This window comes from Oncorhynchus kisutch, linkage group LG7, assembly GCF_002021735.2.
Source record: "Oncorhynchus kisutch isolate 150728-3 linkage group LG7, Okis_V2, whole genome shotgun sequence".
In the NCBI taxonomy this organism is placed as follows: domain Eukaryota; kingdom Metazoa; phylum Chordata; class Actinopteri; order Salmoniformes; family Salmonidae; genus Oncorhynchus; species Oncorhynchus kisutch.
Window position 1 is genome coordinate 16555786 of NC_034180.2, and position 64459 is coordinate 16620244.

General features: G+C 43.8%; 1 protein-coding gene across 3 annotated transcripts; it reads right to left on the bottom strand.

Annotated features, from left to right (window-relative positions):
• Positions 1–10579: 10579 nt before the first annotated feature.
• ston2 (stonin 2) lies at positions 10580–60713 on the bottom strand. 3 transcript variants are annotated; one of them, XM_020487537.2, is made up of 9 exons: positions 60600–60713; positions 53553–53796; positions 45588–45737; positions 42339–42548; positions 19686–21127; positions 17511–17843; positions 17190–17412; positions 15121–15323; positions 10580–13916 (listed from the first exon to the last, which is right to left on the bottom strand). In XM_020487537.2, the coding sequence occupies exons 2-9, from the start codon at positions 53641–53643 to the stop codon at positions 13827–13829; spliced, it is 2742 nt and encodes a 913-aa protein (XP_020343126.1). In that variant the 5' UTR covers positions 53644–53796; positions 60600–60713; the 3' UTR covers positions 10580–13826. The 3 variants fall into 3 exon arrangements, with proteins under 3 accessions (XP_020343126.1, XP_031684405.1, XP_031684407.1); XM_031828545.1 differs by lacking the exon at positions 60600–60713 and having other exon boundaries at positions 45595–45737; positions 53553–53666; XM_031828547.1 differs by lacking the exons at positions 42339–42548; positions 45588–45737; positions 53553–53796; positions 60600–60713 and adding an exon at positions 32729–32941.
• Positions 60714–64459: the final 3746 nt, after the last annotated feature.

The window sequence follows — 64459 nt, forward strand, 5'->3', positions numbered from 1 at the left end:
GCAGCCATTGTAGCTCATTATTTAGTAATCTTGGATAGACAGTGCACGGTAAGATAGCTCCAGCGAACCTGTAAACTAGGACCACCCCCGTTTTGAAAAGCCTGCCTTCGAGGGTGTGAACAAGGAAGTAGGGCTCCCATCAGGCTGTAGTCTTTATAAAGCCAGAGGAAATGAGTCAACCTAGAAATCCTGCAATGTCCTGGCAGATAGGAACATCGTTGAGACAAGGCCAATGGTTCTATTGAACAAGGACAACCATATCTACTGGCTGCTTGCGTGATCGTACAACCGGCAAAACAAAAAGGCCACTATAATTCCTACAAAACATGACTCCATTCATTTTTTTTGATCAGACAGCAGGCTCAATCAACCAATGACATCATTGATAGTCAACTACTATGATTTCCTACTTTAGCAAATTCAATTGCAGTAATTGCGTTAGACTTTTTGGTAATTCTGTTACTGATTTGGTAACAGAATTATGTGTTTTAATCACTTAATTCATAAACAAACTTGATATCAGTAAAAAGACAACTAATTGGTAGGTTTACCTTTACTTGTGAGCTGTCGTTATCCTTCCTCCTTATGAGGGAGAGAAATGAGAAAATATCTTAAAGATACGTGGGTTTTTGGTAACGGAATTACAAGGCAGAAGGCAATGTTTCTTAAACTTACAGAAGGCAAATAATTTCACCAAAACGAAAAATGTGTTGATTTTAATTGGCAGGGGTCTTTATGTCAACATTATTGTGTTTTGATGTATTTCTAATACCTTTTAAGACTGGGTAATATGTTTGACCAGAAATCAAATCCTTTGCCTATTCCTAATTTTTAGGATGTTAATGTTTTAAAATGTATATATGCCTTAGTTAGGTGCTCATGGGTCATTTTAGATGGAAATGCCCCCCCACCCGGCACACACTGGTTAAATCAACCCTAGTGGTGGTCTGTGTTAGTGTAGATAACTCTTCTCATAGGAACAACACTGAGTCATATGATTGGAGGGAGGATGATGAAGTTGCCTTCAGACATTAATGCTGATCTAAGATCAGTTTGTGTTTCTCCAGCTCAACCCAATTGTTATGATGACAAAAGCGGAGAGTAAATCCTACTTAGAACCCATTGGAATGGGGAGAGCTACAATATATTATCATTACTACCAGTGGCAAACCGTTATTCAAGGCAGGTGAGGCTTTCCTGTTTTGCATGTTATTTTGGCATTATTACGTGTCACCATATATATGTATAATTGGATTAATAAAGCCGCATACAAACATGGCCTCTTTTTTGTTTTATTGAGTAAGGCAGCTCCAAAATGCAGGTGTTTCAGCCTAGCTCAGTGCTTTCTGTGGTGGTGGGGCAAGCCAACAGAAAATATGGAGTGTTGCTCAGTGTTCTGTCACTCATGGGGACACTATGTCACAGGCCAATTCTAAGGCTACTAAAGCTACAAAATCAAGCCCCTTGGGTTCTGCCATATACTTACATTTCAACTGCCCATCCAAGAAGGCTCAAGGTCATTGGCCACAGATCAAAATAGGTCAAATCACATATCTACAGTAGCTTTGATTGGACTGATCATGTCAACATCAAACTTTCAAAATCTTATCTAGCAGTCATCATCATGAATCAAGTCTACAATCTACTGACAAATCCTTTTTAATCCTTGTCATATGAAGAGAAATAATGAAGAGAAATTACAGATAAAACGTATCAGTGCTCATCGGTCATCGGTCATCGGTCATCGGCCATAAACATTACACAAACAGTTGGAAATCGCAAATTCAACAATGAGTGGTTTGGAAGGAATCAGTGGCTAACTGCAAGCATTGCAAAACAATAATTAGCCTACTATTCAGTGGAGTGGCTGTGTGGTCCCAAGTCGAAGATTAAGGGTCTCTTTTCCAAGTTTAAAATGATAAACATTCAACATTGGCCATGCTGTCAATTAGAGCAGATGGTATTAAACTATATAGCCTTTCTGTATTCTGTTTTAATTCAAGCATGCTTTGTTCGGTTTTGGCTGCATGAAAAAAAGGTGAGTGTTCAGATAACCACCCTAAAATCTCATAAGAAATGAGGGGGTGTTTTTGGTCAACAGCATATTTGGTTCACCATTGTGAGGTGGCTTAGTGACACTACACCCCTGCGCACACTGCACGGAACAAAAGCGCACCAAGTTGACTATAGCATGCCTCGTGCAAAATTCGAAGATGCAGAAACGTGAGACCACGTGGCTGTTTTATGAAAATATGGCCAAGGAAACATTTCTGGTTGGTCTTTTTTTTTCTTTACAGAGAATGTTAAACAGTTAGGAAGGAAGAAACACGGGATTGGGTGAAGCAGCAGCAAATATGTTGAATGAGCAACTATTGAGCATGGAGAGCCTCACAAGTTTGACAAAATGACCTTGTATCTTGGTCAAGTACAGCTATTTACTTTTGTAGCTCTTTGACAGGAGCACATTTTTGTAAGTAGTTATAATTATAAACTGGGTGGAACGAGCCCTGAATGCTGATTGGCTGACAGGCATTGTACAGTATATCAGACTGTATACCACAGGTATGACAAAGCATTTATTTTTACTGCTCTAATTACGTTGGTAACCAGTTTATAATAGCAATAAGGCACCTCGGGGGTTGGTGGTCCATGGCCAATATACCACGGCTAAGGGCTGTATCCAGGCACTCTGCGTTGCATCGTGCTTATGAACAGGCCGAAAGGATTTTGAGAAATGTCATTGGTTGACAATAGGGCCTCTGACATTGGCCTATGTCTTGTCTTGCGCTGAGCAAATGTCAGCTCTCAACAACGATTGGAGAAGTGTTTAAAATCACCAGTACCACATCTTTATGATTTATATAGAGTTGAAGTCGGAAGTTTACATACACCTTAGCCAAATACATTTAAACTCAGTTTTTCACAATTCCTGATATTCAATCCTAGTCAAAATTCTTTGTCTTAGGTCAGTTAGGATCACCACTTTATTTTAAGAACATGAAATGTCAGAATAATAGTAGAGAGAGTGATTTATTTCAGCTTTTATTTATTTCATCACATTCACAGTGGGTCAGAAGTTTACATACACTGAATTAGTATTTGGTAGTATTGCCTATAAATAGTTTAACTTGGGTCAAATGTTTCAGGTAGCCTTCCACAAGCTTCCCACAGTAAGTTGGATGAATTTTGGCCCATTCCTCCTGACAGCTGGTGTACCTGAGTCAGGTTTGTCGGCCTCCTTGCTCGCACACGCTTTTTCAGTTCTGCCCACATATTTTCTATAGGATTGAGGTCAATCAATCAATCAAATGTATTTAGAAAGCCCTTCTTACATCAGCTGATGTCACAAAGTGCTGTACAGAAACCCAGCCAAAACCCCATACAGCAAGCAATGCAGGTATAGAAGCAGGTCAGGGCTTTGTGATGGCTACTCCAATACCTTGACTTTGTTGTCCATAAGCCGTTTTGCCACAACTTTGGAAGTATGCTTGGGGTCATTGTTCAATTAGAAGACCCATTTGCGACCAAGCTTTAACTTCCTGACTGATGTCTTGAGATGTTGCTTCGATATATCCACATAATTTTCCTTCCTGATGTAGCCATCTATTTTGTGAATTGCCCCAGCCCCTCCTGCAGCAAAGCACCCCCACAACATGATGCTGCCACCACCATGCTTCACAATTGGGAAGGTGAGCTTTGGCTTGCAAGCCTCCCATTTTTCCTTCAAACAAAACGATGGTGATTATGGTCAAACAGTCCTATTTTTGTTTCATCAGACCAGAGGAGATTTCTCAAAAAAGTATGATCGTTGTCCCCATGTGCAGTTGCACACTGTAGTCTGTCTTTTTTTATGGCGGTTTTGGAGCAGTGGCTTTTCCCTTGCTGAGCAGCCTTTCAGGTTATGTCGATATAGGGCTCGTTTTACTGTGGATATAGATACTTTTGTACCTGTTTCCTCCAGCATCTTCACAATGTCCTTTGCTGTTGTTCTGGGATTGATTTGCACTTTTCACACCAAAGTATGTTCATCTCTAGTAGACAGAACGCGTCTCCTTCCTGAACGTTATGAGGGCTGCATAGTACCATGGTGTTTATACTTGCGTAGTACGTGGTAAATTCAGGCTCTTGAGAATTGCTCCCAAGGATGAACCAGATTTGTGAAGGTCGATTTCTTTAGATTTTCCCATGATGTCAAGCAAAGAGGTACTGAGTTTGAAGGTAGACCTTGAAATACATCCACAGGTACACCTCCAAGGTACACCTCCAATTAGCCTATCAGAAGCTTCTAAAGCCATGACATAATTTTCTGGAATTTTCCAAGCTGTTTAAAGGCACAGTCAATTTAGTGTATGTAAAAACTTCTGACCCACTGGAATTGTGATACATTATAAGTGAAATAATCTGTCTGTAAACAACTGTTGGAAAAATGACTTGTGTCATGCACAAAGTAGATGTCCTAACAGACTTGCCAAAACTATAGTTTGTTAACAAGAAATGTGTGGAGTGGTTGAAAAACGAGTTTTAATGACTCCAACCTAAGTGTATGTAAACTTCTGACTTCAACTAAATGTGAGAATGCTGTTCATTGACATTCAACACCATATCGTACCCACAAAGCTCATCACTAAGCTAAGGACCCTGGGACTAAACACCTCCCTCTGCAACTGGATCCTGGACTTCCTGATGAGCCACCCCATAACAACACGTCTGCAACACTGATCCTCAACACTGGGGCCCCTCAGGGGTGTGTGCTTAGTCCCCTCCTGTACTCCCTGTTCACCCATGACTGCGTCGCCAAACATGACTCCAACACTATCATTAAGTTTGCTGATGACACAACAGTGGTAGGCCTGATCACCGACAATGATGAGACAGCCTATAGGGAGGAGGTCAGAGAACTGCCCGTGTGGTGCTAGGACAACAACCTCTCCCTCAATGTGAGCAAGACAAAGGAGCTGATCGTGGACTACAGGAAAAGGGGTGCCGAACAGGCCCCCATTAACATCGACGGGGCTGTAGTGGAGCAGGTCGAGAGTTTCAAGTTCCTTGGTGTCCACATCACCAACAAACTATCATGGTCCAAACACACTAAGACATTCGTGAAGAGGGCACGACAACACCAACCGTTAGGTGCAACAAAGGGTAGCGCATACGGCCCAGTACATCGCTGGGGCCAAGCTTCCTGTCATCGAGGATCTATAGACTAGGCGGCTTCAGATGAAAGCCCAAAAAATTGTCCGAGACTACAGTCACCCAAGTCATAGACTGTTTTCTCTGCTACCGCACGGCAAGCGGTACCGGAGCACCAAGTCTAGGACCAAAAGGATTCTTAACAGCTTCTACCCCCAAGCCATAAGACTGCTGAACAATTAACTAAATGGCCCCCGGATTATTCAAATTGACACCCCCTCATTTGTTTTTTACACTGCTGCTACTCACCGTTTGTTATCTATGCATAGTCACTTCACCCCTAACTACATGTACAAATTACCTCGACTAACCTGTACCGCCGCACATTGACCGGTACCGGTACCCCCTGTATTTAGCCTCGCTATTGTTATTTTATGTTACTTTTTATAATTTTTTACTTTATCTGGTAAATATTTTGTGGAACTGCACTGTTGGTTAAGAGCTTGTAAGTAAGCATTTCACTGTAAGGTCTACACATGTATTCGGCGCATGTGACAAATAAAAGTTAGACTTCGTTCCATTCATCCCATTCCAATGACCCGTCCTCCTATAGCTCCTCCCACTAGCCTCCTTTGGTAAAATAACAATCTAGGTGTTGAAAGATCTGGGGTGTAATCATTATGGAAACCGTTTACAGTTTAACAACCAAACGGAAGCAAACCGAGCCAAACAATAGTTTCTATTGGACAAATTCAGGTAGGTCCCTCTTCGTTTCATTCCATTTGCTTCCGTTTAAGAAACGTTTTGCAACAGAATTGGCGTAATGAATACAACCCAGGCATGTGTCAGCAACGCCTGGGCAGCACCCCATAAAATACAAGAAGATTGGGCTTGATGAGTTCCTCACAGGACTGACCGTTTGCTTGCTGGTAGTTCCCTCTAGTGGCCAGGCCCTGCCATGACTGGGGAAACTGCCAGACTAAATATACAGTATATTGTTGATCTCGCACTGTTGCCTGTAGGTTAAATTCAAGTTACCTATTTATTCATGTTCAGATGAGAGCTCACATTTGTACGTATTAGCGATAGTGGTTCTTTGCACTCATGGTTAGACCATGTCAATAAGTTACTTATTTTGCCTAAAACACACTGTGTAGTAACATCTATCCATGGCAGCTTGACAGTCCCCACATAAAAGGAAACGAGCAGCATGGAGGCCTCACAGAGCAAACACAGCAGGGTTGTTTAAAACATATTTTAAAGGTGTGATGGCTCTATAACATAGTACGTCTGGGGAGTGCACCAAATCAGAGTTGGATGTATTCACCCTTCCATTTACACAAACATTACTGAGAAAAATACATACATTCAAATACAGCCTCTCAGCAATCTCGGATAAAGCACATTTGGAGTTCTTCATAGCTGGCAATGGTGAAGATGATGTCGATCTGAATAATACCTTGCTATACCTAAGTGAAAACAATCACTAAACCTAATGGAACAAATATTGACACCGGAACACCTGTAGGTCTTATCAATTATCCAATGGTAAACATGTTTTCACACAGGTGGATGTTTCCTTGGGTAATCGTTTAATCAGTCAGAGTAGTAGTAACGTTACATAACCATATCAAGCATATTATAGAAAGCATTTTGAATTATAGTGCTGACACTCTGGGGACGCAATTTTCAGCGGGTTTGTTTTCCAAGGACACAGCGAGGGGCAAATTAACGTGACCGACCCTGCAAGGGCTAACAGCGGACTGACTAAAGGGGCTGCAAATTCACCGGATATTGCAATATTTGGAATCATTGGACTTAAATACAGTGACATTTTATTTTAAGAGAAACTCATGTTGAATGGTTGGGACATTAAGATTCGCCTGGTGCGTTGTAAAAAGATGAGTTTTGTCTGATGGGTGTTTCGGGGGATGTACGTTACCGTATTCACATAGTATCGGCGTCACTTTTTGTCAAGAAAGTAACTATCTCCAGTCGTGAAACTTGGACATCCCCAAGCTGCAAAGTAACCAATCGAAAGGGTGTATGAAGACAATTAGTTTAGCTTCAGGTAACCGCGTGTGTAATCAAGATAATTGGTTTCTTGGACCACTATCAAAATGCATAGTTACTGGTCTGGTGGACAATGATAGTTTTACAGGATCATATAATAAGAATCCTTTGAACTTCAAACATTATCATTTGGAATGCATGGCTATGTATGGAGACGGACAACAGTTTTGAAGCAAACCATTCCAGCCAGATTATGGTTCAGGATAGGTCAGACTTCTTGCATGGTTATGCTTTGAATGCTTTACACCAGACGAGGAGTGTGGACAACAACTCTCCTTGATCAAGTCAGGAAATGTTCGAGTTGAGGTTGAGGTTTAGACAACCCGTTCCACATACACAATATATACAAAAGTATGAAGACACCCCTTCAAATGAGTGGATTTGGCTATTTCAGCGACACCTGTTGCTGACAGGTATATAAAATCGAGCACACAGCCATGCAATCTCCATAGACAAACATCGGCAGTAGAATGGCCTTACTGAAGAGCTCAGTGACTTTCAACGTGGCACCGTCAAATTTCTGCCCTGGCCATCTGTAAGTGCTGTTATTGTGAGCTGGAAATGTCTAGGAGCAACAACGGCTCAGCCGCGAAGTGGTAGGCCACACAATCTCACAGAACGGGATTGCTGAGTGCTAAAGCGCGTAGAGTGTAAAAATTGTCAGTCCTCAGTTCCAACACCCACTATCATGTTCCAAACTGACTTTGGAAGCAATGTCAGAACTGTTCATTGGGAGCTTCATGAAATGGGTTTCTATGGCCAAGCAGCCGCACACATGCCTAAGATCACCATGCGCAAATGCCAAGCGTCGGCTGGAGTGGTGTAAAGCTCAGCGCCATTGGATTCTAGAGCAGTGGCAACAGGTTCTCTGAAGTGATTAATTACACCTTCTGGCAGTCCAACGGCCGAATCTGGGTGTGGCGAATGCCTGGAGAACGCTACCCTCCCCAATGCATAGTGCCAACGGTAACGTTTGATGGAGGAGGAGGAATTATGGTCTGGTGCTTCATTTTGGAATGAGATGTTCAACAAGCAGGTGTTCACATACTTTTTGTCATGTAGTGTATTTCCTGAGCTTTCCAATATCTCCTAGACATAAGACAGACACTTCTTATGATACATTTTTTTTGCCATTTATGAATGTGTCATTCATTGTGTTTCAATATCCCCTCCCCCAACCTCCTAGACTCACAGGGGTTAAGAGATGTGCAAAGATTGGTAGAATCTTATTTGAAAAAATATTCACAGCTGTAATGGTCGCCAAAGGTGTTCCACCAAATATTAACTCTGGGTGTGAAGACATACGCAATCAATAAGTATTCATGTTTTATTTTTTATTAATTAGGACATTTCTATAGATCAGTAGGAAAAATGTAATTCCTTTTTAGATACAATTTTAAGGCAAAACGTGAAGATTGTGCAAGGGGTTTGTAGACTTTCACTAGCGACTGTATTTAACCTATTCGTGTATTTGTATGGGACCATGCTCATGTGGATCTTTAATATTCTAGACGTGGAGTCTATAATTTGCAACCTAACCAGCTCTGCCAAACCTCAGCGATCCAAGGAGGTCCTTTGGGACACCTTCAACCCCTGTGAGGTCGTGATGAGCCTGGGGTTCATGCAGGTGTCGGTGGTCAGCCTGCTAGCCGTCCTTGCTAACCTCCTGGTCCTGTTCATCCTGCTGACCAGCCATGACAAACTGACAATCATCCACTTCCCACCTATGCAACCTTGCCTTGGCAGACCTCCATATGGGCGTATACCTCCTGCTCACATCATCTGTGGACCTCTACATGCGCTCCCAGTACCACCACTACGCCATTGACTGACGCCGGCTGCCAATTGGCCGGGGCGCTCACAGTGTTTGCCAGCAAGCTGTCAGTCTACACGCTGACCGCCATGTAGCGGTGCTAATGCTAGCTGGCTGCTGTGCCTGGTGTTAGCTACAAGAGAGTTATCGGTCTGCTCATGGACACAGACTCGACCGCCCGCCATGGTCTACGTGGTAGCCCTGCTTGCGCAGAACGTGTTGGCATTTGTGGTGTGCGGGTGTTCTACGTTCACATTGTTCACAAACATATGGCCGTGCACATCTTCAACTTGTGTCTGGCGCCCATCTCCTTCTATGGACTCTCTAAAAGTTCAGAAAGAGCAGTCTCTATTGATGGTACTTGTTCATTGAGGTTAGATCCAACAAGCTCTTCTCAAGTGGTTCCCTCATGCATCTCTCTAATGGTTTTTGGTCTCCCCCGGGGATGTCCTGATGCTGCTGAGCCGTGTGGGTATGTGTCAACACCAGGCCCAGCTCTAACGAGGAGCACAGTGCGTCATGGGCAACTCCGCTGGGGGCAAGAGGAGCAAAGGGGTCCCCCGTCCTGGAACCCAAATCCTGGCGCTCCTCAGAAGCAGAGAACGTAGACACACCAAGGAGCAGGTCATCAAACTGGAGAAATCCAAGATGTTGCCACGCACCAGGGAGAATGAGAACCACAGGCTGGATTCTATTGGTTCTCCAGTTGATTGGGGGTGGTGGTTCCCGAACCTCGTACTATGGATGACCCGGTAAAACAACATATTTCACTGCATCTAGCCGGTATGACAATAAAACATGTATTTTTTATTTTTATGATGACCAACCAGTTTATAAATGTTGAATTGAGGAATCAGACTTGACAATAGAAATAATTGATATCTTGTGTAATTTGTTTTATTCATGTTGCATATAGAACTTCTGAGTTGACTGGAACTGGACTAGAATGGAACTGAACCAGGTAGCCAAGTGGGGCGACAGGTAGCCTAGTGGGGCGGCAGGTAGCCTAGTGGGGCGACAGGTAGCCTAGTGGGGCGGCAGGTGGCCTAGTGGGGCGGCAGGTGGCCTAGTGGGGCGGCAGGTGGCCTAGTGGGGCGGCAGGTAGCCTAGTGGGGCGGCAGGTAGCCTAGTGGGGCGGCAGGTGGCCTAGTGGGGCGGCAGGTAGCCTAGTGGGGCGGCAGGTAGCCTAGTGGGGCAGCAGGTAGCCTAGTGGGGCGACAGGTAGCCTAGTGGGGCGACAGGTAGCCTAGTGGGGCGGTGGGCCAGTAACCGAAACGCTGCTTGATCAAATCCCCCAGCTGACAAGGTAAAAATCTGTCTCTGAACAAGGCAGTTAACCCACTGTTCCCCGGTAGGCCATCATTGTAAATAAGAAGAAAATGTCGCTACTCACAGATTGTGTGAGGAACAATGCAACAGAGAACAAAGCAACAGCAGAGAAAGGAATTCACAAGAATAGCTAGTGTGTATTCTAGGATTGTCGAAACTGTCTGTTGTGTGTTAGTGATATTTTGTTTTGCAGGACCTCCTGGAGTTAGTAAAAAAAATAAAAAAAAGCAACACTCAAAAGAGAAAAATATATTTAATTCCTTTTTCCAGTTTAAAGTATCATTTTCAGCAAATATACCTCTAGCATTCTTGAGTACTCCAATTGGATCTGTCAAAGGTACAGATCTTATCCGTCTAGTGTTGCAGAATGGATTATTTACAGGTTGCAGCTAATGATATAAACAGTTGCCATGTACGGAACACAAAACCATGTTACCAAAATAGACTAATAGACTAATCCTTTTTAGGTACACAGAAGCAGAGCACAGTCATATGGTGTTTTGTCATAAATTTTCATAAATAAAAATAACAATGTTGTTGTTGTTTTTTCTAAGGAGTTCAAGTTTTCTTGGAAAACCATTGAAATGTACTGGGCTTATACAACAGGCTTTTCTTCGAAAATCAAATGAGGTCTCAAAAGAGGTCTAGATATCTTGAGCTTAAACATCTTTTCAAATTATTCAAATGTTCTATTGTATATGATTTTCTGGACTAGTTTCCCATCCAGATCTGGATTGACCCATTTCCATGTTTTTTTCTTCTTTTTTCTTCTCAGAGATGGTAAACTAAGTAACCCAGATCCCGTTAAGACCTATTTTCTAACATTCCACACTTGACAAAATTTTACATGAAAAACTTGTTAATCATCTAGAAGAAAAAATATATAAACTATTCACTCTCTATATAATTACAATTAATTATTTAATGTTTCCTCACTACAAGAACACATTGTGCATTGTCCTAAACAACAACAACCCCCCCCCCCCCCCCTTATCGGTACATTTGTTGAGTTTGATTTATTGCGCTGTTGAGAACAAAATTCCCTCTGCTAAGGGATGTTTTGAGATGCTTCAAGTGAGGGCCATTTTCATAAAGAAGCATTTTTTTGCACAAAATGTACCAACTGAACGACAACAGTAACCTACAATTGTGACCAACTGCACAACGGAGCAGCTAGAAAAAAGTGGACATCAGTGTTTAGACCTGCAGATGATGTCCATTGCAGAATATAGTTATGTTTTGTACATACAGTATCTTGTTCACATTGAGTCAATGTTAGTAATACGGATGGATGCACATTGTACATGTAAAGCACATTTATAAAAACAAACGTATTTTTAAAAAAAATGCTGCAGTTTCTAAGTACAGCCAAAATAGCCAAACTACAGTATGTTGTCATTAGCGTATTAGAACTCTGCATCATCATCATCACCAATTGCAGTATTGACTGTTGTTAACTCACGGAAAGACTGGTTAAGACGACTATGTGAAATGACAGGACCGAAGTACCTGTAAGACCTTTTGGAAGAACATTCAACTTTGCGAGAGAGAAAAGCAGAAAGCATTTATGCTTACCTAACACCTGACTGAACACAAGAGCATTCAGTCGAATACTGAACCAACACTGACACAGGGGGGGGCATATTGAAGAGCCATTTTGTCTCTACTATGTAAACTAATGTAAGCCTCTTAAATCTATTGATTGAGAATTGTGTGGAAGGTCAATGAACACTGAAGCAAACACGTACTGTAGAAGCACATTAGCTAGTGCTTCGATTAGCCTCAAGAGTGCATGAAATCCACTAAGACTGTAATGACTGTACTCCTTTCACTTATCTCAATGTCCTGGTTTACTGAAATGCCAGGCTTTACAATGTCAGACTAATCCCCATCATACCGCAATATTTGACTCTCACTGACAATCATCTGTTCTGCGCAATGCATTTCTATCTGAACGATCTGTAACGTTGCCCTTGCTGTACCCCAATGGGGTAAGACCACAAGGCCAAGCCGATCCACTCACAATAAATGAATCATCATATAAAACTAATAGCTCTCCCTCAGTAAGACTAGTCTGCCCAAATCAGCATTTTTAAGAAAATAAACAAATGAACAAAGCAAGATCAGTCTAATGAGTTTCCCTAGTCTACAACTAGTCTAAGTCCAGTCTATATCCAATTTACATCTAGTCATATCCAGTCTACGACTAGTTTAAGTAGAGTATATCCAGTTTACATCTAGTCATATCCATTCTACAACCAGTTTAGTCCAGTTTATATCTAGTCTACAACAAAGCAGAATCTACACTCACCGACCAGTTTATTAGGTACACCCATATAGTACCGGGTCGGACCCCCCTTTGCCTCCAGAACAGCCTGAATTATTTGGGGAATTCTACAAGGTCTCGGAAACATTCCACAGGGATGTTGGTCCATGTGGACGCGATGGCATCACGCAGTTGCTGCAGATTGGATGGCGGTATATTCATGCTGTGAACAGTCCGTTCCATCTCATCCCAAAGATGCTCTATTGGGTTGAGGTCTGGGGACTGACTAGGCCACTCAAGTAAACTGAACTCACTGTCATGTTCCAGGTAATGATTTTCCACTCCTCAATTGTCCAGTGTTGGTGATTGCGTGCCCACTGGAGCGGATTCCTCTTGTTTTTAGCTGATAGGAGTGGAACCCGGTGTGGTTGTCTGCTGCAATAGCCCATCCATGACAAGGACTTACGAGTTGTGCGTTCCGAGATGCCGTTCTGCTCACCGCTGTTGTACTGCGCCGTTATTTGCCTGATTGTGGCCCGCCTGTTAACTTGCACAATTCTTGCTGATTCCTTCAAACTCTTTGATCAACAAGCTGTTTTTGCCCATAGGACTGCTGCTGACTGGATGTTTTTTGTTTGTCGCCTCATTCTCTGTAAACCCTAGATACTGTTGTGCGTGAAAAGCCCAGGAGGCTAGACGTTTCTGAGATACTGGAACCGGCGCGCCTGGCACCGTCGATCATAATACACTCAAAGTTGCTTAGGTCACTTGTTTTGCCCATTCTAACAATCAACTGAACAGCAACTGAATGCCTCAATGCCTGCTTTATATAGCAAGCCATGGCCACGTGACTCACTGTCTGTAGGAGCGTTCCATGCTTGTGAATGGGGTGGTGTACCTAATAAATTGTCCGGTGGCAGTACATCTAGTCATACCAGTCCACGACCCGTCTATAATCAGTTGGTCTAGTGTAGATCTAGTCTATGTCCAGTCTACGACCACTAGACCCATTCTATGTCAAGTTGATGTCCTATCGAGAATCAGTTATGTCCAGTGTACATTCAGTCTACATCCAATCTATGCACAAACATCAGCCAACTAGTCCTCCGGTACAGTTCTTCAAAGTGCAAAAAGTGACTTTTCTCCCTTCTCCTGTGAAAAAAGCAGTCATCAAATCCTCCCGCCCTCCCTACATCCGTCTGTCTGTGTGTGTGTTCACTGCTGTGCACATTCTCCAGGCTGGTCCTGGTCCAGTGTAGGGCTGCTGCTCTCTGAGAGGCCGCCTGTCTTCTGTTCTATAGGCACCTGGGGGACAGGAGGGGCGACATGGTCAGAAAGGCAAAAAACACAAGGACACCTATGGAGGCCTACTGCTTATAAGCACTAAAAGTCTCCATAGATCTGTTGCGGGGGGGGGGGGGGGGGTTGAGAACGGAACAGAAGACACATTTCCATTGTTTGCTGTAACTAAATGGACATAGAGTTGTATTGTATAAGAACAGTGAGAGATCAGTGAGCAATACCTTCTACTTAAATGAAGGTGCGATTGTCTTTGGCCACAAGGTGGCGATCATAGCCCGTACAGTGAGATCAGTGATGAGACAGATAAATAGCATGCTACGTTCCCACACTAAATCAAGGCAATCCATCTATGTCTGCATTTAGAGAAGAGAGAAGTCGGAGGTTGCGAAAGGTCTGAGCAGAGGTTAGTGGCGTAGCGCTGCCTACCACGTAAACTAGGTTGTTCTGGTGAGGTGTCGACCCTGGCTGATGCCTTGGCTTGACCTGGATGTAGATATAGATCCCCGGGTTGGACTAGGCTCTGGCTAGCCACGCTAGTTATAGGACCACTAGTAGCTGATCCTTGCCAGCTGTCATCTGTCTAACGCTCAACTGTGCTCTTGAAGCATTCTACTAAGCGTACACATGGGAATTAACCTGTTTACACACAGACTCTACAATGTACTTTATATTAACCAATGTGAAGGATATTGACCTTGTTTAAAAATCTTTCATTTGAAATGGTCCTTGTGACCTAAAATACTTCTAGGAGAACCGAACCACTGCTATTATTACAACTATAGTGTAGCTCAACGTATAAAAACATTGCTATCCTGCTATTGTGCTGTGCGTCTCTGAGTACGAGCGCTAACCTATAATCAGTTTAGCCTTATAGATCATTATGAATAAGACTATAAGGACAGATCCTAGATCAGCACTCCTACTCTCCTCGATGCTTTGTGGATACAGGCCCTGCATTAAATTGTTGTTTGTGTTGATCTGCAGCAACTGTGCCGACTACCGTGTTAGCTACTGTTAGTGGGAGCCAGAGGGGGTTGCTCATCGTGCCTAATTACATGTTTGGACGGGCAAACACACAACAGAAAACAGCTCCCGCAGCTGAGCCAGAAGGTTATGGAGGACACCCAACGTGTATGTATGTAATTTTACCATGTCAGCCCATTCACAAAAGGCTACAGCTCCACGCACAAACACCCTGGTCTATTACCTGGTAGGAGTAGTGTGATTTGTAGTTGATCCACTTCTTGGCGTCTGCCCTGTCCTCTACAGAGAGGGAGCGGACGGTGGCTTTGGAGGCAGAGGCGGCGGGCATGTCAAACTCGACCTCCAGGTGGCTCTGCAGCGAGGCTGGCACCTCCCGGTCCGAACCCAGCTCCAGACGACAGAAGAAGGTGTGGGGGTGACCCAACGCTGCCAGGGGGAGACACAAACGTACATTAAACACACATGCAGACGAACACATCATCACACACACACACACACACACACCACGTAACACAAACACACACGTTCATCATCAGCGATCACTCTGGGTCGAGTAGGATTGTCCTCCCGGTGGGTCCGCTCACACACACACAAACAGCACAGAAAGGGAGAGCAAATCCTTTTCCCTAAACACGTGTAGATTGGATAGTTGTAAGCAACATTGAAATCTACATCAAACTTATCAGGTGACAACATAACTATTGCTTTGCCTATCCAATTCGTTCCGGTCTTCATGAAGTGCCTAGGGGAAGGGGCTAGCAGTTGTCTCTGGACAGGGCAACAGAGAGGGTGAGAGTTGTGCCAAGAACATCATGACACTGAGCACGGACGGGACGGGCCACCAAGAGGGGTCAAAACAGGAAGTGCCGTGAGGTCAGAGGTCAGAAAGAATATCCTCTGTTGTACAGTTGGAGTAGAGGACTGTAGCAGTGAAATGTTATAACCAGCATACCACCATGCTTCTCTCATTTGTGGCGCAGGGAATTACAGCCCCAAAGTTGGCATCACCGTGTGGACTGTAGCACACATATAACGAAGGGACGAATGAGCATGAAGAAAGAAGAAGGAACACAAAGGAGGAGAGAGAAAGAAAAAGCAAGGCAGACAGAAAGACAAAAGACGGTGCAAACAAAAGAAAGAGAGAGAGAAAATGGAGGGCAGGCTTGGCCCAGTTAAGTAGAGAGGGGGAGATGAGGAGGAGGGAGAGGAGCTGAAGCAAGGGCTAAAGAGAGGGGAAAGGGGAAGAAAAGTGAGAGAGGGACGAAAAGTGAGAGAGGGGGACGAGAGGCAAAGGGTAAAGAGAGAAAGAAGAAAAAGGGGGAGAGAAGAAAAAGAGGGGCCCACAATAGAAGGGAGGGTGGGGGTGGGGGTGGGGGGAGCAGCCTGTGGCAGAGCATGTATTTACAATAGAAGCCTGTGGCCTGTGGGTTTGTGAGGTAATGCATGGTGACAGCCAGGGCTTTGACTGGCCAATCAGTACTCAGGACAGGCAGCCATGCTGACAGCCTATTGAAAGGCCTGAAGGGGGCCGCATTCTGACAGAGACATACCAACACTGGACTGGGACCAGGGAGAACACACACAAGGGCGAACTCATGCACACGCACAGACACGTGCATGGGCGCACACACACACGGGCACAGTGGCACGCAATCATTCACGGATACATGCCTGCATGTACACACACAAACAACTCTATAACACATACGCACACTAGGATATTGACAGTGCCTGGGGTAAGGACTATTGACAGTCTGCACAGTGTAATGACAGCAGAAACAGATCAATGTTCATAATCTCTCACTGCTGGGTGAAATAGAGACATCCCCCATGTCCTGTCCCTCTGAGCTGGGTGAAATACAAACCAGTTCCACTAATACTGACTGGCACTGTGATGAAACCTCAAATGGATCGTCGGAAGAATGAGAATACAAGGGAATGGACCTGATCCTCCACACATGAAGACACAGATTACGCCTAGTGAAATAGATAAAGAGCTATTTCAATAGAGATTCTCCATTGAACATGTGTTTTTAGATCAGGCTTAATCCGTGTCCGGGAAACCTACTCGTAGTGTCTGAAATGAGCCATCTCTCCGCTGTCAGGTGTGACTGGTAAAGCAAATATAGATCTAGCCCTTTTCACAGTGACAATAGCAGGGTATCGCCTCAAACTCCTTCCCTCCTTACCAAAGGCGTGTGCACCGCTAGTGAAATAGCTGTGTATTTTTGCATTTCTACAGTGAGAATAGGAATAGTTCTCTTACTGAGTTTGACCACAACAACTTCTTACCAGAGTTTTTGTCAGGCAGGCGGCTGAGCCTCCACACCACAGCTTTAAAAGCCTGTTCATACTTGGCCGTGCCAAGGGTCACCCTCATCACTGGCTCTGACCCGGAAGTACTCGCCGTGCCGAAGCTGGCACCCTTGTTGAACCTCGCCTTCAGTGACCTCTCCCCCATCACCCCGTCCCGACGGAAGTTCTTGGCCCAAATCTCAGGGATGGGGTAGCGGATCTAGGGGTAAGCATGATAATCAATGTTAGCAAATGACTGAGGGAAGTGAAGTTCAATCATAAAACTGCAAGAGGTACAATATTCTATTATTATTTTACCGCCACATTCTCGCAGGGGATGAGGTTCAACGTGTCCCGATTGGACGAGAACCCCTGTGACATCAGCAGCCAGGACTGCAGGGTGACCTCGGCGCCGCGGACGGAGGCAACAGTGCGCAGCGTGAAGGGGAGGGTTTTCTCAGCGAAGGCCGTGCGGAAGGCGAGCAGCTGGAAGCGGCGGCAGGGTGGCGGTGTGAAGACAACTTGGCGTGACGACAGGAACTCTAGTTCGTCTGCGTGTTCATCATGAAGCTCGCAGTCACGTAAGCGGATCCAGCGGGTGGTGGTGTTGGGGATGATGTCGTGTCTGGAGACCACCTCCTTACCTTTGACCTAGAGTAACAACATCAAGAGGGGGGTTTAATACTTTCATGTATACAGTTGAAGTCAGAAGTTAACATACACTTCGGATGGAGTCATTAAAACTCGTTTTTCAACCACTCCACAAATTTCTTGTTAACAAACTATAGTTTTGGCAAGTCAGTTAGGACATCTACTTTGTCCGTGACACAAGTAATTTTTGCAACAATTGTTTACAGACAGATTATTTAACTTATAATTCACTATCACAATTCCAGTGGGTCAGAAGTTTACATACACTTAGTTGACTGCGCCTTTAAACAGCTTAGAAAATTCCAGAAAATGATGTCATGGCTTTGGAAGATTCTGATAGGCTAATTGACATAATTTGAGTCAAATTGGAGGTGAACCTGTGGGTGTATTTCAAGGCCTACCTTCAACCTCAGTGCCTCTTTGCTTGATATCATGGGAAAATCAAAAGAAATCAGCCAAGACCTCAAAAATGGTAGACCTCTACAAGTCTGGTTCATCCTTGGGAGCAATTTCCAAAACGCCTGAAGACACCACGTTCATCTGTACAAACAATTGCATGCAGCCGCCATACTGCTCAGGAAGGAGACGCATTCTGTCTCCTTGAGATGAATGTACTTTGGAGCGAAAAGTGCAAATCAATCCCAGAACAACAGCAAAGGACCTTGTGAAGATGCTGGAGGAAACATGTACAAAAGTATCTATATCCACAGTAAAACTAGTCCTTAATCGACATAACCTGAAATGCCGCTCAGCAAGGAAGAAGCCACAGCTCCAAAACCGCCATAAAAAAGCCAGACTACGGTTTGCAACTGAACATGGGGACAAAGATTGTACTTTTTGGAGAAATGTCCTCTGGTCTGATGAAACAAAAATGAGAAAGGAAAATTATGTGGATATATTGAAGCAACATCTCAAGACATCAGTCAGGAAGTTAAAGCTTGGTCACAAATGGGTCTTCCAATGCACAATGACAGTTGTGGCAAAATGGCTTAAGGACAACAAAGTCGGTATTGGAGTGGCCATCACAAAAGCCCTGAGGGCAGAAAAAGCGTGTGCGAGCAAGGTGGCCTACAAATCTGAGTCAGTTGCACCAGCTCTGTCAGAAGGAATGGGCCAAAATTCACCCAACTTATTGTGGGAAGCTTGTGGAAGGCTACCTGAAACATTTGACCCAAGTTAAACAATTTAAAGGCAATGCTACCAAATACTAATTGAGTGTATGTAAAAGTCTGACCCACTGGGAATGTGATGAAAGAAATGAAAGCTGAAATAAATCACTCTCTCTACTATTATTCTGACATTTCACATTCTTAAAATAAAGTGGTGATCCTAACTGGCCTAAAACAGGGCATTTTTACTAGGATTAAATGTCAGGAATTGTGAAAAACTGAGTTTAAATGTATTTGGCTAAGGTGTATGTAAACTTCTGACTTCAACTGTACATGCATTTCAATGTTTGAACATTTGTCTGAATAAGTGTCTGCAGAACTTCAGGGCCAATATTCTGATGTGTACACATCTCACCATCCAAATCCTCCTCTCATACGAATGATTCAGTGGAAGCCGCTGAGGGGAGGACGGCTCATAATAATGTCTGGAATGGAGTCAATGGAATAGCATCAAATGCATGGAAACCACGTTTTTGATGCGTTTCATACCATTCTATTGACTCCATTCCAGACAATATTATGAGCCGTCTCCCCCTCAGCAGCCTCCAATGGTTCCAATGTGATCCCTACAAAAATCTCTCTTTCATACACCTATAAGCTACCCAACATGAACCACCCTCGCCTTTCACTCGTAACTGGACGTCTGTTTTAACACGCTCTCCTTCTCTTTTACCTGCACATCATTGAGTCCAAGGCGGCAGCCTGCCGACCCAGAGAAGAAGGCCAGCACGTGCACACGAGTCATCACAAGCTGCTTCAGAATCCTCCCATCTCCCGCAGCGACCGTCCCGTAGAACTCGTCCCTCACCTCCACCTGAACCTCCTCCTCTGTCAGCCCCGCCCCTATGGGCGACCCTGTCAACGCCCCACCCGTCACTGCCGGCAACCGCCTCAGCACCTCTACCAGCGCATGACGAAAACTCAGGAAGTCGTGGTAACAGGTGGTGCCCAGCTTCACCAGCTGCTCACGGATTGGCTGGTGGGTGACGGGTGACTTCGGCTGGATTCGCCTCCTCTCACGGTATTGGACGAGGTCCACACTGAGCGTGTGGACGCGGCCGGCTTCTTCGTAATTCTGCAGGCGGTGCTCAGCCGCCTCGTAGCGAGGGTCCAGTTTCAGGGTCCTGAAGGGTTTCTCCAGACCTTTCTCGTAGAACATCTGGAGCACACCGTCGTCAGACAGACGGACATAGATAGGCCCCCAGTGGCGTGACGACATGATGTTCTTCTTCTCTGGTATACGGAGCAGCATGGCCCAGCCATCTTGGGGGGTCATGTGATCTGGGAGGTAGGGGGTGCCCTCATCCTCTCCTCCCAACCCATCTTCCTTCGCCTCCTCTGCATCCTCCACTGAGTCATCAGGCAAAGTAGGGCTGCCTGAATCATCTGGGTCTGTGATCTGGAGGTTTCTCAGCTGATCCAGGTCTAGTCTGTCTAAGGGAGGAGTGACATGGCTGACTGTCTCTTCCCCTCCTCCTCTGGTGGGCTCAAACTCGGAGGAGAAGATGAGAATGGACTCTCGTTTGGCCTCTTGGCTGTGGGAGCTGAAAGACTGGAAGAAAGGAGAGCTAAAGGAGAAGGCACAGGGAGAGCTCTCCAGGTGGTGGGCGGAGCCATTACTCTGGATCGTCTCTGATGCCACTTCCTGTTTACAGTCAAAGTAGGAACTAAAGGGGTTAATGGGAGAGGGCTGGATGTCATTGAACTCTTCACACAGGAAAGGGTTCTTCTTGGTGTAAGGTTTAGTCCTACCGGGGAGCAGGGGAGCAGTTCTAGGTTCAATCAGAAGGGATCTAGGAGGGTTTCCGTCTGGCGTCAGGTCCAGGAGGTGGCGATTCTGGTTCTGCTGGTTCCCGTTCTGCTTCCAAACGTTGGGAGGAGAACCAATCAGGTTACTGTTGGCATCCTGGAAGTGGCTGAGATCATCCAATCGTGTGTGGGATGGCTTCTCCAGGTGGTGGGGCTTGTCCTCCTCGTCATCGTCGAAGGTCACCCAGGAGGAGAAGCGTCCAGAGGAAATGGGGGTCTCTGATTGGGTGCCGGGGAGTTTGGTGTTGGAAGTCCAGCTGACTGAATCCATCTCTATACCTTCATCCTCTTGGAACACTGACAAATCTACACAAAAACAAACAGATATTTAAAATATATAAATTCATATTGCATTATAAAACCATATCATACGCATAATATACAGTCGTGGCCAAAAGTTTTGAGAATGACACAAATATGAATTCTCACAACGTGTGCTGCCTCAGTTTGTATGATGGAAATTTGCATATACTCCAGAATGTTATGAAGAGTGACCAGATGAATTGCAATTAATTGCAAAGTCCCTCTATGCCATGCAAATGAACTGAATCCCCCCAAAACATTTCCACTGCATTTCAGCCCTGCCACAAAAGGATCAGCTGACATCATGCCAGTGATTCTCTCGTTAACACAGGTGTGAGTGTTGACAAGGACAAGGCTGGAGATCACTCTGTCATGCTGATTGAGTTCGAATAACAGACTGGAAGCTTAAAAAGGAAGGTGGTGCTTGGAATCAATGTTCTTCCTCTGTCAATCATGGTTACCTGCAAGGAAACGTGTGCCATCATCATCGCTTTGCACAAAAAGTGCTTCACAGGCAAGGATATTGCTGCCAGTAAGATTGCACCTAAATGAACCATTTATCGGATGATCAAGAACTTCAATGAGAGTGGTTCAATTGTTGTGAAGAAGGCTTTAGGGCGCCCAAGAATGTCCAGCAAGCCTCAGGACCGTCTCCTAAAGTTGATTCAGCTGTGGGACCGGGGCACCACCAGTACAGAGCTTGCTCAGGAATGGCAGCAGGCAGGTGTGAGTGCATCTGCACACACAGTGAGGCAAAGACTTTTGGAGGATGGCCTGGTGTCAAGAAGAGCAGCAAAGAAGCCACTTCAACTCCAGGAAAAACATCAGGGGACAGACTGATATTCTGCAACAGGTACAGGGATTGGACTGCTGAGGACTGGGGTAAAGTCATTTTCTCAGATGAATCCCCTTTCCGATTGTTTGGGGCATCCGGAAAAAAGCTTGTCCGGAGAAGACAAGTTGAGTGCTACCATCAGTCCTGTGTCATGCAAACAGTAAAGCATCCCGAGACCATTCATGTGTGGGGTTGCTTCTCAGCCAAGGGAGTGGGCTCACTCACAATTTTGCCTAAGAACACAGCCATGACTAAAGAATGGTACCAACACATCCTCCGAGAGCAACTTCTCCCAACCATCCAGGAGCAGTTTGGTGACGAACAATGTCTTTTTCAGCATGATGGAGCACCTTGCCATAAGGAAAAAGTGATAACTAAGTGGCTCGGGGAACAAAACATTGATATTTTGGGTCCATGGCCAGGAAACTCCCCTGACCTTAATCCCATTGAGAACTTGTGGTCAATCTTCAAGAGGCGGGTGGACAAACAAAAACCCACAAATTCTGACAAACTCCAAGCATTGATTATGCAAGAATGGGCTGCCATCAGTCAGGATATGGCCCAGAAGTTAATTGACAGCATGCCAGGGTGGATTGCAGAGGTCTTGAAAAATAAGGGTCAACACTGTAAATATTGACTCTTGAATCAATTTCATGTAATTGTCAATAAAAGGCTTTAACACTTATGAAATGCTTATAATTATCCTTCAGTATTCCATAGTAACATCTGAAAAAAATATCTTTGCAAACTTTGTGAAAATTTATATGTGTCATTCTCAAAACTTTTGGCCACAACTGTACATAGTATAAAACCATTTATTGAAACTGAGTGACTAATGCTGCTCATTATCTCATGCGTTTAGGCTGTTATAGCTGGTGTAATTCTCCCATCTCATCTAGGGTCCTGTGTGAATTAAAGTATGCTCCCTCTAATTCTCCCTCCCCTCCCGGAGAACCTGAGCCCCGGGACCAAGCCTCAGGACTACCTGGCCTGATGACTCCTGGCTGTCCCCAGTCCAACTTGTCGTACTGCTGATCCATGAAACCCTGACCTGTTCACCGGACATGCTACCTTTTCCCGGACCAGCTGTTTTAGACTTTCTCTCTCTCTCTACCGCACCTGCTGTCTCGACCTCTGAATGCTTGGCTATGAAAAGCAAACTAACATTTACTCCTGAGGTACTGACCTGTGGCACCCTCTACAACCACTGTGATTATTATTTGACCCTGCTGGACACCTATGGCCATGTACTTATACTTAGAATCTCCACCTGGCACAGCCAGAAGATGACTAACCACCCCTCAGAGCCTGGTTCCTCTCTAGGTTCCTTCCTTTCTCAGGAGTTTTTCCTAGCCACCGTGATTCTGCATTGCTTGCTGTTTGAGGTTTTAGGCTGGGTTTCTGTGAAGCACTTTCTGACATCTGCTAATGTAAAAATGGCGTTAGAAGTTGAATTTAATTGAAAACAACTACTAGGAGGATTCAAAAGAATAGTGGCAGATTCCAATACACAAAGTTGTGCCGAAAGCTCAATATTGTGCCTTTAAAATGGACAGAGAGGCCTGGATTGTGTGTTCAAATCCAATAAAACGTTTATTGGTTGTGTACACATATTTGAAGATGTTATTGCCGGTGCACCAAAATGCTTGTGTTTCTAACTTCCAACAGTGCAGTAATACCTAGCAATACAAAACAATAGGCACACATCCAAAAAATAAAGAACTAGCAAAATGAGCAATGTCAGAGAGAGAGAGAGAGAGAGAGAGAGAGAGAGAGACACACAAAATACCTGACCACTGTGAATGACCCAAACTTAAGGAAAGCTTTGACTAATGTACAGACTCAGTGAGCATAGCCTTGCTATTGAGAAAGGCCGCCGTAGGCAGACCTGACTCAAGAGAAGACGGCTATGTGCACACTGCCCACAAAATTAGGTGGAATCTGAGCTGCACTTCCCAACCTTCTGCCAAATGTATGAGCATAGAGACAAATATTTCCCACAGATTACACCGATCCACAACGAATTCAAAAACAAACCCAATTTTGATAAACTCCCATATCTATTGGGTGAAATACCAGTGTGACATCACAGCAGCAAGATTTGTGACCTGTTGCCACAAGAAAAAACCAACCAGTGAAGAACAAACACCACTGTAAATACCACCATTATTCATGTTGTTTATTTTCCCTTTTGTACTTTAACTATTTGAACATAATATGACATTTACTTTTGGAACTTTTGTGGGTGTAATGTTTGCTGTTATTTTTTATTTATTGTTTATTTCAAATTTGTCTATTTAATCTAATTATCTATTTCACTTGCTTTGGCAATGTAAACATATGTTTCCCATGCCAATATATCCCTTCAATTGAAATTGAATTGAGAGAGAGAGACATACATACAGTGCATTCATAAAATATTCAGACCCCTTGACTTTTTCTACATTTTGTCACATTACAAACTGAGCAATCGGGGGAGAAGGGCCTTGGTCAGGGAGGTGACCAAGAACCCTATGATCACTCTGACAGAGCTCTAATGTTCCCCTGTGGAGATGGGAGAATCTTCCAGAAGGACAGCCATCTCTGTAGTACTCCACCAATCATGGTTGAGTAGCCAGACGGAAGCCACTCCTCAGTAAAAGGCACATGATAGCGCACTTTGAGTTTGCCAAAAGGCACCTAAAGACTCAGACCATGAGAAACAAGATTATCTCATATGATTAAACAAAGATTGAACTCTTTGGTCTGAAGGCCAAGTGTCAAGTCTGGAGGAAACCTGGCACCATTCCTACAGTGAAGCATGGTGGTGGCAGCATCATGCTGTGGGGATGTTTTTCAAAGGCAGGAACTGGGAGACTAGTCGGGATCGAGACAAAGAAGTACCTGAAAATAGCTGTGCAGCAACGCTCCCCATCCAACCTGACAGAGCTTGAGAAGATCTGCAGAAAAGAATGGGAGAAACTCTCCAAATACAGATGTGCCAAGCTTGTAGCGTCAAGAAGACTCAAGGCTGTAATTAATGCCAAAGGTGTTTCAACAAAGTAGAGTAAAGGGTCTGAATCCTTATGTAAATATGATATTTCAGTTTTTATTTTTAATAAACTAGCAAATACTTCAACAAACCTGTTTTTGCTTCGTCATTATGGGGTATTTTGTGTAGACTGACGAGGAAACAAATAATTGAATACATTTTAGAAGAAGGTTGTAATATAACAAAATGTGTAAAAAGTCAAGGGTTCTGAATACTTTGCGAATGCGCTGTATACATATGCACTACATGACCAAAAGTATATGGACCCCCCTCCCAGTATTTGGACCCCCTCACACTTCACAAGTGACATCAATAAGGGACCATAGCCTTCACCTAGATTCACCTGGTCAGTCTATGTCATGGAAAGAGTAGGTGTCCTTAATGTTTTGTATCATAGAATGGTGTGTTTAGACAGTATAGACAGTATATGAATAGAAAAGTTTTGTACAGCAATAGTTATATAGGATGATCCATGACTAGAATACAGTATTTACATATGTAGTGGTTAAAACAGTATGATGATATAGCCCGAATGATATACAGGGTGATCTAGAGCGACATGGTACATCTAGAGCGACATGGTACATCAATGGTACATTTGTAGAAGTTTGTGAGGGTCTTATGGGCCAAGCCAAATTTGTTCCGCCTGATGAGGTTGAAAAGGCGCTGTTGCGCCTTTTTCACCATACTGTCTGTGCGAATGGACCATTTCACGTCGTCGGTGACATACACTCCGAGGAACTTGAAGCTTTTCACACTCTCCACTGCAGCCCTGTTGATGTGGATAGGGGCGTGCTCTCTCTGCTTTCTCCTGTCACCCACAATCCTCTCCTTCATTTTGTTGACGTTGAGGGAGAGGTTATTTTCCTGGCACCACTCCACCAGGGCTCTCGCTATCTCGTCATTGATGGTAATTAGGCCTACCACTGTTATGTCATCAGAAAACTTGATGATTGAGTTTGACCTGTGGCCACGCAGTCATGGGTGAACAGGGAGTACAGGAGGGGGCTGAGTGTTTATACTGTGCGCGCGTGTGTGTGTGTATATGTGTGTGTGTGTGTGTGTGTGTGCATGTTTGCGTGCGTGTGCGCATATTGTACAATCACAATAGGATCGCTGACTCTGGAAATTGTGTTTGGTCGAATTCTTCTGTGTCAGCAGCCACAGGACTTCCCCATACCGCTCTCTAAACTTCTACTACATACTATAGATTGCCTACATTCAAAAGGAAAAGCGGAGGAAAATCACATTTGACCTGAAGGAACCCAACTGTTGTAAAATTGCTAAGGAATTCCTTTAGACCTTTACTAAAAGTTGAACATATATACCAATTAGTACAAAGTGAGATATCCCAGTGTGGCCTAGGTTTTCTGTCTGTCAGTCCGTCTGTTTCTCTTTCTATAGATTAGTATCAAGGCTCCTTGTGAGTGACCTGAATGTCTTCTCCTTTCTCTCTTTCCCCTCACTACATTCCTCCACTCAGAATGTATCAGTCTTCCACGCTCTGTTCTAATAGAGAGGGAGAGCGTGAGAGAGGATAAGAGAGATAAAGGAGAGAAGGAGAGATAGGGGGGAAGAGAGAAGAGATGGAGGAAGAAGAGAGGGAGGGAGAGATAGGGAGAAGAGCGAGAAATAGGGAGGAGAGAGAGAGACAGAGAGGATAAATGTTCGGCCTCTGAGCACAGACAATGCAGGCCGAACTCTGCTGTACGAGTGTGGCAAACTAATTTGCCAAGCAGAGGGACACACATAGACACACACAAGGCCATGCAAGGCTGTTGAGGCTCCAAGGTCATGTTGACATAGAGATACATACCCGACATGCTCACAATTCACAGTTCCCCCAGGCAAGCTAACTAACCCTACAATACAACAAGGCTCCATTCAAACCAACACAATACTAATCCACTGGGCTTTCAACTAGCTGCTGCCTTTGTAGTCTATTCACCCCATTCACACTACATTACCCATGATTCACTGCTGTTGGGCCCTCTACAGGAATCCCTTCTTGCACTACTCACTATGCACGTCCTAATCCCAAGTTACTGGACCCACCCATAACCGCAGACATACTCTGGACCTGGTTATTACCAAGGGGCTTTCTACCGGACCTGGTTATTACCAAGGGGCTTTCTATTAACACATCCTCTAATGTTGATGTTGCTTTATCTGATCACCACTGGATTTTTACTACCTTGTACAGGGTAAATCTGAACGAATTATTTAAAAAACGCTATCTGACCTCTGAAGTTGCTACAGATTTTACTGAGTGTGTAAACAATACTCCTCCACCTATTCTGCCTTCCTTGTGATGATTTAGTTAATAATATTAATAGCAAATTAAAGGGTGACCATTGAAGCTCCAGTAAAGTTGAAAAAAGGACACATCCAAACAGAGAGCCCCCTTGGATGATCGTGGAGAAATTGCAGAAAGGCAGAGCGGAAGTGGAGAAAGTCAAAGTTGCAGGTCCATTAGGATATTCTGAGAGAGCAACTTGGCATATATAACAAGACAATTAGAAATGCCATACGGACTCAAATTGATCGCTAATAAATCAGAATAATCTGAGTGCGTGCTTCGAACATTAATGGCCTGATAAATCCTACCCCTGCAAACCTGTGTGAACTTTTCACGACATCTAAATGTGATGAGTTTGAGGCATATTTCAGAGATAATATAAAAAACATTAGGCTGGGTATCTGTCAAGCAAGACATGATGAGAAGTTTGATGGTATGTGCCCTAGCCTATCACGTAAAGGCACTATGGAGTTATTTTCCCTGGTTAACACAGAAATGCTCAGGAAAGTGATATCACAATGTAAGCCTTCTACCTCCCTTCTTGAGATGCTACTTCCACCACCTTCTTCAAAACAGTTGTTAATTGCATATCTGATGAAGGCACTTTCCAGGCACTTTCCCCACTGCACTAAAAACTGCTATGGTGAAACCCCTTCTGAAGAAAAGTCATCTTGATTCTTCAGCTTTTAGCAATATCCAAACGTCCATTCTTGAAAAATAATTTTGCCAACTGTATTTTTGAAAAATTCCAATCTGATTTTCAGGCACACCACAGCATAGACAAACTCTCAAACTTACTTAAAGTGGTAAATGATCTTAGCGCCAACACAGATGCCAAACCGCTCTCTGATCTTGTACTCTTGGATTTAAGTGCTGCATTCGACACTTGACCATGGTGTCATTCTGGACAGACTGGAGAGGTGAGTTGGCCTCTCCAGTCCAGTTATAAATTGGTTCAGGACCTATTTAACCGGTTGAGAGTTTGTCACCCATAGTGAACATAACCCAGAGAAAATACAAATCACATGTGGCATTCCACAAGGTTACATTTTGGGTCTTGTACTGTTCAGTTTATATATATGTTGCCCCTTGACATAGTCATCAGAACACACAGCATTGATTTGTACTGCGACGCAGACGACACACAACTTCACAATCCTGTGTCACTACCGGATTTTAGCTCCACGGATAAATTAGACTGTATTAGTGATTTAAATACTTGGATGGCTCACAACTTCCTCCAGCTAAACCAAGACCAAGGTACTTATTGTTGGAGCCAAAGCACAGAGAGAATCTGCCCGCACATCTTAATTCACAGGCAATAAAGATAAAACACCAGGTAAAAAACCGAGCTGTTATTTTAGATTCTGAACTCAATTTCAAATCACACATTAGCAATGTGAACAAAATAGCTTTTTACCACCTGAGGAACATTTCCAAGTTGCGAACATTTCTCTCTCAGGCTGATACAGAGAGACTCATCCATGCTTTTATTACAAGCAGGCTTGACTACTATAATACTCTGTCTGGTCTTCCCAAGAAAGGCATTGGTCAACTGCAAAACATACAGAATGTTGCAGCACAGATACTGACCAAGACCAGATGGAGAGCACATATTACACCAGTTTTAAGGTCTCTGCACTGGCTGCCTGTGAGTTTCAGAATTAATTTTATGCCAAGAGTGTGCAAAGCTGACATCAAGGCAAAGGGTGGCTACTTTGAAGTATCTCAAACATAAAACCTATTTTGATTTGTTTAACACTTTTTTGGTTACTACATAATTTTGGTTACTACATGTTATGGCAGAGTTTTGATGTCGTCACTATTATTCTACAATGTAGAAAATAGCAAAATAAAGAAAATCCCTTGAATGAGTAGGTGTGTCCAAACTTTTGACTGGTATATACACAGTTGAGGTCGGAAGTTTACATACACTTAGGTTGGAGTCATTAAAACTAGTTTTTCAGCCACTCCAGTTAACAAACTATAGTTTTGGCATGTTGGTTAGGACATCTAGTCATTTTTCCAACAATTGTTTACAGACAGATTATTTCACTTATAATTCACTGTATCACAATTCCAGTGGGTTAGAAGTTTAAATACAATAAGTTGAATGTGCCTTTAAACAGCTTGGAAACTTCAGGGAAAAAATGTCATGGCTTTAGAAGCTTCTGATAGGGTAATTGACATCATTTGAGTCAATTGGAGGTGTACCTGTGGATATATTTCAAGGTCTACCTTCAAACTCAGTGCCTCTTTGCATGACATCATGGGAAAATCAAAAGAAATCAGCCAAGACCTCAGAAAAAAATGTAGACCTCCACAAGTCTGGTTCATCCTTGGGAGCAATTTCCAAACGCCTGAATGGGGCCACACAGCTGTCATACCGCTCAGGAAGGAGACGCGTTCTGTCTCCTAGAGATGAACGTACTTTAGGGCGAAAAGTGCAAATCAATCCCCAGAACAACAGAAAAGGACCTTGTGAAGATGCTGGAGGAAACAGGTACAAAAGTATCTATATCCACAGTAAAACGAGTCCTATATCGACATAACCTGAAAGGCCGCTCAGCAAGGAAGAAGACACTGCTCCAAAACTGCCATAAAAAAAACAGACTACGGTACGAGGGAACAAAGACCATACTTTTTGGAGAAATGTCCTCTGGTCTGATGAAACAAAAATAGAACTGTTTAGCCGTTATGTTTGGAGGAAAAAGGGGGGGGCTCGCAAGCCGAAGAACACCATCCCAACCGTCAAGCATCATGTTGTGGGGGTGCTTCGCTGCACGAGGGATTTGTGCAATTCACAAAATAGATGGCATCATGAGAAAGGAAAATTATGTGGATATATTGAAACAACATCTCAAGACATCAGTCAGAAAGTTAAAGCTTGGTCACAAATGGGTCTTCCAAATGGACAATGACCCCAAGCATACTTCCAAAGTCGTGGCAAAACGGCTTAAGGACAACAAAGTCAAGGTATTGGAGAGGCCATCACAAAAGCCCTCACCTCAATCCTATTGTGAGCAAGGAGGCCTACAAACTTGACTCAGTTACACCAGCTCCGTCAGGAGGAATGGGCCAAAATTCACCCAACTTATTGTGGGAAGCTTGTGGAAGGCTACCCGAAATGCTTGTTGACCCAAGTTAAACAAGGGTTAAATGTCAGGAATTGTGAAAAACTGGGTTTAAATGTATTTGGCTAAGGTATATATACACAGTTGAAGTCGGAGGTTTACATACGACTTAGCCAAATACATTTAAACTCAGTTTTTCACAATTCCTGACATTATAGGTGAAATAATCTGTCTGTAAACAATTGTTGGAAAAATTACAAAGTAGATGTCTTAACCGACTTGCCAAAACTATAGTTTGTTAATAAGAAATGTGTGGAGTGGTTGAAAAATGAGTTTAATAACTCCAACCTAAGTGTACGTAAACTTCCGACTTCCAACTGTATATTTTTCCATTGCAGGAGGGATAGCATACACAGATGTTTTGGCTTTCCAGCCTTCTTCAATGTGTAGGTACAACTCTTTAATTCAAAACAGCATTTACAGGGAACACAGGTGAACAACCGATGACCAGCAGCTGCTTCTAATCAGGGTTGCCACTCATCTGCCAATAAGGGATGTGGCTTCTGGTCTACCTCTATACATTTTAAGACACATATCGATGAATTTAGAAGGCAGGATACACTATCATTTAAATTGTTTCACTGTCCAGATCTGTCTACACATGTAAGATATCCAGACAACGTGTGCACGACTACCTCTGGAGGTGGTCAGGAAGACCTGATCACAATGCGTCTTTTAATCCTCTACACCGTTCTAAAAATGTGGCCACAATCAGAATGTGGACAAGATCAAGACAAAGGACATGTTAGGACCAGGTAAAAAATGGGGCTTTAGACTTCTTTGGATAAACAAAAGCAAATGGGTGAGCTGCTGAGCCGTGGTGACTTACCGGGTATCTGTGGGCTGGAGAGAGGAGGAGATAAAGGGAGGACAGGGAAGAGGGAGACAATATTTGAGTGCCGCCGACACCACCTAAAAAGTATGTGAACTACTGTGGCTACTTCTGTGGCAGTCGGGAGCTCTGGAGGACAAGTCTCTTCATGTTGAGACAGAGAGAGAAACAGAAGGAAAGAAAGACAGAGGTAACCAGCCAGACTGGGGGAGAGGAGAGGATTACTGGGAAAGTGGAAATTTACAGCACCTGACCGGCTGCCAAATGGTAGTCTAACACACAGACACGCACACATGCATTATCCACTGCCGTTGAATACAGCCAACAGAATACAATATACAGACATATACATTCATGCTACACACACACAAACACACATATCGTAACTGCTACTACCAGACTCTTGTAATGCTCAGTTTATACACATCCTCCCCTTCCCCAATACACGTGTAAATATTGGACTATAAGTTATTATATTTATGCTAAAATGTTTATTCTATTCTATTGAGCCATTTACTTTATGTTCATATTCTTATCTTTTATTGTTGTTGTATTGTTGAGAAGGATCCTTCACATAAGTACTTTGTTGGACGATGTATACCATGCGTATCCCGTACATACGGCTAATAGAACTTGGGCACATATAACACACACACACACACACACACACGCACACACACGCGCAGTTTACTAACAATTCGCTGAATAACTGATATCACATCCCTTTAACTAGTTTTAGTTTCATTTGCTTTGTATTGACTGCAAAGTGTACACACACATGCGCACAAACACGCACACACCTCTTGCTTCAGCGACCAGCCGCGAGACAGCAATAGAGATGGGAGGGAGGGTGTCATTATTCATCAACAGTGGACTAAGACCCTGTGAAAAGACTGGCTCCTGTTGCTAAGCGCCAGATGATCAGGCTGTCTTGCCAAGTAGAGACGACAATGAAGACTCAGTGGCACGAGAGAGAGAGAGAGAGAGAGAGAACACCCCTCTAAAACTTCATCAGGACTTAACAGAGTGGGAATTTAGAAACACACACACACATGCACCCACTCACTCTCTCTCAGCAGATCTCTCTCATTCACTCCCTCCGTCTACCCTGTTCTCTCCCTCCGGTTTAGCTATCTCAGAAGACAGCAGAGACGTTTCCGTTATATCAGCAACTAACGTGGCAGAGCAAAGAACACAACAATAAGGCTTTTCACAATTGATTCGTCTTCTATTCTCACTCTCAAGTCAAGGACATTTACACAGGAAAGGCTACCCAGCAGGATCATTCACTCACACACTGCAAACAAAGACAGCAAACCACTCCACCCAAACATTACACACTTACACTACACTTCACACTACCCCCTCCAAACACATACACACCACACACCTTGCAAAGATGTAACTAAAGGAGTGAAGACAAAAGAAAATAACTAGTCAAAGATGCGCAAAAGAAAATGAAGTGTCGCTCACCAAGTAGTATCACAGTAAAGGAGTGTGTGGTCTGTCGGGTGTGTGCGCGTGAGCTGGATGAAAGGCTGACTAGGGAGAGGAGTTCCCTGCTGTTCCATAGTGCTGGCTGTAGGTCAGGTCATGTGACTCAGCAGCCACCCTGCATAGTTCAACAGGGGCATGTAGGAGCGGGTAGGAGCCTGTCTACTTCTCCCTCTTTCTCTGTTTACTTTGTTCGGGTCCTCTCTCGTACCTTTCTTCTCTCTTCAGGAATATTTACCTCAAATCTCTGCCCCTCTCTCTTTTCACATTTTCCCCACACTCTCTCCATGTCTCTTTCTAATTCGCTTTCTCTCGTTCAAACTACTTCCCTTCACTATTTACCTTCCCTTTTCTCCCTTTCTCTCACTACTTACATTCGTCAGTTAAACAGTCTGTCAGCCTTTTAATCTACGCCTCCGCTGGTTGCTTACCTGTGTAGTAGTTGATCTATGAGCATGGGTCTACACATGCATATTACGTGTGTGTGCGTGCGCAAGTGTGTGTACCTTAGCAGGCGTTAACCATGCGCTCCATTCTTGAGCAGTACAGTCAGCAACAGGGACTTAAGGCTCGCACACATCGCACCGAAAGTGGATCTCGCGTTCATCTGCCGATCGTTCAGCACGCTCTCTTTTAGGGACCACCTGCTGTAGACATCTGACAGCCGACATTTTTCACAAGCTTGTTAGTTTTCTTGTTTGCTCTGGTCCAATGTTAAACCAACTCGGAAGTTCGAAGATTCACCGTTCCTCCATAGAAGCCGCTCCTCTGTTGGTATAATTTAGATAAAGCATGTCATAAGATGCCCAGAGCCTCAAGGCAAGCTTCCTCCATCCTCTCTCCTCAACCGCAAAATTTCAGTTGCATCTCACGCCCTACACTGTGACTGGCAGCACAGTGTGTGTATTTGTCTTTCATTATGATTTGTAAAATTTTGTAAAATCGGTGCAAATTACGTTCAGAGTTGCTAAGAACTCTCGGGCCAGCTAACGCTATTGGTGTGTGAATTTCGGCAGGTAGCCTAGCGGTTAAGAGCTTGGGGCCAATAACCGAAAGGTTGGTTCGAATCCCCGAGCCGACTAGGTCAGAAATCTGTTGATGTGCCCTTGAGCAAGGCATTTTACCATAATTCAGTGTTTCCCCAAACTCAGTCCTGGGGACCCCAAGGGGTGTATATTTTGTTTTGTACCCTGGCACGACACAGCTGAACTAAATGTGCACCACTTGGGGTCCCAAGTCCCACCACCAAGTTTGGGAAACCCTCCCCTAATTGCTCCTGTCAGTCACTCTGGAAAAGAGTGTCTGCTAAATGACTAAAAGGACAAAGTAAAAATTGTGCCCTTACTGTATCCATCGAAAATATTTGCAGCACCCCCACCCGCACTCATTTTAAAGTGAACCTGAATGTCAAAAGGTCAAAGCTGAGGTCAAAGGTCAGTCTTTAAAATGTTGGTAGTGGCCCCCTGCAGGGATCTATAGGGACTCTGAGAACCTCAGGACATCCCATGGCTAATCTGTTCCCGCTATAATTTTGAGTACTAGTTACTCAGTCTTTCCCCACTATAATTATGTCCCACACCCTTCACACACACAACACCCTTCACACACACAACCCTTCACACACAACACCCTTCACACACAACACCCTTCACACACAACACCCTTCACACACACACACACACAAACTGTTCCGTTCAGGTGGGTGCTACATACAGTTGAAGTCGGAAGTTTACATAAAAAAGTTTTAATGACTCCAACCTAAGTGTTTCAGCCACTCCACAAATGTCTTGCTAACAAACTATAGCTTTGGCAAGTCAGTTAGGACATCTACTTTGTGCATGACAAGTCATTTTTCCAACAATTGTTTACAGACAGATTATTTCACAAAATGCCAGAAAATGATGTCATGGCTTTAGAAGCTTCTGATTGACTTGGGAGCAATTTACAAATGCCTGAAGGTACCACGTTCATCTGTACAAACAATAGCACGCAAGTATAAACACCATGGGACCACGCAGCTGTCATACCGCTCAGGAAGGAGACGTGTTCAGTCTCCTAGAGATGAACGTACTTTGGTGTGAAAAGTGCAAATCAATCCCAGAACAACAGCAAATGACCTTGTTAAGATGCTGGAGGAAACAGGTACAAAAGTATCTACATCCACAGTAAAACGAGTCCTATATCGACATAACCTGAAAGGCCGCTCAGCAAGGAAGAAGCCACTGCTCCAAAACCGCCATAAAAATAAGCCAGACTAGGGTTTGCAACTGCAAATGGGGACAAAGATTGTACTTTTTGGAGAAATGTTCTCAAGTCTGAACTGTTTTCCCATAATGACCATCGTTATGTTTGGAGGAAAAAAGGGGAGGCTTGTAAGTCAAAGAACACCATCCCAACAGTGAACATCGGGGGTGGCAGCATCATGTTGTGGGGGTTCTTAGCTGCAGGAGGGGCTGGTGCAATTCACAAAATAGATGTCTTCATGAGGAAGGAAAATTATGTGGATATATTGAAACAACATCTCAAGACATCAGTCAGAAAGTTAAAGCTTGGTCGCAAATGGGTCTTCCAAATGGACAATGACCCCAAGCATACTTCCAAAGTTGTGGCAAAATGGCTGAAGGACAACAAAGTCAAGGTATTGGGAGGGGCCATCACAAAGCCCTGACCTCAATCCTATAGAAAATTTGTGGGCAGAACTGAACAAGTGTGTGCGAGCAAGAAGGCCTACAAACCTGACTCAGTTACACCAGCTCTGTCAGGAGGAATGGGCCAAAATTCACCCAACTTATTGTGGGAAGCGTGTGGAAGGCTACCTGAAACGTTTGACCCAAGTTAAACAATTTAAAGGCAATGCTACCAAATACTATTTGAGTGTATGTAAACTTCTGACCCACTGGGAATGTGATGAAAGAAATACAAGCTGAAATAAATCATGCTCTGTACTTTTATTCTGACATTTCACATTGTTAAAATAACTGATCCTAACTTGACCTAAAACAGGGAACACTTAAACAACACAATGTTGTGTAACTCCAAGTCAATCACACTTCTGTGAAATCAAACTGTCCACTTAGGAAGCAACACTGATTGACAATAAATTTCACATGCTGTTGTGCAAATGGAATAGACAACAGGTGGAAATTATAGAAAATTACCAAGACACCTCCAATAAAGGATTGGTTCTGCAGGTGATAACCACAGACCACTTCTCAGTTCCTATGCTTCCTGGCTGATGTTTTGGTCACTTTTGAATGCTGGCGGTGCTTTCACTCTAGTGGTAGCATGAGACGGAGTCTACAATCCACACAAGTGGCTCAGGTAGTGCAGCTCATCCAGGATGGGACATCAATGCGAGCTGTGGCAAGAAGGTTTGCTGTGTCTGTCAGCGTAGTGTCCAGAGCATGGAGGCGCTACCAGGAGACAGGCCAGTACATCAGGAGACTTGGAAGAGGCCGTAGGAGGGCAACAACCCAGCAGCAGGACCGCTACCTCCGCCTTTGTGCAAGGAGGAGCAGGAGGAGCACTGCCAGAGCCCTGCAAAATTACCTCCAGAAACAGACTCCATGAGGGTGGCATGACGGCCCGACGTCCACAGGTGGGGGTTGTGCTTTACAGCCCAACACCGTGCAGGACGTTTGGCATTTGCCAGAGAACACGCCGTGGAGAACTTTCTGCTGCCTGCAACATCCTCCAGCATGACCGGTTTGGTGGTGGGTCAGTCATGGTGTGGGGTGGCATTTCTTTGGGGGGCCGCACAGCCCTCCATGTGCTCGCCAGAGGTAGCCTGACTGCCATTAGGTACCGAGATGAGATCCTCAGACCCCTTGTGAGACCATATGCTGGTGCAGTTGGCCCTGGGTTCCTCCTAATGCAAGTCAATGCTAGACCTCATGTGGCTGGAGTGTGTCAGCATTTCATGCAAGAGGAAGGCATTGATGCTATGGACTGGCCCGCCCGTTCCCCAGACCTGAATCCAATTGAGCACATCTGGGACATCATGTCTTGCTCCATCCACCAACGCCACGTTGCACCACAGACTGTCCAGGAGTTGGCGGATGCTTTAGTCCAGGTCTGGGAGGAGATCCCTCAGGAGACCATCCGCCAACTCATCAGGAGCATGCCCAGGCGTTGTAGGGAGGTCATACAGGCACGTTGCAGCCACACACACTACTGAGCCCCATTTTGACTTGTTTTAAGGACATTACATCAAAGTTGGATCAGCCTGTAGTGTGTTTTTTCACTTTAATTTTGAGTGTGACTCCAAATCCAGACCTCCATGGGTTGATAAATTTGATTTCCATTGATAATTTTTGTGTGATTTTGTTGTCAGCACATTCAATTATGTAAAGAAAAGTGTTTAATAAGAATATTTCATTCATTCAGATCTAGGATGTGTTATTTTAGTGTTCCCTTTCTTTTTTTGAGCAGTGTATTTCTGAACGTTTCAGTGAGGTGCCTCACTGAATGTGTGACAGACACAGGTGCCAAACCAAAATGAGTGGCACTGAGCTCTAGTCAAAAGGAAGCATTATGTTAGGTGTTTATTACAGCACAGAGAACATTTGCCATCACACACAATGAGAGACCGTTCTGATTGTTGCGCTGATATATATCTTTTTGCCATTCTCAGTGCAGGAGGTAAATATAGCCCTGAAATCCTTAAATCAGAGAAAGACTGCAGCTCCTGATCTTTTGGATCCCTGCTTTTTAAATCTGGCAGCTGGTTTCATAGCTGAACCACTTACATATCTGTTCAATCTAACCCTGGAATGTAATGGAATTCCAAAGATCTGGAAATCAGTATTTTTAAAAGGGGGAGATCCAACTCTTATTATAGCCCAATTTCAAAAGCTGTCACCCCTCGTGAAAATACTTGAAAACCTTGTGAGTAAACAGCTAAAAGAGTTTTTATACACTAACTCTATTTTATCAATATACCTATCGGGCTTCAGGAAGAAGCATAGCACAATTACAGCAGCCATTAAGGTTTTAAATGATATCACTGAAGCCCTTGACAAAAAACAGCACTGTGTCTCATTTTTTATTGATCTCTCTAAGGCTTTTGATACAGTTGATCATGCTATACCGAGGCAGAGATTGTCGGGTGTAGGTCTTTCAGAGCATGCAGTTGCATGGTTTGCTAACTATCTGTCTGTTAGAACTCAGTGCACTCAAGTTGATGGGCTCATGTCTGCTAAATTGTCTGTCTGTAATCGTGTGCCCCAGGGCTCTGTACTTGGTCCCCTCTTATTCACTATTTATATAATAATTTAGACAGAAATGTGCAAAATGCACAACTTCACTTTTATGCTGATGATATTGGTATTTATTGTTGTTCCTCGTGTGTCACAAAATCTTTCCAAACTGCTTTTTATACTGTTCAACATACCCTGTGTCAATTGAAGCTTATACTCAATACTGACAAAACTCTACTAATGGTGTTTTCTAAAGAAAGAAATAGATCTCTGAACCTTTCACCTATTACTATCTGTCAGGGCAATGAGATTAAGACTGTAACATCATAAATATCTTGGAATTTTAATTGACGACGGCCTCTCTTTAAATTGCATATTCAACAACTTACAAAAAAATTGAAGTTGGGATTTTATTTTAGGAATAAGACCTGTTTTTCTTTTTGAAGCCAGAAGGAGGCTAGTATCAGCTACATGTATATGCCTTTACTAGACTATGGGGATATTTTATATATGAATGCTTTCGCTCAGTGTTTGAGATCAATTGACACCCTTTACCATGGCACATTGAGATTTATTTTAAACTGCAAAATCCTTACGCACCACTGCACCGTATATACCAGGGTTGGCTGGCCTTCTACTTCTATTTACAAAGCAATTTTGGGTTTACTACCATTTTACTTGGCCATTTTTATTGTTCAGAAATGTGATGGGTAATCTCTTCGTTCGCAGGACTTTATCCTGCTAACTGTTCCAAACGTCCGTACTGAATTTGGTAAAAGGGCTTTTATGTACTCTGCGCCATCGGCTTGGAACGCCTTACAAAATACTTTTAAACTGGAAGAACTTGTCCCGATTGGTGTTTTTAAATCACTGAAGAAGAATTTTGAGGCTGATTCCCTGACCTGTCAATGTTTTTAATTTGCTGGTTTATGATTTTGTTATACTCTTGTGAATTCTGTTGTTCTTACTGGATTACTTGTAGTTTTTCATGTTGTCTGTCTGTAATTGTGTAATGACTTGGTGCTGCCTATCTTGCCCAGGATGCGAATCTCAATGAGCCCTTACTGGTTAAATAAAAGGTTAAATAAAAAATAAATAGTGCTCTAGGGAAAAGGTAATTACAGGGGAGGGGTGGAGGATTCGGTGTAACGGGACAACCTATATTTTCATGCTGGAACTCGCCCCAAACCATTGTGGTAGTGAGTAAGTGATTGAGTGAGTGTGAGCCAGACTGTGCATCTCTAGTCTCCTCTACTATGTCTCTCCCTGTTAAGGCTGCCTTCCTAGCTGAACTGACAAGCACAGCTGAACACACACACACAATCCATCATTCATGGACACACACACACTCGCAAAAACCTCTGCCCCGAACCTCACACATCTATCAGAGAATTATTACTAGTGTAGCGCAGTTTAGAATGACAGAGATATACACACACCTCTCCCACTGTCCAATTTCCACCATAAACACAGGGATAATTACCACCCTTCCCTCCAAAACAACAGAAGTTCTGCCACAACCCCTCATTAAGAAAGAAGAAGCAGCCACTTCAACGCTTCCTTCCCCTCTTGCTGGGAATGTGTGTGTGTGTGTGTGTGTGTGTGTGTGTGTGTGTGTGTGTGTGTGTGTGTGTGTGTGTGTGTGTGTGTGTGTGTGTGTGTGTGTGTGTGTGTCTTTCCCTTGTCTCGTATACTAGGACTAGGTTACACCAGAGAAGAGACAGAAGATAAGGCAGTCTGTTCCATATAATATAGAACTTCTCAGTCAACATTAAAGTTGTATCTCAATAATCAAAAGTGTTTTTCTCTCCTCATCGGTCTATTAAAAGGAAAGGAGACCATGAGAGGAGACTATTGAGACGCAGCCAGCCCCACGTTGGGAGTCTCTAGTGCTCCAGACGGGTATACACAATAATCATATCAACAGACAAATCCACTTCCTGTTAACACTACTGCTTAGTTATGGAAGGATTAATGAGAGAGAGAGTGAGAGAAAAAAAGGGAGCGACAGAGGGGGACCGGGAAGAGAAAATGAACATATCATGAAAGAGTGAGAGAAAGAGGGTGAGTGAGAGAAAGATTGAATACTTAGTGGCTACAGAAAGTAGTCATACCCCTTGACTTATTCCACATTTTGTTGTGTTACAGCCTTGAATTCAAAATGGATTAAGTATTTCTCTCACCCACCTACACACAATACCCCATAATGACAGAGTGAAAACAAACAACTTTATTGAAAATTAAATACCGAAATATCTAATTTACATAAGTATTCACACTCCTGAGTCAATACATGCTAGAATCACCCGTGGCAGCAATTAGAGCTGTGAGTCTTTCTGGGTAAGTCTAAGAGCTTTGTACACCTGATGGTACAATATTTGCACATTATTCTTGCTAAAATTCTTCAAGCTCTGTCGAGTTGGTTGTTGATCATTGCGAGACAGACATTTTGAAGGCATGCCATAGATTTTCAAGAGGATTTAAGTGGAAACTGTAACTAGGCCACCCAAGAACATTCAACGTTATCTTGGTAAGCAAGTCCATATATTTGGCATTGTTTTTTTACAATATTGTCCTGCTGAAAGGGGAATTTTTCTCCAAGTGTCTGTTGGAAACCAGACTGAATCAGGTATTCCTCTAGGATTTTGCCTGTGCTTTTTATCCAAAAAAAAAAAAAACTAGTCCACCCCAATGACAAGGATACCCATAAAATGATGAAGCCACCACCATGCTTTTGGATTTGCCCCAAACATAATGCTTTGTACTCAGGACATTAAGTTAATTTCTTTGCCACATTTGTTGCAGATTTACTTTAGCATCTTACTACAAAAAAGGATGCATGTTTTGAAATATTTTTATTCCTTCTTTTGTTCCTTCTTTTCACTCTGTCTTTTAGGTTAGTATTGTCGAGTAACTACAATGTTGTTGATCCATCCTCAGTTTTATCCTATCACAGCCATTAAACTATAACTGTTTTAAAGTCACCACTGGCCTCATACAAGCCCTTTCCAAACAATGCAGAGTTAAAATGTAACAAAAATAGCAAATAAATAGCTAATATTGCTCGGCTCTCCATTTCCTGTAGTCCACAATCAGCTCCTTTGTCTTGCTGACGTTAAGGGAGAGGTTGTTGTCCTGGCACCATATTGCCAGGTCTCCGACCTCCTGCCTGTAGGCTGTCTCACTGTGATCAGGCCTACCGCCGTCGGCAAATTTAATGGTGTTTGAGTCGTAGGTGAACAGGGAGTACAGGAGAGGACTAAGCACACACCCCTCAGGGGCCCCTGAGTTGAGGGTCAGCGTGGCAGATATGCTGTTGCCTACCCTCACCAGCTAGGGGAGGCCCGTCAGGAAGTCCAGGATCCAGTTGCAGAGGGAGGTGTTTAATCCCAGGGTCCTTCGCTAAGTGATGAGCTTCGAGGGCACTATGGTATTGAATAGTGCGCTGCATTTAATTAACAGCATTCTTGTGTGTGTGTGTGTGTGTGTGTGTGCGTGTGTGAGTGAGTGAGAGAGAGACCGGCTATGAGGACAAGCCCATTTATCTCATCAAGAGAAATATTCAACTCGCCAAGACTCTGTCCCCTCTAACCCGGTCTCTATGGAAACTTGCGCGTGCGTGTCCCATCAGCCTGAGATTTCTCCCTTAGTCTCTCTCTTTTCTGTTGAAATATACAAGCAAGAACAGACCACATCCCTAAACACATAGAACATTTCCTCAAACACTATTCCTAGCGGTTCCAACACATGCTTTACTTCACTTTTCTGTGTGACTTACTGTAGAAAATCAATTCAACGTGGATAGAAAAACATTTATATCTAAGGCAGCTTCTCGCTGTCCCACCCAGTATAAATCATGTCCTCCTCATCCCTACCAAACTCCCTTCTAAGCTCCCTCATCCTTAGGGAGCAGGCCGCTGGACTCTGCTCTCCTCTAAATTCATTCCCCTCTCCTTACCTCTTCTCTCCCTTCCCCTTCTCTGTTTCTGACAGAGGGAGTGGCTGAAAGCAATTGAGCTGAGTCACAGACAGGGAGAGAGTCAGAGGAAGGTGTGGTCTTGTAAGCGCAATGTGTGTGTGTGTGTGTGTGTGTGTGTGTGTGTGTGTGTGTGTGTGTGTGTGTGTACCTTATCTAATAATTTAAGTAGGCAGCAATCTATGACTACCATTGCCCACTTCCTTTCTGTAGCACACCTGAGGGGCTTAGAGGCCAAATACTCTTTCCCAATAACTAACTATTTCCCAACAAAACATACACACAATGAGTGTGTGTGTGTGTGTGTGTGTGTGTGTGTGTGTGTGTGTGTGTGTGTGTGTGTGTGTGTGTGTGTGTGTGTGTGTGTGTGTGTGTGTGTGTGTGTGTGTGTGTGTGCGTGTACGTGCATACTCACTGGGTGACTGGGGTCGGGATGACGACTCATTGTGCCGTTCCTCTGCGTTTAGGGAGGGAAGATCACAAGATGACGCCCCCATGCTCACAGAGCTCTTCCCTGATTGTGTGGTCCAGACTGAGCCTGGTTCTGATTGGGTCCAGCTGCTCTCTGAGGGCGGGACGGCACTCCAGAAACTGGCCGTGGAACAGACACTGTGTCTAGAAGTACCTGACAAAGAGGCAGAGACACATGGTTACACACACTATCATAAACACGCAAACACTATACTTCTTTTTTTTTACCACATAAATAAACCAATGTATAGGAGTGTTATTCAACCCCCTTTGCTGTTGATCATTGGCTGTGGAGTTTTTAATTAACACGTCTGTAATTAATATGGGAGGGCCATGTATTTATCTGTACTTGAACCTACAATAATAACTCAATCTACCAGAATGCCTTAGAAATACAGATTCATATAAAGGAGATTCCTCATAACAGAAAACAAAGTTCAGAAAAACATTGTCTGCTTGTTTTAGTCCATTTCAAAATGTAAGAAAAGTACATGTCTACAGATGACCTTTCAACACGGCCTGCTCCCGAGCCTCCTCACTACTTAGGCAAACATAATATTGTAGGGCTTCCCTTATGCCCCATTTATGGCGGTGCGAGCTGCCACGAGTGAGTGCTAGCTAGCTACCGGCCGGAACATTGAGCTAGCCAAGACCAACAACAGACTATATAGCTACAAGTAGTGAGTGGAGATACAGACTATACTAAACAAGATAAAATGTCTTACCTGTGATGAAATGTTTTCCACATACATAGCTACGTGTAGCGTACTTGGACACCGGTTCCCCACATTTCACACGCCGAGTAGCCTGAAGCCACTGGGCTCGTCTTCCAGGCCCTATTTCCCTACGTGGGAGCATTGCAAACCGTAGATCGGGATTTCTGACCAGGAGGGGCATACCTTCTTAAGACGTAAATATCGACTTGGAGTATGGAACGATTCTATAATGAATAAAAATATAAACTCAATATGTAAAGTGTTGGTCCCACATTTCATGAGCTGAAATAAAACATCACAGAAATGTTCCATAAGCACAAAAAGCGTATTTCTCTCAAATGTTGCGCACAAATGTTTACACCCTGTTAGTGAGCGTTTTTCCTTTGCCAAGATAATCCATCCACCTGACAGGTGTGGCATATCAATGTGCAATTTCACATGCTGACTGCAGGACTGTTCACCAGAGCTGTTGCCAGAGAAATTCATTTTCATTTCTCTACCATAAGCTGCCTGCAAAGTCCTTTTAGAGAATTTGGCAGTACGTCCAACCGGACTGACAATCGCAAACCAAGTGTAACCACGCCAGCCCAGGACCTCCACATCCAGCTTCTCCACCGGCATGATCATCTGAGACCAGCCACCTCCGGACAACTGTGGGTTTGCACAACCAAAGAATGTCTGCACAACTGTCAAATACAGTCTGAGGGAAGCTCATCTGGGTACTCGTCAACTTCACCAGGCCCATGACCGGACTGCAGTTTGCCGTCATAACTGACTTCAGTGGGCAAATGCTCACCTTCGCTGGCCACTGGCACACTGGAGAAGTGTGCTCTTCACAGATGAATGCCAGCTTTCAACAGTACCGGCCAGACGGCATGCATGGCGTCGTGTGGGCGCGCAGATTGTTGATGTCAACGTTGTGAACAGACTGCCCCATGTTGGCGGTGGGGTTATGGTATGGGCAGGCATAAGCTAGGGACAACGAATACAATTGCATTTTATCAATGGCATATGGAATGCACCGAGATACCATGAAGAGTCTCCTCCTTAAAGAGGAGTGGGATAACATTCCACAGGCAATAATCAACAGCCTGATCAACTCTATGCGAAGGAGATGTGTTGCACTGCATGAGGCAAATGGTGGTCACACCAGATATTGACTGGTTTTCTGATCCACGTCCCTATTTGTTGTTTTGTTAAGGTATCTGTGACCAACAGATCCAGATCTGTATTCCCAGTCATGTGAAATCCATAGATTAAGGCCTAATTTATTTATTTCAACTGACTGATTTCCTGAACTGTAAATCTGTAAAATCTTTGAAATTGTTGCGTGTTGAGTTTACATTTTTTTTGGTGTGAAAGGGTGAGCGACAATGTATAAACGCTTTCCATGTGTGAACACACACAAGAGACACACACATTAAACCAACCCCCAAGACAACGCTCGTTTGGCTTCAATCATAGCCGCTGCATTAGGTAATGACCAAGCCCCCCAGAAAATGTTCAGTTACATGCAGTTAGCTAGTGTTCTAATGACTCAATGTGAGTATCTACTCTTTGTTAACTAAGACTTTTACAAATGAGTATGGGGCATAGATACCCATAATACCAACTATGATTGTCTGCTAGTTTAAATGCCGTTTTGGTCATCAAGAATGAATTCCATAAACAACCACAAAATAATAATTAAACTTTGGTTAAAATGTTTTGTTGCAATTACGATGTTGCAATTACTCAGACGATTTTAACGTTGGTCGTGTACACTATACAAAAATACATGTTTTTCAATTTTCTAAAGATCAAATATTTTGAGATTTCAATCAATTTCCCTGATTCACCCACCCTTCACATATGTGGGTATGTGTGGTATAATGGCTACTTTTCAGCCTTGGTGTGTGTTGGTGCTGACTGTGTCGTGTTAGTGTGTGTTAGTGCACCACTTCAGAGACCAGCAGAGAGAGCAACACATACTGTACACTCCTGGGTGGCAGCCATCGAGTATGGTGCCATTACCCAGCATACTCTACTGCACTGGATAGACAACAGACGCCTATCTCGGTCTGTCGTTTTCAAGGGAGACGCCAGAGGTGAAGAGGAGGAGGGTGGAGAAGGAAGGAAGGCAGCGATAAATACCAAGGAGTAGGACGAGTGAACACAGAGGGAGGTGGAGATGAAGAGGAGGGAGACATTCGTGTTAAGACGAAGATGACTGGGAGAAACAAAACAAAAACAACAGAGGAGAAGAAAACAGTGGAGGAGATCAAAGCATGGATGGAGACAAGAGGGACGGTAGGGAAGAGGAAGAACAGAAGGAGAAATAGGAGGTGACCAAATCATCATGATAGGGGGAACCTGTGACCAAAACCTGTGGACTTTTAATAAAGGATATTTTTGCAAGTATACAGAGTATGCGAGAGTCCCTTTCACAATGTACAGAATTCTACAGAGCTAGAAAGCCATAGTGAGCGAGTAATTACCTTTTACCTGCAACTGCGGATTGGGCGAGGGCCAGGGCTTCTCTTCGAATAAGACCCATGCGTTCTGCTGAGGGGGAGGGGCTAACAGCTCGACACTGGAAGAGTTCTCAGAAGGGGCGGGGCTAGGCCTCTGCAAGCTGCTGTCCACATCTAATGTGTCACACACACACACACACACACACAGACACACACAGAATGAACCAAGGGAATGTCTTTCTATGACAACATTTCTGCCCTATTCCTCGTTTAACCCTTTACATCCTGTATACAGGTTGAAAATGGCAGGTTTGGACACTGATAAGCACCTAAATTGGACTGTAGTGGCTGTACCAGTAACATGCTATACATATTGTCAGAGCTCAGGGCCTCCACTTCACAGCTCTGTATGGGTTTTGACTGACAGTCTTCTGAACTTGAGCACCACTCGTTACAAGAAGTTGCCCCCATCCTCCTGCTAATTGGGCAACTTTTGCAAATGCTTTGTCGTCTGAGTGAGGGAAATGCTGTAAATTAAGAGGACTACAATAAATATTGTGTTGATGTCATACAAGCAAGCCAAACACCTGTGAGTCCAAATGTGCACGTCACATTTCCATATAATAAAACTAATGTAATATACAGTGTCACATTAACATTTTTTATTTTTTATTTATTGACCACATGATGTTCTGAAAAAATATTTGTTTTGGTTGGGGAGGGGGGCTTTGTTGTATACAATGGCTTTGTTGAATATTCATTTCTGATTGGCTTAAAGAGTGTACATCTAGAGTGTACATCATTTCCCTATGACGCAGAGTCTATTTGCACAGTAGAAAAATATATGGATATAGTTTATTCTTACATGTTCTATGTTTGAGCTGCTTTTGCAAGTAAATGTCAAATTGAAAACATGATTGGCATTGTTTATTTCAATTTTCATAATAGGAAGCTTGGACTGATGGTTGGTTAGCTAAACTAGCAGGTCTGTTTGTTTGGTTGCCAAGACAACTACTGTCCTATCTAGTAAACTTGCTAGCTACTTCAGTGGATGTTGAACACATTTCTACCATCAAATGAGTTAAATTAAAGCCATGGTATACAGTTCATTCAGAAAGTATTCCCACATTATTTCCACATTTTGTTACAGCCTTATTCTAAAATGGATTTTTTTCATCCTCATCAACAATACCCCATAATGACGAAGCGAAAACAGGTTAAGGATTTAAAAATAAATGTAAAATAAAAAAACGTATTTACATATGTATTCAGACTCAAAATGAGGCTCGAAATTTACTTCAGATGCATATTGTTTCCAATTTTTCTACAACTTGATTGGAGTCTACCTGTGGTAAATTCAATTGATTGGACATGATTTGGAAAGGCACACACACCTGTCTAAGGTCCCACAGTTGACAGTGCATGTCAGAGCAAAAACCAAGCCATGAGTTCAAAGGAATTTTCCTTAGAGCTCCGAGACAGGATTATGTCGAGGCACAGATCTGGGGAAGGTTACCAAAACATTTATGCACCATTGAAGATCACAGTGGCCTCCATTCTTAAATGGAAGTTTGGAACCATTAAGACTTCCTCGAGCTGGCTGCCCGGCCAAACTGAGCAATCAGGGGAGAAGGGCCTTGGTAAGGGAGGTGACCAAGAACCCAATGGTCACTGACAGAGCTCCATAATTTATCTGTGGAGATGGGAGAACCTTCCAGAAGGACAACCATCTCTGCAGCACTCCACCAACCGGCGCCGACAGAGATGTCCGCCTCGCTTCGCGTTCCTAGGAAACTATGCAGTTTTTAGTTTTTTACGTGTTATTTCTTACATTAGTACCCCAGTTCATCTTAGGTTTCATTACATACAGTCGAGAAGAACTACTGAATATAAGAGCAGCGTCAACTCACCATCAGTACGACCAAGATATTCTTGGTCTGGACTTTCGCGAAGCGGATCCTGTGTTCTGCCTTTCACCCAGGACATCGGAATGGATCCCAGCCGGCGACCCAAAAAAACGACTTCGTAAAAGAGGGAAACGTAGCGGTCTTCTGGCCAGACTCCGGAGACGGGCACATCGTGCACCACTCCCCAGTATACTTCTCGCCAATGTCCAGTCTCTTGACAACAAGGTTGATGAAATTCGAGCAAGGGTAGCATTCCAGAGGGACATCAGAGACTGTAACGTCCTTTGCTTCACGGAAACATGGCTCACTTGAGAGATGCTATCGGAGTTGGTGCAGCCAGCTGGTTTCTCCACGCATCGCGCCGACAGAAACAAACATCTTTCTGGTAAGAAGAGGGGCGGGGGCGTATGCCTTATGGCTAACGAGACGTGGTGTGGTCACAAAAGCATACAGGAACTCAAGTCCTTCTGTTCACCTGATTTAGAATTCCTCACAATCAAATGTCGACCGCATTATCTACCAAGGGAATTCTCTTCGATTATAATCACAGCCGTATATATTCCCCCCCCCAAGCAGACACATCGATGGCTCTGAACGAACTTTATTTGACTCTTTGCAAACTGGAATCCATACATCCTGAGGCTGAATTCATTGTAGCTGGGGATTTTAACAAGGCTAATCTGAAAACAAGACTCCCTAAATTGTATCAGCATATCGATTGCGCAACCAGGGCTGGCAAAACCTTGGATCACTGCTATTCTAACTTCCGCGACGCATATAAGGCCCTGCCCCGCCCTCCTTTCGGAAAAGCTGACCACGACTCCATTTTGTTGATCCCTGCCTACAGACAGAAACTAAAACAAGAAGCTCCCACGCTGAGGTCTGTTCAACGCTGGTCCGACCAATCTGATTCCACACTCCAAGACTGCTTCCATCACGTGGACTGGGATATGTTTCGTTTTGCGTCAGACAACAACATTGACGAATACGCTGATTCGGGGTGCGAGTTCATTAGAACGTGCGTTGAAGATGTCGTTCCCATAGCAACGATTAAAACATTCCCAAACCAGAAACCGTGGATTGATGGCAGCATTCGCGTGAAACTGAAAGCACGAACCACTGCTTTTAATCAGGGCAAGGTGACCGGTAACATGACCGAATACAAACAGTGTAGCTATTCCCTCCGCAAGGCAATCAAACAAGCTAAGCGTCAGTATAGAGACAAAGTAGAATCTCAATTCAACGGCTCAGACACAAGAGGTATGTGGCAGGGTCTACAGTCAATCACGGATTACAAAAAGAAAACCAGCCCCGTCACGGACCAGGATGTCTTGCTCCCAGGCAGACTAAATAACTTTTTTGCCCGCTTTGAGGACAATACAGTGCCACTGACACGGCCTGCAACCAAAACATCTCCTTCACTGCAGCAGAGGTGAGTAAAACATTTATAAGGGTTTATAAGCGCGGAAATCGACTCAGCCGCACAAGCATGCTTTTGCGGCACAGTCGATAGCGCGCCGGACCTCGGGCTAGAAGGTCGAGGGTTCGAGACCTTCTCCCTGCTGTTTCATTACAATATTTATTCTGTTAGAAACATTTCAATTTAGCCTTATCCATTTAGGCCAACTCATCATACTAGGTTTGGGCGATATACCGTATACTGTGCATTCGGAATTAAAAATGGATTCAATAATATTTTTCTCTCATCATTCTACACACAATACCCCATAATGACAAAGTGAAAACAGGTTATTGGAAAAATTTGCAAATGTATTCAAAATTAAATACAGAAATATCTAATTTACATAAGTATTCACACCCCTGAGTCAATACATGTTAGAATCACCTTTGGCAGTGATTACAGCTGTGCGTCTTTCTGGGTAAGTCTAAGAGCTTTGCACACCTGGATTGTACAATATTTGCACAGAATTTTTCCAAATTCCTCAAGCTCTGTCAAGGTGGATGATGATCATTGCTAGACACCCATTTTCCAGTCTTGCCAGATATTTTCAAGCTGATTTAAGTCAAAACTGTAACTTGGCCACTCAAGAACATTCTATGTAGTATTTGTAAACAACTCCTGTGTATATTTGGCCTTGTGTTTTGGATTATTGTCCTGCTGAAAGGTAAATGTATCCCAGTGTCTACTGAAAAGCAGACTGAACCAGGTTTTCCGCTATGATTTTGACTGTGCTTAGCGCTACCAGTTTCTTTTTATCGGTCCCCCCAAAAAACTCTAGCACACCCATAACACGATGCAGCCACTACCATGCTTGAAAATATCAAGTGGTACTCAGTGATGTGTTGGATTTGCCCCAAACATACCGCTTTGTATTCAGGGTATAAAGCACATTTCTTTGCCACATTTGCTGCAGTTTTACTTTAGCACCTTATTGCAAAACAGGATGCGTGTTTTGGAATATTTTTATTCTGTATATGGTTCCTTCTTTTCACTCTGTCATTTAGGTTAGTATTGTGGAGCAACTACAATGTTGTTGATCCATCCTCAGTTTTATCCTATCACAGCCATTAAACTCTGTTTTAATTCGGCCTCAAGGTGAAATCCCTGAGCGGTTTCCTTCCTCTCCACCAACTGAGTTCAGAAGGATGCCTGTATCTTCATAATGACTGGGTGTATTGATTAACCATTCAAAGTGTAATTAACAGCTTCACCATACTCAAAGGGATATTCAATGTCTGTTTTTTTTATAAGAGGCATGGAAAACCCTCCCCGGTCTTTGTAGTTGAATCGGTGTCTGAAATTCACTGCTCGACTGAGGGACCTTACAGATAATTGTATGTGTGGGGTAAAGAGATGAGGTAGTCATTCAAAAATCATGTTAAACACCATCATTGCACACATAATGAGTCCATGCAACTAATTATGTGACTTGTTAAGCAAATTCTTACGCCTGAACTTAAGGCTTGCCATAACAAAGGGGTTGAATACTTATTAACTCAAGACATTTCAGCTTTTCATTTTTTATTAATTTGTGTCAAAACATAATTCCACTTAGACATTATGCGGTATTGTGTGTAGGCCAGTGACACAAAATCTAAATTTAATCCATTTTAAATTCAAGCTGTAACACAAAGTGTGGAAACAGTCAGGGGGTTTGAAAACTTTCTGAAGGCACTCTACGTGCTGTTGAAAATGTTGTTTTACCGGAATAAAATAAGAGGCAACTCATCTGGCTGTACAGTACCTGCTGAACAGGGCGTACAACATATTTTACTTTGATTGTTCAGGTTCACCATCAGCAATAGTCTACATAGCTTTGCTGTATATTTTTTGATATACCGGGTAAATGTAATAATTTCAGAATGAGGAGAGCAGTCACTTTTGTGAGGCGCACTGCATGGCCGAAGCGAGAGGAAAAAAACATTTGATTTGGAGATGGGGTGAAATTGCCCCTCACCCCTAATCTGATATTGGTAGTGGAGTGTTAGATGCCTAGTCTAGTAGAGTGTTAGATGCCTAGTCTCTCATATGGGAGGGAGGCAGGTACACAGAGACACACGAGAGAGAGAAGTCAGCTCAGATAGATCCAGCACAGAAAGGCCCATCTCATGAGAATCATAAGCAGCAGATTTGAATTTAGAATGGAAAATGAATGTGTTTAACTTCTTTGGGACTGGGGGGCAGTATTGAGTAGCTTGGATAATAATGTGCCCAGAGTAAACTGCCTGTTACTCAGGCCCAAAAGCGAGAATATGCATATAATTAGATTTGGATAGAAAACACTGAAGTTTCTAAAACTGTTTGAATGATGTCTGTGAATATAACAGAACTCATATGGCAGGCAAAAACCAGAGAAAAAATCCAACCAGGAAGTGGGAAATCTGAAGTCTGTAGTTTTTCAAGTCCTTGCCTATCAAATATACAGTGTCTATGGGGTCATATTGGACTTCCTAAGGCTTCCACTAGATGTCAACAGTCTTTAGAACCTTGTTTGAGGCTTCTACTGTGAAGGAGGAGAGAATGAGAGCTGTTTGAGCCAGAGGTCTGGCAGAGTGCCATGAGCTGATCACGCACGCGCCCATGAGAAGTAGTTGCGTTGCATTGCATTTCTAAAGACAATGGAATTCTCCGGTTGGAACATTATTGAAGATTTATGATAAAAACATCCAAAAGATTGATTCTATACATCGTTTGACATGTTTCTATGAACTGTAAAATAACTTTGACATTTTGTCTGAACAAATGATCGCGCATTATGCATTTGGATTACTGGGCTAAACACGAACAAAAAGGAGGTATTTGGACATAAATGATGGACTTCATCGAACAAAGCAAACATTTATTGTGGAACTGAGATTCCGATCAAGATGATCAAAGGTAAGTGAATATTTATAACGCTATTTATGACTTTTCTGACACCTCTCCTTCTTAGGAAAATGGCTAGATGCCTTTCTGTGACTAGCGCTGACCTAACATAATCGCAAGGTGTGCTTTCGCCGTAAAGCCTTTTTGAAATCTGACACAACAGTTGCATTAAGGAGAAGTTAATATATATTTCCATGCATATCATTTGTATCTTTTATCAATGTTTATTATGAGTATTTCTGTAATTTGATGTGGCTCTCTGCACTTTAACCGGATGTTTGTTTGAGGCAATGCATTTCTGATCATAACACACCGATTTCAAATGATGTTTTTGGACATAAAGATTAACTTTATCGAACAAAACACACATTTATTGTGTAACATGAAGTCCTGCGAGTGCCATCTGATGAAGATCATCAAAGGTTAGTGATTAATTTAATAACTATTTCTGATTTTTGTGAGCCCTCTCCCTGGCTGGAAAATGGCTGTATGGTTTTCTGTGACTAGGTGCTGACCTAACATAATCGTTTGGTGTGCTTTCGCCATAAAGCCTATTTGAAATCGGACACTGTGGCTGGATTTACAAGAAGTTTATCTTTAAAACGGTGTAAAATACTTGTATGTTTGCGGAATTTTAATTATGGGATTTCTGTTGTTTTGAATATGGCGCCATGCAATTTCACTGGCTGTTGATGAGGTGGGACACTACTGTCCCACATATCCCAGAGAAGTTAAGCAACAAAACTTAGTGCATCGCATCTCATTGAAACAAATCGCACCGAATCTTTTCAAACTAAAAGGTATCGTACCTGTATCGTATCGATCTAGATACATGTTGAATCCTCTTGAAAGGAAAAGATGCACTACGAAGAGCACATGGAGCAAATGGAAGAATCGTGGGTATCCACAAGAGGTGAACAAGTACACTTGAAATTCCCCATTAATGTTTGACAGCTAAATATCTTATAAGTTAACTATTTAAGATGTGTAAAACATATTTTCTGTAGCTCAGGGCTCCAGCTATGAATTTGGTTTGCTAACTTGCTAGCTATAGGTGGCTAGCTTGCAAGATCATGCTTCTTGGTTAGAGCAGACACAATCAATTCCCTCCTGGATCAATTGTGAGTAGCCTTTTAAAATAATTGTATAACATTTTAAGCTAGGTTGTCTGACCTTTCAAAAAGTTTATGCTTGCTTGCACTTGCTAGATAGCATCCACAATGGGAATTTGCTAGTACTTTGATAGTATAAGAAAGAAATAGGGCCCCCTGTGTGCACTGCTGTAATACCGCATATCCCGGTATGAAGGTATGGAAATCTGAATACCGCCCAACCCTAACACACATCCATACACACCGGCAAAGGTCCTCAGGGGAATCTAAAGCAGGGGCACTCAACTCGTACCCTACGAGGTCCAGAGCCTGCTGGTTGTCTGTTCTACCTGATAATTAATTGCACACACCTGGTGTCAAAGGTCTAAATAAGTCCCTGATTGGAAGGGAACAATGAAAAATGCAGTGGAACTGGCTTCATGGTCCAGAGTTGTGTTCAGGGATCTAAAGGATACCTGCCAAATTCACTAAGTGTGTTATTGACGTACAGTCTGTTAGCGTGCTGACCCAGACATCTCCTTGACAGGTAAATATGTGCTTAATTGTATATATGCATAAAATGATGACATTAAAAAAACACATCTACTCCTGAACTTCATCCTACAGTATAGGATTTAAATGACTTTCACAATATGACTCGTACCTGCTTGATGCTCTGTGCTCGTCCCGAAGGCTTCATCTGCAAACGCCACCCAACCAGCTCTTCCCGAGCCCACTCTGCTGGCAGTGGCCATGGTTTGTGTGTGTGTGTGTGTGTGTGTGTGTGTGTGTGTGTGTGTGTGTGTGTGTGTGTGTGTGTGTGTGTGTGTGTGTGTGTGTATACACTCCACTAGATTCCACTAGTTCCTGCCCTCACACCTGTCTGCATCCATGCACAACTGGACACGCTGAGGAGGAGACAAAAGAGAGAGACAAAGAGAGAGAGAGTTAACATGGAGGAATGATAAACTGAAGCACAATCTTGGCAGCCACCTGCTGCTGACACATAGGTCTGAGGACCAAGGTTTGTTTGAGAACCAAGAAACCCTCAGCTGCATTCAAACACATCAGGTGTGACAACTAGGATTCATAGCAGACTGTTTAAGCGTTTGAAGTGTGTGTACCAGAGGCAGTCCTGTAATAAAGTTGCTTAGACACCAACTACAGGACAACAAGCATATTGGTTTGATAAGCTACTCTTGGTAAAGATTCAACGTTGGTCTCACCTACAAGACAGCAAACTCCCCTTCCCATGTGCTGCACTCAAACACAACACAGACACTTTCTGGAAGTCTATGGCAGCATCTTCCCTACATAGTGCACCATTCTATTTATGGGGGGTTGTGCTCTTCAGGACAGGAAGACACTGTCAGTGTGTCTGTGTCAGGAACTTGTGTCAGGAACTTTTGAAATCCGGGAAGCCTCAGCTCTCCAGCCCCTGCTTGCCAGTCCCAGACCTCAACCCTAGTCTACCAGCCCCTGAGCCCACAGATCTGACGTGACCATGATGCTGGCTATGAAATAAGTTGGTTTCCACAGAATCCTCTATACAAAACCTTGATTCTAAAGTGGTTGTTTCCTGCTCTTATGAGTACTTAACCACTTCAGTTCCCATTGAGTTAAGTTCTTAACTTCTAATGCTGTTGAAGTAATATGGCTACAGTTTTACCTGCCTCACCTAAAGCCCATTATTTTGGGAAGCTGCTATAGACGACCAAATGTGAACAGTCAGTATCTGGAAGAAAAAGCTTCAAACTGTAACCAGTGCCTGCAACCTGGATCAGATTGTCAGTCAATCAATCAGGGTATTTATAAACAGCACAGGAATGAAATCATCCACATGTATTGATCACATCTTTACTAATGTTGCAGAAATCTGCTCTAAAAACAGTATCAAAATCCATTGGATGTATTGATCATAATATAGTAGTCATATCTAGGAAAACCAAAAGTTCCAACGCCTGGCCTAAGATAGCGTATAAGAGGTCATCGGAATCACTACAAAACATATTCTATGTGGAAGATGTAAAGAATTTTTGCTGGTCTGTGGTGTGTAATGAACAGCAACCAGACGCTGCACTTGAAATTGCTTATTCCAGTTAATAATAAGCATGCACCCATTAATACAATTACTAAAAACGGTTCAATCCCTGTGGATTGATGAGGAATGGAAAGATGGTATGGTTGAGAAGGATGAGACTAAAGGCATGGCAAATAAGTCAGGCTGCACAGCCCAAACATATTGTAAAATGTGAAATTATGTGACTAAACAGAACAAAAATAAGAAGAAACTGTAGTATGAAACAAATATAAATTATATAAAGAATGATAGGAAAAGTTTTGGACTCGGCTGCATCATTCATCAAAGCAGAACTCGGCTGCATCATTCATCAAAGCAGAACTCGGCTGCATCATTCATCAAAGCAGAACTCGGCTGCATCATTCATCAAAGCAGAACTCGGCTGCATCATTCATCAAAGCAGAACTCGGCTGCATCATTCATCAAAGCAGAACTCGGCTGCATCATTCATCAAAGCAGAACTCGGCTGCATCATTCATCAAAGCAGAACTCGGCTGCATCATTCATCAAAGCAGAACTCGGCTGCATCATTCATCAAAGCAGAACTCGGCTGCATCATTCATCAAAGCAGAACTCGGCTGCATCATTCATCAAAGCAGAACTCGGCTGCATCATTCATCAAAGCAGAACTCGGCTGCATCATTCATCAAAGCAGAACTCGGCTGCATCATTCATCAAAGCAGAACTCGGCTGCATCATTCATCAAAGCAGAACTCGGCTGCATCATTCATCAAAGCAGAACTCGGCTGCATCATTCATCAAAGCAGAACTCGGCTGCATCATTCATCAAAGCAGAACTCGGCTGCATCATTCATCAAAGCAGAACTCGGATGCATCATTCATCAAAGCAGAACTCGGCTGCATCATTCATCAAAGCAGAACTCGGCTGCATCATTCATCAAAGCAGAACTCGGCTGCATCATTCATCAAAGCAGAACTCGGCTGCATCATTCATCAAAGCAGAACTCGGCTGCATCATTCATTGAATCAGATGGCTTATTCATCAAACCACTGATATTGCCAACTACCTACACATCCATGCATAACTGATCAAATTATGAAAGACAAGCATTGCAATTTTGAATTCCGCAAAATTAGTGTGTAAGAGGTGAAAAACATATTGCTGTCTACCAATAATGACAAGCCACCTGGGTCTGACAACTTGGATGGAAAATTATTGAGGATGAGATCAGACAATATTGCCACTCCTATTGGCCATCTATTCTATCTAAACCTACAAGAAAGTGTGCGCCCTCAGGCCTGGAAGGAATCAAAAGTAATTCCACTACCCAAGAATGACCAGATACAATGCTATTTCAATGTAAACACATATTTTCAGCACACTTATAGGGAAGGGCATTCAGCAATCACCACAAATGACTGATGATTGGCTGAGACAAATTGATAATAAAAAGATTGTGGGAGATGTTTTGTTTGAGTTAAGTGGAGCATATTAGATTATCAATCATAATCTGCTGGTGGAAAAATGTATAGTACCAGTCAAAAGTCTGGACACACCTACTCATTAAAGAGTTATTTTCTACATTGTAGAATAATAGTGAAGACAATAGCGCATATGGAATCATGTAGTAACCAAAAAAGTGTTAAACAAATCAAAATATATTTTATATTTCAGATGCCTTGATGACAGCTTTGCACACTCTTGGCATTCTCTCAACCAGCTTCATGAGGTAGTCACCTGGAATGGATTTCAATTAACAGGTGTGCCTTGTTAAATGTTAATTTGTGAAATGTATTTCCTTCTTAATGCGTTTGAGCCAATCAGTTGTGTTGTGACAAGGTAGGGGTGGGATACAGAAGACTTATTTGGTAAAAGACCAAGTCCATATTACAGCTATGAACAGCTCAAATAAGCAAAGTGAAACGACAGTCTATCATTACTTTAAGACATGAAGGTCAGTCAATGCAGAACATTTCAAGAACTTTCAAGGTGCAGTCGCAAAAACCATCAAGCGCTACGATGAAACTGGCTCTCATGAGGGCCGCCACAGGAATGGAAGACCCAGAGTTACCTCTGCTGCAGAGGATAAGTTCATTTGAGTTACCAGCCTAAGAAATTGCAGCCCAAATAAATGCTTCACAGAGTTCAAGTAACAGACACATCTCAACATCAACTGTTCAGAGGAGACTGCGTGAATCAAGCCTTCATGGTCAAATTTCTGCAAAGAAACCACTACTAAAGGACACAAATAAGAAGAAGAGACTTGCTTGGGCCAAGAAACATGAGCAATGGACATTATTAATGTTAGTTCTCTGTGTACGGGTCGGTGGAAATCTGTCCTTTGGTCTGATGAGTCCAAATGTGAGATTTTTGATTCCAACCGACAAGTCTTGTGAGACGCAGAGTAGGTGAACGGATGATCTCCGCATGTGTGGTTCCCAGGGCAGCAAGGCTGGCTCTTAAACGTACACAGAGAACTAACATTAATAATATGCAAGTCAATCTCTCCTGTGTCAAAGTAGAGGAGAGATTGACTTTGTTACTATTTGTGTGAAGTATTGACATGTTGAATGCACTGAGCTGTCTGTTTAAACTACTGGCACACAGCTCAGACACCCATGCATACCCCACAAGACATGTCACCAGAGTTCTCTTCACAGTCCCAAAGTCCAAAACAGACTATGGGAGGCACTATATAGAGCAATGACTTCATGAAATGCTGTTCCACACCAAGTAACTCATGTAAGCAGTAAAATCATATTTTTTAAAAATGGATAAAAATACACATTAGACAATAGCGGGGACCGTGAAGACACACACGCATACACACACACGATAACATACGCACGGATTTTGTGTTATAGATACTGTGTGTGGTAGTAGAGTAGTGGCCTGAGGGCACACACGTAATGTGTTATGAAATCTGTTATCTAATCTCATGTAATGTTTTTTAAATTGTATATAAGTGCCTTAATTTTGCTGCACTCCAGGAACAGTAGCTGCTGCCTTGACAACAACTAATGGGGATCCATAATAAATACAAAATACACAGTGTGTCTGCTGGAGCAGTGCCTCCCTAACCATTACTGATGTGAACCACCTAAAACCTTTCAAATGAAATATCCCTAACCCCGTTTGAGTTGGACACAATCAACCTGTTTGTCCTGTCCCCCAACCCCATCCCACTACTTAGGAAACACTTTCACCGGATATGAAAACATGTTTTCCTGAGAATCCCAAAATCAAAATCCTCATTGACAAGATCATGGGAGTTTTCCTGCTCTTTAAATACTAGAAGTCCACTAAGTTCCCACTGTAATACTGGGGATAGTGAGGAAACATATTTTTGTACCAGGGCACAGTCACAGTGTGTGTAATAGAGGATTCACATCGGATATGCACCGCAAAGGTCACAGATAAGTCTTCAAAATGTCAGGAAAGGTCAGGAGAGAGGAAAATACATATTCGGCAGAAAACCATCACATACAGTTTTTCCATATTACACTCCGAAAGGAGAGAAAAGTGAGAGGAGAGAGGGGGGGGGGGAGACAGGGAGAGGCAGCAAAAATACAAGAGAGCAAGGTAGAGAGAAACAAAGCGAGAGAGTAGGAGAAAGATACAGGGTGGAAGAGGGGGATAAAGAGAAGGGGGGGGGCGGGACGACAGTGACAGGAAACGTTAAAAGGAAACACAGTCTCTGTAACTGCCCGATAAACATTACTGACTCATTCCATTTCTATCCCCCCCCCCCTCGCTAATTTTCTCTGGAGGATGGCTGGTTGTATCCTTCCATGCACATCTGTTCTGCCAATTTCTCTCCTCTTTCTCACAGAGAGAAAGACACTTCTCCAGCTCCTTCCTCTCTCTGGTGGATTCTCTCTCCCTCCAACAGTCTGCTTCACAGACCAAGTACACACCCCGTCTCTAATGATAACTGACAGTGTATTTGGCCTAGACCAAACATCCAGGCTTGGTTTCAATCAAGCCCACACCCTCACACTTACTCCAAAAAGACACTATGGTTCCAAATCCACCACAATACACAATTGACATGCTTATTTGCATGATTTCGATGTGACAAAGAAGGTGTCATATCTGAGAAATGGAGTAGTAGCCTAACAGTAACAATTGCACGCATGCACACAGAGAGAGAGAGAGAGAGATAACTGAAGAGATCAAGGTGATTGTGAGAGACTAGCCCACTGCTCTTCGGCAGCTCTCTCAGCTCATTGGGCAGGTAGTGAAGCATTCAAAACTGTACTCATGTAAACTCATATCCTTTTCTACTATTCTGTCTCTGATTACGCAATGAATGATGACACACGGTTAGACCGAACTTTGATTCTTGATAAATATCTAATGGTCTACAAGACTGTCTCTCCTTGGGGAGCCTCTTCAAATCTGTTTGCCAAAAAGGGTAGGCAAAACATTTTTGCTAGTAGACATGAACCCTAACCAAAACAACCATGTAAATCCACCAGATGGCTATGGTTTAATTGTCTTCAGTGATTCCTCTCCTGTGCTCTGTGTTCCTTCATGGCCATTGAAATGAATGCAGTATAAATGGCTGGCTGGGGTGGGTCTTCTTTAATTTAATATGCAATGAAAGAAATGGGTAAATGAAGGGATAAGGGGAAGGAGTGATGATACAGATGATATAGAGTGCAAGGGATTAGAGATGTGAGTGAAAGTAGGGATAGAGGGGTGAGAGTATTAAGGGATAGGTAAGGAGAGAGGGATATAGGGAGTCAACGAAGGAGGAGAACAGAGGGGTGGATTGTTCTAACCCTGGGCGCACTCCAAACCCTGACTCAGCGCTCAGCCGAGACACACACACCACTGCCAGGCCAAGGGTCCAGACATGCACTGTCAACCATATGTTTGTGTGGGGGTAGTGTCTAAACACACACACACTTCCATCAGTAAGTCTGTCACATAGTTGTGATAGCATTCGGCAGTGACCCCGAACCCCCCTCCTCATCATTTCTGCTGTGGCATGCTCCCTACCCCCCTCCGCTAATGTAAACATACTGCTGGCACAATGTTGACATAAAGTCACAGGGACATGCTAAATAACTAGCACTACTACAGTTGGTCTGTATGTGAGTCTGTTTACTTTGCTTCAGACTACTTTCTACCTGTGTTGGCATATAAGGGTAACGCAATGTAGGAGAGCTATGGCAATGTATCACCGTAACCTACTATTTCCACAATTTAAACTGTAGGTAGTAAGTAGTCTGGTGTATTCCATTGACTATATAGACCAGTTAGTGTGGGATGTATTTAGCGGCCTTAACCCAATACATGCTTTAGGCTACTCCTCTGCAACTATTGACAGAATCCTGCAAGCATTGATCAAGAGACTCAAGTTTGCCCACAGTCTTGGTACAGAATAACAACTTCCTCTCACTCTCCAACCAGGTTACGGACAGATTCTCGATCGACACTCACGGCAGTTGGCTTTCTCTGCAACAACCTGTTGATCAACTGACCGACCCGATTTGCCCTGTCGCACTTGCACGCAACATTGTATCACAGACACACAACGAATCAGAGCCTCTACTAACTTCGAGAAAGAGCAACACTTGGCAACAACGTAGCCCGGTAGTCTTACATGGAAAGGTGATATAAAATGGTTTGGGAAAAACAAATAATTCAATGTTACGTACCGATATTGTTTGGTGTTATATGCGCTGCAGTCTCTCCGTGTTCCAGTGAGCCAGACTGTCGATCAGAACGAGACCTGGAGAGTGAGACCGGTGACGCGGAAGGATTGGGCACGCACCATGCGCTGCCCTCGCGGCTTGTGATTGGTCAATCGCCTAACGTGAAATACTCACACGTCGACGTGAACAATAAAACAACTATTATTATTTGTTTATCTGTGTGAAGAGGAAGTCATTATTATACACTTCATGGCGAAAAGTATGTGGACACCCTATTCAAATGAGTGGATTCGGCTATTGCAGCACACGTTGCTGACATGCATATAAAATTGAGCACACGGCCATGCAATCTCCATAGACAAACATTTATGCCCGGCTAGGGCCGGCTGGTCAGCTGCAAGCACTGTTACTGGGAAGTGAAAATGTCTAGGAGCAACAACAGCTTGGCTAGGAAGTGGTAGGCCACACAAGCTCACAGAACTTGATAGCCAAGTGCTGAAGTGCTTAGGGTGTCTGTCCTCGGTTGCAACACTCACTACTGAGTTCCAAACGGCCTCTGGAACCAAGGTGAGTTCCAAATTGCCACTGGAAGCAACATTACCACAAGAACTTGACCCGCAACACTGGGGCCCCACATGGGTGCGTGCTCAGCCCCCTCCTGTACTCCCTGTTAACCCACTACTGCGTGACCATGCACGCCTCCAACTCAATCATCAAGTTAGTAGACGACACAACAGTAGTGTGCTTGATTATCAACAACGTAGAGACAGCAGGGCACTTGGAGTGTGGTGTCAGGAAAACAACCTCTCACTCAACATCAACAAAACATTGAGATGACATCTGCCTACCCATCTGCCTACCCATGTCAGAGACGCAAACTCGGTCTCAACCTTTAAGTCTTTACTGAAGACTCATCTCTTCAGTGGGTCATATGATTGAGTGTAGTCTGGCCCAGGAGTGGGAAGGTGAACGGAAAGGCTCTGGAGCAACGAACCGCCCTTGCTGTCTCTGCCTGGCCGGTTCCCCTCTTTCCACTGGGATTCTCTGCCTCTAACCCTATTACAGGGGCTGAGTCACTGGCTTGCTGGGGCTCTCTCATGCCGTCCCTGGAGGGGGTGCGTCACCTGAGTGGGTTGATTCACTGTTGTGGTCATCCTGTCTGGGTTGGCGCCCCCCCCCTTGGGTTGTGCCGTGGCGGAGATCTTTGTGGGCTATACTCAGCCTTGTCTCAGGATGGTAAGTTGGTGGTTGAAGATATCCCTCTAGTGGTGTGGGGGCTGTGCTTTGGCAAAGTGGGTGGGGTTATATCCTTCCTGTTTGGCCCTGTCCGGGGGTGTCCTCGGATGGGGCCACAGTGTCTCCTGACCCCTCCTGTCTCAGCCTCCAGTATTTATGCTGCAGTAGTTTATGTGTCGGGGGGCTGGGGTCAGTTTGTTATATCTGGAGTACTTCTCCTGTCCTATTCGGTGTCCTGTGTGAATCTAAGTGTGCGTTCTCTAATTCTCTCCTTCTCTCTTTCTCTCTCTCGGAGGACCTGAGCCCTAGGACCATGCCCCAGGACTACCTGACATGATGACTCCTTGCTGTCCCCAGTCCACCTGGCCATGCTGCTGTTCCAGTTTCAACTGACCTGAGCCCTAGGACCATGCCCCAGGACTACCTGACATGATGACTCCTTGCTGTCCCCAGTCCACCTGGCCATGCTGCTGCTCCAGTTTCAACTTCCACCTGACTGTGCTGCTGCTCCAGTTTCAACTGTTCTGCCTTATTATTATTCGACCATGCTGGTCATTTATGAACATTTGAACATCTTGGCCATGTTCTGTTATAATCTCCACCCGGCACAGCCAGAAGAGGACTGGCCACCCCACATAGCCTGGTTCCTCTCTAGGTTTCTTCCTAGGTATTGGCCTTTCTAGGGAGTTTTTCCTAGCCACCGTGCTTCTACACCTGCATTGCTTGCTGTTTGGGGTTTTAGGCTGGGTTTCTGTACAGCACTTTGAGATATCAGCTGATGTACGAAGGGCTATATAAATAAATTTGATTTGATTTGATTTTGAGATGATCGTGGACTTCAGGAAACAGCAGAGGGCGCACCCCCCTATCCACATCGAAGGGACAGCAGTGGAGAAGGTGGAACGTTTTAAGTTCCTTGGCGTGCACAACTACCTGCCCTCCATGACAGCTACAGCACCCGATGTCACAGGAAGGCCAACAAGATCATCAAGGACAACAACCACCCGAGCCACTTCACACCGCTACCATCCAGAAGGTGAGGTCAGTACAGGTGCATCAAAGCTGGGACCAAGAGTCTGAAAAACAGCTTCTATCTCAAGGCCATCCGACTGCTAAACAGCAATCACTAACTCAGAGAGGCTGCTGCTTACATTGAGACCCAATCACTGGCCACTTTAATAAATGGATCACTAGTCACTTTAAACAATGCCACTTTAAATAATGCCATTTTAATAATGTTTACATATCTTACATCACTCATATCATATGTGTATACTGTATTTTATACCATCTATCACTGACATTTTCAACATGTCCCTGATTGAGTCTGTAATAACAACATGTTTCAAGCAGACCACCATAGAACACGAAGGCAACCTGTGCCCAAGAACACGAAGGCAACCTCCCTAAATGACTACAGACCCATAGCACTCACGTCCGTAGCCATGAAGTGCTTTGAAATGCTGGTAATGGCTCACATCAACACCATTATCCCAGAAACCCTAGACCCGCTCTAATTTGCATACCGCCCAAACAGATCCACAGATGATGCAATCTCTATTCCACTCCACTCTGCCCTTTCCTACCTGGACAAAAGGAACACCTATGTGAGAATGCTATTCATTAACTACAGCTCAGCTTTCAACACCATAGTACCCCCAAAGCTCATCACTAAGCTAAGGATCCTGGGACTAAACACCTCCCTCTGCAACTGGATCCTGGACTACCTGACGGGCCGCCCCCAGGTGGTGAGGATAGGTAACAACACATCTGCCATGCTGATCCTCAACAGAGGAGCCCCTCAGGGGTGCTTCCATCCCTCTCTTAGCCCCTACCTGGACTCGAACCAGGGACCCTCTGCACACATAGACAACAGCCACCCTCGAAGCATCGTTACCCATCGCTCCACAGCAAGGGGAACAACTACTTCAAGGTCTCAGTGAGGTCACCAATTGAAACGCACCCCACTAACCATTTCACATCGGTTACACTCACCCCCCTTTTGACCTCCTCCTCTTCCACAGCAACCAGTGATCCAGGTCAACAGCATCAATGTAACAGTATAGCTTTCGTCCCTCTCCTCTCCCCTACCTGGGCTCTCTCTCCCACCGCTCAGTCCCCTCCTGTACTCCCTGTTCACCCACGACTGCATGGCCAGGCACGACTCCAACACCGTCATTAAGTGTGCAGATGACGCAACAGTGGTAGGAATGATCACCGACAACGACGAGACAGCCTATAGGGAGGAGGTCAGAAACCTGGCCAGGTGGTGCAACCTAACAACATATCCCTCAACGTGATCAAGACTAAGGAGATGATTGTGAACTACAGGAAAAGGAGGACCGAGCACGCCCCATACTCATCGACAGGGCTGTAGTGGAGCAGGTTGAGAGCTTCAAGTTCCTTGGTGTCCACATCACCAACAAACTAGAATGGTCCAAACACACCAAGGCAGTCGTGAAGAGGGCACGACAAAGCCTATTCCCCCTTAGGAAACTTAAAAGATTTGGCATGGGGCCTCAGATCCTCAAAAGGTTCTACAGCTGCAACATCACTGCCTGGTATGGCAACTGCTCGGCCTCCGACTGCAAGGCACTGCAGAGGGTAGTGGGAATGGCCCAGTACAT

Excerpts from the sequence above, each read along its gene's own strand:
- ston2 (XM_020487537.2), bottom strand. The coding sequence starts at position 53,643 with ATGGCCACTGCCAGCAGAGTGGGCTCGGGAAGAGCTGGTTGGGTGGCG. Across the intron at positions 17,844-19,685 it reads TTGGACTCAATGATGTGCAG|GTCAAAGGTAAGGAGGTGGT; the intron begins GTAAAAGAGAAG and ends TTGTTACTCTAG. Across the intron at positions 15,324-17,189 it reads CCTGCCTGACAAAAACTCTG|CGTTGGGTCACCCCCACACC; the intron begins GTAAGAAGTTGT and ends TCCCCCTGGCAG.